General features: G+C 53.2%; 1 protein-coding gene and 2 pseudogenes across 5 annotated transcripts; 1 reads left to right on the forward strand and 2 right to left on the reverse strand.

Moving 5' to 3' along the window:
- Nucleotides 1-9,665: 9,665 nt before the first annotated feature.
- On the reverse strand, nucleotides 9,666-19,565 carry LOC308228491 (uncharacterized protein). 3 transcript variants are annotated; one of them, XM_080631876.1, is made up of 3 exons: nucleotides 18,468-19,565; nucleotides 15,116-15,221; nucleotides 9,666-9,998 (listed from the first exon to the last, which is right to left on the reverse strand). In XM_080631876.1, the coding sequence occupies exons 1-3, from the start codon at nucleotides 18,859-18,861 to the stop codon at nucleotides 9,989-9,991; spliced, it is 510 nt and encodes a 169-aa protein (XP_080488002.1). In that variant the 5' UTR covers nucleotides 18,862-19,565; the 3' UTR covers nucleotides 9,666-9,988. The 3 variants fall into 3 exon arrangements, with proteins under 3 accessions (XP_080488002.1, XP_080488001.1, XP_080488003.1); XM_080631875.1 differs by lacking the exon at nucleotides 9,666-9,998 and having other exon boundaries at nucleotides 14,251-15,221; XM_080631877.1 differs by lacking the exons at nucleotides 9,666-9,998; nucleotides 15,116-15,221 and adding an exon at nucleotides 18,074-18,238.
- A 13,627-nt stretch (nucleotides 19,566-33,192) lies between these two features.
- LOC308228601 (olfactory receptor 14C36-like) lies at nucleotides 33,193-34,203 on the reverse strand (annotated as a pseudogene). Its single transcript has one exon. The product of its transcript is annotated as an olfactory receptor 14C36-like (transcript).
- A 30,743-nt stretch (nucleotides 34,204-64,946) lies between these two features.
- LOC308228602 (olfactory receptor 14J1-like) lies at nucleotides 64,947-65,924 on the forward strand (annotated as a pseudogene). Its single transcript has one exon. The product of its transcript is annotated as an olfactory receptor 14J1-like (transcript).
- The last annotated feature ends 4,139 nt before the right edge of the window (nucleotides 65,925-70,063 follow it).

Below are 70,063 nucleotides of genomic sequence, written 5' to 3' on the forward strand. Positions count from 1 at the left end.
TGGGTGTGCAGTTGTGGCTCTGGGGGTTCACTTGGGGGCAGTTTTGTATCTAGGAAGTCACTTGGGGGTCACTTGGGGGCCAGATATGGGTCTTTGGGGTCACTTGGGGGTCACTTGTGGTGCAGTTCTGGGTCTGGGGGATCACTTGGGGGTCACTTGGGGAGCAGTTGTGGGACTGAGGGGTCATTTGGTGGTCACTTGGGGGGAAGTTCTGCTTCTGGGGATGACTGGAGGGTCACTTGCAGGGCAGTTGTGGGTCTGGGTTCACCTGCGGGGCAGTTGTGGTTCTGGGGGGTCACTTGGGGGTCACTAGCAGGGCACTTGTGAGTGGGGAGTACCTGGAGAGTCACTTGGGGGGCAGTTGTTGCTCTATGCTGGTCACTCGGGCAATTCTTGGTCGGGGGGTCATTTCGGGGCACTTGAGGGGCAGATGTGGGGTTGGGGGTCACTTGGGGGCTCAGTTCTGGGTGTCGGGGGTTCACTTGGGGGCATTGGGGGCAGTTGTGCTTCTGGGCAGGTCACTTTGTGGGCAGTTGTGGGTGTGGGGGTCACTGGGGTGTTACTTCGAGGCAGTTCTGGGTCTGGGGTGACTGGGGGGTCGCTGGGGGGCAGTTGTGGGTGTGGGGTGTCATTTGGGGGGCAGTTCTGGCTCTGCGTGTCACTTGGGGGGCAGATTGGGATCACTTTGGGGGTCACTTTTGTGTCACTTCGGGAGCAGGTGTGGGTCTGTGGAGTCACTCGGGGGTCACTTGAGGGGGCAGCTGTTGGTCTGGGGTGTTCCTTAGGGGGCCACTTGGGGGGGCAGTTGTGGGTTTGAGGAGTCATTGGGAATTGACTTGTGGGGCACTTGTGGCTCGATGTGGGTCACCTGGGGGCACTTGTGATCCTTTGCGCTCACTTGGGGTCACTCAGAGGGCAGTTTTGGGTCTGCGAAGTCACTTTGGGGTCACTTTGGGGGGCAGTTATGGGTCTGGGTGGTCACTCGGGGGTCACTTGGGGGAAGCTGGGGGCAGTTCTGGGTCTGGGGGGTCACTTGAGCAGTAGTTGTGGGTCTCGGGGGATCACTTGGGGGGGCAGTTGTGGGTCTTGGCAGGCCACTTTGGGGATCATTTGAGGGGCGGTTGTGGTCAGCAAAAAGTGACATTTCTGCTTTCCTTTATGGCTGTTTTTGAAAGGTATCCCCTAAGGCATTGTGGTGCTCAGTAGCTGTGCAGTAGCTGTGCTCGCCTTGCCATAGAGCCAAGCCCTCGGAAAAATCTTCCTCCTCCTTTTGTTTCACTCCAGAATAGGAAGGGTGAGCACCAGCTTTTGTCATCTGGATGAATGTGTCTGTGGGCTTACGCTTTTCAAGTAGCTGGGTGACAGTAGTGGCTGACAGTGGGACACCAAGTGCCCCACACTTATCACACTGCTCGGCTCCCCCAGGACCATGGCTGCAGACAGGCTGGAGACAGCTCCTCCATCCCAGCCCATCTCTGCCCCCCCATTAGATGAAGCCTGCAAGCAAGCGCTGCAGGTACGTGCTGAGGAAAAAGGGGCAGAACCACGGGTCAGACCGCAGGGAGCTGAGCCTCACCCTGCTGGATCCCCATCCCCTCCAGGAGGTCTGGCAGCTGGCTGCAGAGTGGGAGCAAGGGAAGACCCATTGGCAGGAGGGCGGGAGCAAGCGAAGGCAGAATGGGTGGTGTGGGAAGGCTGGGCTGCAGGGGAGGACCAGCGTCCTCCCCAGGGATGGGGATAGTCACCCTCATCTGCTTCAGGCTCCTTCCATGAGGTCCTCTGGGATGCGGCACCATGAAGCTTGCTGAGAGCGTCTCCTCCATGTCAGGCCCTCAGGATCGGAGACCTTTGGTTTTCCCACCCTCCAACCCAGCCCAGGAGAAAGGAGAGGTCGGGAAAGGCTGAAACCCCCTGTGCCAGCAGAGGAGATGACAGCAGCAGCCCAGTTGGAGAGAGCCCAGCCTGAGTAAGTGTAGACACTGCCTGTTGGGCAGCCCCACCCCTGCATGCTGGAGCCGCAGAGGAGCAGCCTGGGATGTCCTGAGTCAGCTCCACAGCCAAAGGATGATGCTTCCCTCTGTTGCAGCTGCCTTTCCTCACGAGCTGCCCAGGTCCTCAGGAGGCTGGAGCCGTTCCAAGCACCGAGGGACATCTTCAAGCACAGCGCTGAGAACAGCAGGAGCCGCCTCCCCCCCACGGAGGTGTTGCTGCAGGAGCTGCGGCAGCACGAGGCCAACGTGAAGCTGCTGCAGCAGCAGCACCGGGACCTGAAGAAGCTGCAGAAGAAGCACCTCAAGAGGCTCTTGGCTCTGCACAAGCACCTGCAGCCAGGTGGGACCCCAGAACGCGGCACCCCTGAACCGAGCCCCCCCTGCACCCCAAATTCCCAGCGGGGAGCCCTAAATCCCCCCAAACCCAAACCCTGCAGCTCCAAATCCACCCTGGCTCAGTGCAGCAGCCAGGAGCCCCCTGAAAAAGGGGTGGTCTGAAAAGTGTGGTCCCCCCAACACCTGCCGTGGGGTCCCCCAAAATGCTGGGGAACCTCAGATCATCTGGGGGGACCCCAACATTGCTTTGGGTTCAGTAGCGAATTCAGGGGGTCAGAGGGGATTGACCCTCCAAAAGTGGTACCGCAATACAGGAGCACCCCAAAATCACGCTCCCTCCAAAGGGCACTGGAGGCGCCCAAAGCAATCGTGGTGCCCCCCCAAATCCTGGCGTAACCCCCTATTTCCTTGAAGCAACACACAAGCAGGCAGGACTCCTGCTCGTGAACCTCACCCCACCATCACCACGGGCCCTGCCAAATGAACCCAGGGACCCAAAATCCTGGAGGAGCCCCACCGAACACCCCCACCGCTGACTGGAGGTCTCCCAAAAAGGCTGCTCCCCCCACCAAAGCCACCCGGCCCCAAATTGCTGCTTGTTGCCCCCAGACAACACCCTATGGGGCACACCAACTCCCCGCCGCCCAGTATCAGGTAGAAGGAGGGCAGCAGCCCCAGAGTGGGGGGTGCCTAATTTGGGGTGTCCCCCCAAAAGACCAGCAGCCAGGAGGTGGGGTGTGGGATGAGCAGGAGCACCTGTGGCAGGGATTGTGAACACTGGGATATTGAAACCCCAGCAGTATCTGGGGACATAGTGGCTTATATTGGTCTCTACTGGTGCAAACTGGTGCGTACTACTCCATCCTGGGATGTGTAAATTTGCGGATGACACCAAGTCCGGTGGGAGCGTTGATCTTCCTCCTCAAGCTCTCCCTGCTGGACCTGGGCTGCATCTCCACCACTGTCCCCAGGTCAACGGGCAATTCCCTCTGGAACGCCAGGGCCATCTCCTACACAGGTTGTGCTGCACAGGTCTTTTTCTTTCTCTTTTTGACCTTAACCGATTTTTCGCTCCTCACCATCACGTCCTACGATTGCTACATGGCCATTTGCAAGGCCCTGCACTACAGGACCCTCCTGGGCAGCAGAGCTTGTGTCCACATGGCAGCAGCTGCCTGGGGTGGTGAGTTTCTCACTGTTCTTCTGCACACAGCCAATATATTTTCACTACCCCTCTGCCACGGCAATGCTGTAGAGCAGTTATTGTGTGAAACCCCTCAGATCCTCAATCATTCCTGCTCTCCTTCCTACCTCAGGGAAGTTGGGCTACTTGTGGTTGATACCTGGTTAGGATGTGGGTGTTTTGTTTTCATTGCAAGGTCCTACGTGCAGATCTTCAGGGCTGTGCTGAGGATCCCCTCTGAGCAGGGACGCCACAAAGCCTTTTCCACGTGCCTCCCTCACCTGGTCATGCTCTCTCTGCTTGTCAGCACTTCAGCATTTGCCCACCTGAAGCCTCCCTCCATCCGCTCCCCATCCTTGGGCCTGGTGGTGTCAGTGCTGTAGTCGGTGGTGCCTCCAGCAGTGAGCACTCTCATCTATAGCCTGAGGAGCCAGGAGGTCAAGGATGCTCCAGATGTGTTTTGGCAGCCATACAATTCCTGCTTTCCTCTGCAAAGGCCTCCCAGTGTAGCTCATGGCAGGCCACGTCTGTCTTTGCTATTTTACAGTTGTTTCAACTTGTGATGATGTTGTCTTCTGATTCGGAGAGAACTCCAGGAACTCGCCAGCAAAGTTTTCAAGTTGAGAGGCAAATATTCTTTATTGCTGCACCGAGAGACGCGGGGGATAGCTCCACCTAGCGTGTCGTCGTATTGTTACACAAGCCATCCTGGGCATACGTATTCAGTGCGTACGTACATGCCTATTTATGATATCCTAGATACAGCCGATTAAGGATTTTTTCTATTGCAGGGAGGTCCTGCTGTTTGCCTTCCTGTTGAATTAAAGATAAACGCAAAACTGCAAGTAATTGATCGTTTTTAACTCTTAATTCCATTTTGCGTTCTTTAAATGTTGCTTCTCGCCCTAATAAAGATTTTAGAGAATTTGGCATGCATAAAAATTTATGCGTTCCTATTTGTTTTCCCAATGTGTACTCTAAGGGTTTCAGAAAGAATGCCTTTTTTTTTCCTTCCTTTCTTTGGCAGCCAGTAGCCCACACAACTGTAACAAATCCTTTTCCCTCTGATTTAACTCCTGTATCCAGTAAAAATTCGACCTTACTTTCTCTAGCCCCTAGCTTCAATTTCACAAGTGGATTTACTGGGGTAGATTGCGCAGGTCCCCGTCGATCTGATTCTAATTACGTCACGGGCGCCACCTTGTGGTTATTCCTTTTAGGGCAGTTTCACTTCCAACGCCCAGATTTCTTGCAGGATGCACGCTGATCCAATCCCACAGGAGAAGAATTCGCTCTTTCACCTCTGCCTGATATTCCTGCTCCACCTCTGCTTGCCCAGCACTCATGCCACGCTCAAAGAGGGGAGCTTGTAAGGGGAATATGACCTTCGATCCTGCCTGCCCTCACCCCTGCGGTAGTCTGGGCGTTGACTGGAGCACGAACTGGCTTGCTTGCCAACTCGTTTTCTGTCTCTGGCCGTGCCTCCGCTGTTCCACCTCTCCCTTTCCCATCACCGCTCCTGACTTTTGAGCGGTCTCTCACATTTCTTCGCTACCCCCGAGAGGGTCGTTTCAATCATGTTTTGCGATCTGCCTCCCATGATCCGGATCTCCCGAGGAGAAATTCCCTTTATCTCCTGGTACGTCCCGCCGGTCGGTCCCGTTACCACCTGAAGAGGGCCTTGCGGGACAGTCTCGGTTTTATTCCGGCCCGGGTGGCGACGGGAGCGGAGGCGATTTTCTTGACACTTGCTTCTGGCTCTTCATCTGACTCAGAGGATTCCTCCCGAATCGGAGGTGGTCTCTGGCCCTGTCCCTTTGGGCAAACATCATCCTCCCTGCTGTCCTCCACCGTGCCGTCTTCGTCTCTTTGCCTGAGTTTCAGAGACGTTTCCCCCAAACCACAGCCACAAGAACCTCTTGGCGAGCGTGTCCCAGCCCGTTGCTGAGGGCGGGGTGCCGGGGGTGCTGTAGGTGCTGCGGAGGGGGGCGGGGGACCGCCGCGGCATGCATCTGCAGAACCCCGGGGTGCATCGGCCGGTGTATTTCAGAGCGTCCTGGCTTCAGCGGTCGCGGTCCTTTTCCTGAGAGGTTGCTGCGGTGCCGGTCCCCCTCGCCAGCCAGAGGCGCCTTTCGTGGCGGGAGGGGGTGGTGGGCTCTGTGTCGGCAGAAGGACGCACGAAACTGAGCCCCACGGAACGAAAAGTTCTGGCGAGCGCCGGGACTCGGCCCGCCGCCTCTGCCTGCCCGGTCCCCAGCACCAGCCGCAGGGTGCGTCAGGAGGATTGTCAAACGACGGAGCGGGAAAACAGAAAAGAAAGCCCCCAAAAAGCAAGGACCCCCTACCATCCCCGGTACCCCGCTCCCAGAAAAAGCAAAATTCAAAAAAAGCTCAAACGACCCCCCCAAAAAAACCCCAAACAAAACCCCACCTCCCCCAAAAAAAACCCCTCTCTAACAACGACTGAAAAAAAGAAAAAAACACAAAAAAAACCCAAACAAAAAAAACCCACAACAAAACAAAGAAAACAAACCCAAAAAATCCCACTCCCAAAAAAAGCCCCGCACCAAAAATACCCCAAAGAACAAACGAATTAAAACCCGCCCAAATAACCCCTGACAACCGAGAAAAGCCTGGCGAGTGCCCGGCAGCGCCAAGACCCGCGCCCGCCCGGCAAACGCTGCTCGAGCCTGCGAGCCTCCCGGTGGACGGACGGCAAGCTCGTGGGGGGGGCTATAGCTTGCCGTCAGGTCTACCCGGCCCCGCCGGGACTTGGCCGCATTTCCAGCCGAGAGGGTGGTACAGAGCTCGCTTCCTCCGACCGCTGGATGCTTCGGGGCCCCGCTCCTCCGCGGGGGGTAGACCTGGTAGCCCAGGCGCGGCCGCAATCCGCCTTCCACCGGTGCCTTCAGGGTAGGCCTGGCCTCTGCCGGCTGGCTATGTGGAGGTGAGGGGGGAGGTTCCTGGTGGCAGGTGCGTCGGGGCTGGTGGGTCTTCGGGGGTGTAGTGCCGTTGGTAGACCTCGACCTCTCTTCTTCTTGGTTTGTTTTCTTGTGCTGTTTTTTTTGATCATGGTTTGGTGGGGTTTTTTTGTTGTGGGTTTTTTTTGTGGTGGTTTTTTTTTTTTTTTTTTTTTTGGTTGGTTGGTTTGGTTTTGAGTTTGTTTTAGATTTTTTTTTTTTCTCCCCCCAGCCCTACCTCACCATTCCATGGCCTCCATGCCCTTTGTCCACACCCGTCCCCCCCCCACATTTAGATCTTTGCCACAGTTGTCCCACCCAGTCGGTTCATTAACGAGTTGGTGAATTATTCGCTCATGGGTTCGTGCATTCCTGAATTCTTCCTTTTATTCCTACATCCGTTACTTTCTTTCTTTGTTTCTGCTAAATCCATTGTGGTGGTTTTGGTCTCTGATCCAGCACCTTTGGGGAAACATAATCCTCCGTTCTGTCCTCAACCATGCTGACTTCTTCTCTTTTCCTAAGTTTCAGACATGCATTCCCAAACCAAATCCAGAAGAACATCTTTACAATCTATTCCCAGCCTGTTGCGGACGGGGGACCCGCACTCGTCGCCCAGCCCCGTTGGGAAGGCTTCTGTGTAAAAGAACCATGCGTGATGTGGTTTCCCGGGGTGGCGATGGCGGTCTTGGGGTGCTTTAGGAGATCCCAAGAACACCTCCAGTGATTTCCCCATTGTGGCTGCTTTGGACTCGGTGTGTGAGTTGATCTGACTGAGCTGGCAGCAGAGTGCTGCAGCTGCCTTAAATCCTGTGATCTGCCCTCATTTCTCGTGGGGAGAGAAAGGGCCTGTGAGGATGGGGCAAGGGAGAAGGGCTTTAACATAACAGAGAGGAGAGACTGAGATGAGATTTTAGACGCTCTTCACTGTGAGGGTGGTGGCACACTGACACAGGGTGCCCAGCAAAGCTGTGTCCACCCCATGGCTGGCTGTGTTCAAGATACAGCTGAAAATTACCTGCCTGTTTCCTTGGTACATGGTTGAGTTGTTTTGGAGATAAATCTGGCTCTGCAGATTTAACACCAACAGGAATTGTTCACCTGCATGTGCAGTAGACACTGTGTCATGTGCACTTGTCATTTATTGAGGGAATTATCCATGGGCTGGGAAAAGAAACAACACAAAGGGCATTTTTAGTTAATTGTGGTTCTTTCTAGTAAAACCTGTTGGGCTTTAGCATCTTGTTCCATCTTTTCCATAGTAATTGGAATGTATTTTTGTTATTAAAGATAATATTTCATTTCCTCCTCCCCTGTGTTCTAGGAGAAACAGCAACAACGGTCTCCCTCAAGCCATCCTTCTGGCAGAGTGGTGAGGTCACCTCTTGTCTCTGTGATTCCAGAGTAGTGCTGAATTCCTGCTATAAATTGAGGGAAGTGTTTGGTTGGTTTACTCAGTTATTAAGAGTCTGTAAAATGTGTTTAAGTCCCGTGATCTCTACAAGGAGGTTTCTGTAACTTGTCCAGCTGATTTCCATGCGCTAATGTAGGGCAGACTGTTTAACAAGAAACAATAGAATAGAAACGAGTAAAAGTATGGTAGGATGTAAAATTTGACTTGGTTCCAGTTGCTGTTGGTCACCATCCAAACAGGGTATCCCACAAGGATGTTCCTATGGTCAGTGTGGACTTGTTAGAGACAGATTAATGGTTGGACTCGATGTTCTCAAGGGTCTTTTCAAATGCAATGATTCTGTGATTCTAAGTAAAGTTGATTTTTAGCCTTAACTCTGTCTCTCAGCAGAGAAATGACACTGCAGGAAGGCAGTGTGTCTGCCAGCTGAGGGAGGGAACAGCAGTGCCTGCTTCAGGCTGTTTCACTTTTGGGTTGTTTTTTCCTGCCCCCTCTCAGGAGACTGATCCCCCTGGGATGGCATCTTTGCTGCCTCTCGTCACCCTGTCACTGCCGTTTGGGACGCACAAGGCATGTGATGAAAATTCTCTTCCCCCTAACTACTGGATCAGCCAGTCTTTCAAGTATTAATAGGTCTTTCATTTATACGTGCATCTATATATATTTATATGTACACTGTAATGTGATGAGGTAGTGGATTTTTCCTGGAAGCTTCAGCCCAGCCCTGGAACTAGGACTTTTCTTTAGGGTATCTTAGAGCTGTCTGTGAAGGAGAAGGGGTATTGCAGCACAGCAGAAATAAGGGCAGAATCCCAGCCCCTCCAGCATGTCTTTGAAACCCTCCCACTGTCCCGCACACCATTAATCAGTATCTCTTGCAGGACTGGCTGCAGGGACATCTGCCTCAATAGACAAGAGCAGGACTGCAGCAGAAGTAGCATGAGCGCCTGGCAGAGTTTGACTAGGACTAGTAATTGGTAGTGAGGGTGCTAGTGCTCAGTCCAAGTGTGTGGTATGCGACTGTTTGAAGGGTGTGAGGATCCTGTGTAAATCCACAATTGGGGTTCCCCAGTGTGTCTGGGACACCCTTGTAATTCTCTGCTTTGCATCCCAGCCTCTGGGTGCAGTGGGCACGAGCCACTTGCGGATTGTGGTGGCAATTTGTCAAGGCAGATGGGACACAGCCGACTGCCTGAGCCAGCGTCTCCCCAAAACCTGGGCCCCCATGATCCACACTGCTGGCTGAGGGGTGAGTTCACCTGCAGATACTGTGCTATCAGAGCAGTAGGATCTCCATAGCTATGCTATGCTGTGCTGTACTGTGCTATGCTGTGCAGTTGCTATGCTATGCGGTGCTGTGCTGTGTTGTGCTATGCTCTGCTGTGGTCTTCTGCGCTATGCTATGCTGTGTGGTGCTATGCTAGTCCATTTTAATCCCTGCACTGACCATTAGTCAAATAATGAGCCTGTTATTTCCCTGAAATGTCAGATGTTTTTTCAGCTCCAGAATAATTTTTAAGAACACACAAAGGTTCCAAGTGGAAAAAGGATTTAACTTCATTTATTTGATTTCATTTCATTTCGTATTTCTCATGTTGAGGGCAGTGAGACAGTGGCAGACTCTTGCCCAGAGAAGCTGTGGCTGCCACATCCCTGGCAGTGCTCAAGTTGGACACAGGGGCTTGGAGCAAGCTGCTCTGGTGGAAGGTGTCCCTGCCAGTGGCAGGGGTTGGAGCTGGATGAGCTCCAAGGTCCCTTCCCACCCAACCCAGTCTGGGATTCCATGATTCTCTGCTGTGCCAATGTCGGTCACTCTCCACTTGTCGTAGGTGGCCGTGACGCCCTGTTCCATTGCCCAGGTTGAGCTGTGACCCCTCGCATGCTCCACCTCTGGATCAAGGGCACTGAGGAAAAGCAGCCCATGAGGGACCTTCCCGAGGCGGCTGGGCAGAGGCTGGTCCACCCGCGGCGACTTCCGGAGCACCCCTGGGTGCCCAGTGCCATGAGCACGATGCTGCCACCATCACAAAGCCATGGCTCTAGGAGCTGTAGGACCAGGGGATGGGTGAGGAGGAGGTGCTGGGGTTGTTCATGTGCTTGGAGCTCAGCTCTGCCTGCAGAGGTGCTGGGGGTGAAGCAGGAGCCTTCTGTGTGCAGGAGCTGCTGGTGTCAGAGGTGCTGAGAAGGTGTCAGGGCAGGAGAACTTCTACCTCCCTGCCAGAGCCTGGGCGAGTGCAAGGGTCACCCCAGCTCCCAGGAACCCCTCTTAGTTGCATTCCCCCCTGCCCCGGGCAGAGGGATGAGCTCATCGCCAGCATCCTCACAGGTAAGATTTATGGGGAATCCCCCAGCTGGGGGGGAATGGACCTGGCAGGGTCCCCCTGTATGTGCAGTTCCTCCCTCCCCAATGATCTGTGGGGTGGTCTCTGGTGGCTGTAGCCCCCGTTTGAGGGCTCCAGTGGTCCTCCAAATTACTCTGCCCCCTGCAGAGCTTGGGCACATTCCCATGAACCTCCAAATCCCCCAAACCTCCAGTTCCCTTCTGAACCCCAAATCCCCCCCATTTCTTGCCATGGGCCAACAGGGGCACTGCAGAGTCAGGGTACCCTGGGACAAATGGAACCCCTGGTTTTGGGACACTGGGTGCTCCCCAAATCCCTGCACAACCCCAGGGAGCTTTGGGGATCTCCCCCAATGCCCAAATCCCCTCTGAACCCCCACTCTTCCCCTCAACACATCTCCACCCTAGGGGATCATTGCTCACCCAAAAGCGACTCAGGGTGCGCCGGGAACCCCCCCGAATCTCAAAATGTTCCTTGAACCCCCAAATCCCTCCGAACACCCAAATTCCTCCCACTTGTGGTAAAGGGGTTTCCTATGGCATCCAATGAGATTTGGCTGCCCTGGTATAGATGGACCCTCCTTTTCCAGAGACGGGGAGTCCCCCAAATAACTGAGCCACCCCGAGGAGTTTTTGGGACCAGCCTGAATCCCCAGAATCCTCCCAGGAACCACCAAAACTCCCCCATACCCAAAGCCCACAGCTCCAAAGCCGCCACGGCTCAGCGCAGTGGCACAGACCTGATAAAAAAGAGGTGTCCCAAAAAGTTGGGTCCCCCCAGCACCCACCCTGGGGGTCCCCCAAGATGCTCTGGGACCCCGAATCCACTGACAGAACCCCAACTTTGCTTTGGGTTCAGTAGTGAATTCAGGGGGCCAGAGAGGCTGGATCCTCCAGAAGGAGCTGCCAATAAAGGGACACTCCAAAACCACGCTGCCCCCCCAGAGGGACCTGGAGGCACCCAAAGCAATCGTAGAAGCTCCCAAAATCCTGGGGTACCCCAAATCTCCCTGAAGCAGCACAAGAGCAGGCAGGACCCCCAAGTGGGGGCCCTGGGGCAGCCTAAAAGTCACCCGCACCGTGCCATCACCCCGGGCCCCCCCACATGAACCCGGGGACCCAAAATCTTGGAGGGGCCCCACCAAACACCCCCAGCCCCCACTGGGGGTACCCCAAGAAAGCTGCTCCCTCCTTCCAATGCCACCCAGCCCCAAATTGCTCCTTGTTGCCCCCAAACCACACCCCATGGGGCACCCAAAATCCCCCCCCTCTGGTATCAGAGAGTCGGGGGGGCAGCCCCAGAGTGGGGGTTGCCTAATTTGGGGTGTCCCACCAAAAGACCAAGGAGGTCGTGGGGGATGAGCAGGAGCACCGGTGGCAGGGACTGGGAAGGACTGAGAGGGACTGGGAGCACCTGCAGCAGGTAGTGGGAGCATTGGGAGGGATTGGGAGTTGAGCACGGCTGCAAGCGGGAAGACCTGCAGCAGGGACTGGGAGCACCAGGATATTGAAACCCCAGCAGTATCTGAGGCCGTAGTGGCCTATATTGGTCTGTACTGGTACAAACTGGTCTGTACTGCTCCATACTGGGATGTGTAAATTTCCAGATGACATCAAATCGAGTGGGAGCATTGATCTGCTGGAGGGTAGGAAGCTCTGCAGAGGGATCTGGACAGGCTGGATCCATGGGCTGTGGCCAACGGGATGAGGTTCAAGAAGGCAAAGTGCCAGGTCCTGCACTTGGGCCACAACAACCCTCTGCAACGCTCCAGGCTTGGGGAGGAGCGGCTGGAAACTGCTCATGGGAAAGGAGCTGGGGGTGCTGATTGATGGAGCTGAACAGGAGCAGCTTGTGCCCAGGCAGCCAGGAAGCCCCCAGCATCCTGGCCTGGGTCAGCACCAGTGTGGCAGCAGGGCCAGGGCAGTGGTTGTGCCCTGCACTGGGCACTGGTGAGGCTGCACCTCGAATCCTGTGTTCAGCTCTGGGCCCCTCACTACAAGAGAGACATTGAGGTGCTGCCGCGGGGCCAGAGAAGGGCACTGGAGCTGGTGCAGGGCCTGGAGCACAGTGTGATGGGGAACGGCTGAGGGACCTGGGGGGTTCAGTCTGGAGAAGAGAAGGCTCAGGGGGGACCTGATCGCTCCCTACAAGTGCCTGAGAGGAGGATGGAGCCAGGAGGGGCTGGGCTCTGCTCCCAAGGAACAAGGGATGGGACAAGAGGAAACGGCCTCAAGCTGCACCAGGAGAGGTTTATGTGGAGACGGGGAACAATTCCTTCCCCAAAGGGTGCTCACGCATTGGAATAGGCTGCCCAGGGCAGGGCTGCAGTCACCGTCCCGGGAAGTGTTCACACCCCTGGAGACGAGGCCCTCAGTGCCATGGGTTAGGGGTGGCCTCGGCAGTGCTGGGGTAAGGGTTGGAGTAGAAGAGCTTAAAGGTCTTTTCCAGCCTGGTTGATTCTATGATTCTGTGATCCTTTCTGCTGAGGTATTGGTGAACCAGGTATTTCCTATTGGTGCTCCCTCGGTGAAGGGAGGTGCTCCTAAACATGGTGAGGGTTTGAAAGGTTGTTGTAACGCTGATGGCTCTGTCTTTGCAAGCATCTGCAGTAGTCTGGAAACTTCAGTCTGTCTTTCAGGTAATTTCACTTCCTCTGCAACCCCTGGCAGGTAGGCATGCCATTTTCTGCCAGTGGGTTTGTGCAATTCCATCCTGAGGAGCAGTTCCCTTTGGGATACTGTCAAGTCAATTGAATGGATTGATTACTGCAAGGGTGGTGAGGCACTGAATGGGTTGCCCAGGGAAGTTGTGAATGCTCCATCCATGGCAGTGTTCAAGGCCAGGTTGGACAGAGCCTTGAGTGACATGGTTAGTGGGAGGTATCCCTGCCCATGGCAGGGGGGTTGGAACTAGAGGATCTTAAGGTCCTTTCCAACCCTAACTATTCTATGATTCTATGAATGGATGGTTTGTACTGGTTGTTCTTGATCAATGTTCTCAGTTTGTTTTTACTGCTGGGACTAAAGACAAGAGTTCTTTTTCCCACTCAGAATATGTTGGTTCAGTGTCTTTGAAAGAGGCGACTTGAACATTGAAGTCCTTTTTGGTCCATCAGGGCCAGTTTGAATGGGTCACAGGAAGAGCCATGCTCAGTAAACCCCCATTCTACTATGAGAGGGTGGTGGTGGTGTACAGGCCCCAGTGCCTGGTGCGGTTTTAATTCTTGTATTAGGTATTTTCTACTTCCTCATGCTCTGGATTCCATTCCCATGGTTTTCCCTTTCATAACTGCGAATACAGCAGGTGAGCAATGATAGAGAATCCAGGTCCATGTTTCCTCCAGTATCCTGGAGAATCCATAAGCTGTTGTAATTCCTTCCCAGAGTGGGGCATCTGCCCTTGTTCTGTTTTTCTGCAGGTGTTTGCAGGAACCCCTGCACTGCTGCTATCCACCAAGTATCCCTGATTTGACTGGTTTCTACTTGGATTCTGACATTCTAGCCAATGCTGGCCTGCCTGTCCTGTCTAATGATGGGACAAGTAACAGGCTGCCCGCGGAAGTGGTTGTGTCACCATCCCTAGAGGTATATAAAAGAGAAGTTCTAAGGGACATGGTTAATGTGTTGACTTGCCAGTGTTTGGTTAATGGTGGACTCAATGTTCTTAAGGGTCTTTTCCAACCTAAATGGTTCCATAATTCTACAAAATCTTGTTGTTCAGACCAAACTCTGTCTCTCATCAGAGAGATGACACTGCAGGCAGGCAGTGTGTCTGCCAGCTGAGGGAGGGAACATCAGTGCTGGCTTCAAGCTGTTTCCCATGGGGTTCCCCTGGAGCCCCAGGGAGCCCTGGAGGGAGCTCAGCAGGGCAGAGGTAGAGACACCTTGGGCTGGGTCCCTGCTGCTGAGCTGGGCCTGGCTCCTGGGATGCAGAGAGATGCTGGCAAGCGGGCAGTGCTGCAGAGAGACAGCTCTGGCCAGGAACAGGGCTGGGGCACTGCCTGCAGGCACCAAGGGGAGACCTGTGAGCCTCAGAGAGTTTAAAGGCACTTGGCAGGGGAGGATGCTGAGAGCTCCCTGCAGGAGAATCCTTCCCAGCCCTGTGCGTGGTAAGGCTCTGGGTGCAGGGCAATGCAGCTGCAGTTCCTGGAGGGATGTGCTCAAGCTGCTGCCTCGGACAGGCCATGGGATCTGTCAGGAGGACTCTCTTGGTTTCTCTGTGTAGATAAGGAACAGGATGTGCTGCAGAGCAGGGCTTCCCTCTGCACCATGCGAGGGACAGGACAAGGCAGGTCCCTTGTCCCGGGGCTGGCTGCAGGCTGTGAATGTGGGTGTGCAGGCAGGGGTGCCCAGCGCTGTCCTTACCAGCAGGGTCCCTGCGGCCCAGGGGCTGTGTGCAGGGGCAGGGACTCTGCTGCCTGCCAGGGTCAGCACTCGGCCTGCCCGGGAGCTCCCCACGGTGCTAAAGGAGAAGCTGCAGGGGAAGGAAGTGTGAGGATGGAAGGCACGGACCCAAAGTACACGCTGGATCATTTATTACAAGGATTACACGATATTTATATGCTTCCAAGCATAGGGCCATTCTGCGACAGCGATATGGGGGGTCCCCATGATGGGGGAGGGGTCACAGAATGGGGGGTCCCCATGATGGGGGAGGGGTCACAGATATGGGGGTTCCCCATGATGGGGGGGATCAGGGATACACGGGGGTCCCCATGATGGGTGGGTCAGGGATATGGAAGGGGGTCAGGGATATGTGGGTTCCCTATGATGGGGGGGGTCAGGGATAAGGGGGAGAGTCTCCATTCTGGGGAGTCAGGGATATGGGGGGGGTATCCATGCTGGGGGGGTCAGGGATATGGGGGGGGTCCATGATGGGGGGGTCCGTACCTGCTCCTCGAGGGTGGGGGACCGTGGATGCGCAGGCGCAGGGTGCACCGACCAGAGCCCATGGGGGTGAGCCCCCTGGCCCCTTCTGCCCTTGGGGTGATCATGTCTGGAAGGGAAAAGGGGCTCGGGATCAGAGCAGGGGGACCCCCCCCAGGGTGGGTGGGATCTCCAAACCAAGCCTTGACCCCAAGGCGGGGGGGGGGGGGAAGGTTGGGGGCCTCCCAGTGGGACTGACAGGGACCTTCCCATTGTTTCACACTAAGACCCATCCCATTGCCTCCCATGGGAAACCCTCCCATTCTCTCCCATTGGGACCCCCTGCCCTGGGTTTAGCAGCAGCACTCATTTTTTTCCTTCTTAGTAGCTGGGGCAGCACTGTGTTTTTGATTTTCGACCTGGGGAAAGTACTGATAAGACCAATGTTTTAGATGCTGGTCAGAATTTTTAGTCTGATCAAGGACTTTGTGAGTCTCATGCTCTGCCAGGGAGGAGGGGAAGCTCGGAGGAAGCAAGGACAGGACACCTGACCCAAACTAGCCAAAGAGGTATTCCATACCACACAGCACGTCATGCCCAGGGATGTAACTGGGAGTACCTGGAAAAGCACGCGCTGCTCAGTCGGACTTGTTTTCGGCGGGTGGTATTGTATTCTCTTCCCTTGTTATTTCTCGTTTCTCTTATCACTATTATTATTGGTGGTAGCAGTAGTCATTTGTGTTATACTTTAGTCACTAGAATGTTTTTATCTCAACCCGTCGGTGTTACATTCTTTTGATTCTCCTCCCCATCCCTCCGGGAGAGGGCGGGGGGAAGTAGAAACTGCATGGCTGACTTGCTGACTGCCTTAAACCACCCAATGGACACACTCCCCGGGTGCTGGGACTGGCTTAATGGATCCTAAGGGTATCCTAAACGGGTAGTAACAGGGTTCTAAAGGGATCCTAATGCAGACCTAATGGGGTCTTCATGAGGTCCTAATGGGATATTAATGGGATACTAATGGGGTATTAATAGAGTTTTAATGGGGTCCTAATGGGATATTAATGGGGTCTAAATGGGATCTTAATAGGATCTTCATGGGATCTTACTGGGATGAGGGGTGAATGGGGTCCCAGTGTCAGTTACTGGGGTGAATGGGGACCCAGTAACATGGACAAGGGTGAGCCTTGGCCCCAGTCCCTGCTCCTGGCACTGAGGACCCCAGTGCTGGGATCTGGGAAAGGTCCAAAGGGTGCTGGGATGGGTGCTTGCTGCTGGGATGGATACAGCCTTGAAGCTTCTGAGGTTCCTAAGGGAAGATCCCAAGCCTGGGCAGCTGAGGGGGTGGTACGGCGCTCGCCTCCCCCAACCGCTGCTTCGGGGCCCCACTCCTCCGAGGGGGGTAGGCCAGGCACGGCTGCCATCTCCCCCTTCCCCCAGTGCCTTCACGGTAGACCTGGCCTCTGCCGGCTGGGGGGGTGTGTGGTACAGTGCCAGAGGTAAACCTGGCCTGCGCCTGCTATTAGGTGTGCGGGCACTCTATTGCCGGTGGTAGACCTGGGCTCTGCCGGCTTGCTGGAAGGGGGAATATGGGGGTGAGGGACGTGGATTGGGGCAGGTGGGATAGGGGGGGTGTAGTGCCAGTGGTAGACTTCGGTCTCTCTTTTTCTTAGTTTGTTGTGGTGTGGTTTTGTTCATGGTTTTGTGGGTGTCTTTGTTTGTTTGGTTTAGTTTTGGGGTTTGATTTTTTTTTCTCCCCTGGGTGCTACCTCACTATTCCGTGGCCTTGGGATGGCCTCCATCCCCTTCATCCGCACCCATCCCCCCCACATTTAGCTCTTTGCCACGCTCGTCCCACCCAGACGGTTCGTTAAGCAGTTGGCGAAATATTCGCTTATATGTTCCTGCATTCCTGAATTGCTCCTTTTGTTCCTTCATCCTTTTCTTCCCTCTCTTTCTTTCCTTTCTTTCTTTCCCCTCTTCCCCTCCTTCCTCTCCTCCCCTCCTTCCTCTCTTCCCCTCCTTCCTCCCTTCCCCTCCTTCCTCTTTTCCTTCCTCTCTTCCTTTCTCCCTTCCTTTCTGTCCTCTCTTCCTTCCTTTCCATACTCTCTTCCTTCCTTTCCATTCTCCCTCCCTCCCCTTCCTCCCTCCCTCTCCTCCCTCTCCTTCCCCCCTCCCTCCCTCTCCTTCCCCCCTCCCTCCCCTTCCCCCCCTCCTTCCCCCCCTCCCTCTCCTTCCCCCCTCCCTCCCTCTCCTTCCCCCCTCCCTCCCTCTCCTTCCTCCCTCTCCTTCCCCCCCCTCCTTCCCCCTCCCTCCCTCTCCTCCCTCCCTCTCCTTCCCCCCTCCCTCCCTCTCCTTCCCCCCTCCCTCCCCTTCCCCCCCTCCTTCCCCCCCTCCCTCTCCTTCCCCCCTCCCTCCCTCTCCTTCCTCCCTCTCCTTCCCCCCCCTCCTTCCCCCCCTCCTTCCCCCCTCCCTCCCTCTCCTCCCTCCCTCTCCTTCCCCCCTCCCTCCCTCTCCTTCCTCCCTCTCCTTCCCCCCCTTCCTTCCCCCCTCCCTCCCTCCTCCTTCCCCCCTCCCTCCCCTTCCCCCCCCTCCTTCCCCCCCTCCCTCTCCTTCCCCCTCCCTCCCTCTCCTTCCCCCCTCCCTCCCCCTCTTTCCCCCCTCCCTCCCTCTCCTTCCCCCCCCCTCCCTCTCCTTCCCCCCCCCTCTCCTTCCTCCCTCCCTCCCTCTCCTTCCCCCCCCCCTCCTTCCTCCCTCCCTCTCCTTCCTCCCTCCCTTCCTTTCCTTAACTCCTTTCCTTACTCCCTTCCTTCCTTTCCTTCCTCCCTCCCTTTCCTTCCTCTCTTCTGAATCCGTTGTGGTGTTTTCGGGGTTTTTGTGGTTTTTTTTTCCTTTTGTATTCTCCTTCCCTTTCTCTCCCGGGTTATGGTCTCGGTCTTCCCCCCCCCCCCTTCCCCCCCCCCCCCTTTCCCTCTCTCCTTTCCCGTACGCCTTCGTTTTATTAAGAGAGGTCGGCGGCGGGAGCTCCCAACAGCGGAACAAACCCAGTTCATTTCTGTCTGAGCGGGAGGGCGGAACCCTGCCGGCTCCGTGCCCAGGCGGCACACGGAAAGTCCCGACAGGGCGTGGCCTCCCTTCCCGGTGCTGCGGTTACAAAATATCAAGCGGAGGGAGGGGGCGTGGGCCGAAAACGGAGGAGAGAGGGGGAAAAGAAAAAGACCTGACGAACCAAGAAAGCCCAAGCGAACCGCACGGAGAAGTTCTCCGGAAAAAAAACCCCAAAACAACCCAAAACCACAACGCACACACACACCCCCTCACTCACAAACTCATTCAACCCCCTCCACCTCCCCCAGCCCCATCCCCAGCCCACCTCTGCGTGCGCCAGGCTCCCCGCCTGCTTTCCCACCACCGTCTCCTTCCTTCCTTGCTGCCTCCCTGCCACCGCCCGGGGAACTGAGCGCGGGACTGCCCGCCCGCTGGGAGCAGCCCCTCTTTTCCTCGCCGGCGGCGACCCGCTTGCCGAGGCGGGGGGGGGGGGGGCGAGCACGCAGGCGCAGAGCGTTCAGGCTGCCGAACCCTGCCCCTCCGCCCACCTGCTCCGGGGCGGTGCCGCTGACCGCTGAGTGGGGCCGCACCCAGCGCCCGGCCGGTCCGAAACGGCAGCGCGGGGCGGGGGTTGGAGTTTGCACACGGGGATTTGTTTCTCTCTCTCTGTATGCACCGCGGGGAGGGGGCGAGGCGCGGAGGGGGGGGCGCCGCGGCATCTGCAGAGCCCCCGGGGCGTCGGCTAGTGTACTTCAGTGTATGCAGCGCTCAAAGAGGGGAGCTTGTAAGGGGAATATGACCTTCGATCCTGCCTGCCCTCGCCCCTGCGGTAGTCTGGGCGTTGACTGGAGCACGAACTGGCTCGCTTGCCGACTGGTTTTCTGTCTCTGGTCGTGCCTCCGCTGTTCCACCTCTCCCTTTCCCATCACCGCTCCTGACTTTTGAGCGGTCTCTCAGATCTCTTCGCTACCCCCGAGAGGGTCGTTTCGATCGTGTTTTGCGATCTGCTTCCCATGATCCGGATCTCCCGAGGAGAAATTCCCTTTATCTCCTGGTACGTCCCGCCGGTCCCGTTACTTCCCGAAGAGGGGCTTGCAGGACAGTCTCAGTTTTACTACGGGCCCGGGTGGCGACGGGAGCGGAGGCGATCTTCTTTACGCTTTGTTTTTGCCCTTCATCTGAATCGGAGGATTTCTCCTGAATCGGAGGTGATCTCTGGCCCTGTCCCTTCGGGGAAACATAATCCTCCCTTCTGTCCTCAAGCGTGCCATCTTCATCTCCTTGCCTAAGTTTCAGACACGTTTTCGCCAAACCACAACCAGAAGAACCTCTTGGCGATCCAGTCCCAGCCCGTTGCGGAGGGTGGGGGGGAGGAGCCGCCGTGGCATCCGCAGAGCCCCGGGGTGCATCGGCCGGTGTATTTCAGCGCGTCCTGGGTTCAGCGGTCGCGGTCCTTTTCCTGAGCGGTTGCTGCGGTGCCGGTCCCCCTCGCCAGCCAGAGGCGCCTTTCGCGGCGGGAGGGGGTGGTGGGCTCTGTGTCGGCAGAAGGACGCGCGAAACCAAAACCACAACGAAAACCCCAGACCCCCACGGAATGAAAAGTTTTGGCGAGCGCCGGGACCCAACCCGCCACCAATGCCTGCCCGGTCCCCAGCACCAGCCACAGGGTGTTTCAGGGGGATTCTCGGCCGACAGAGCGGGAAAACAGAGAAGAACCCCCTATCATCCCTGCCCCCCCAATAAACAGAATTCAAAAAAAACCCCAAACGAACCCCCCAAAAACCAACAGAAACCCCATCACCCCCAAAAAAAACCCTCCCCAACCACAACGATTGAAAGAAAACCCACAAAAAACCCACAACAAAACAAACAGAAACCCCCCCCAAAAAAAAAAAAAACCCGAAAAAAACACCCCACCCCAAAAAAAGCCCCGCACCAAAAATACCCCAAAGAACAAACGAAATAAAACCCGCTCCAAATAACCCCTGACAACCGAGAAAAGGCTGGCGAGTGCCCGGCAGCGCCAAGACCCCCGCCCGCCCGGCAAACGCTGCTCGAGCCTGCGAGCCTCCCGGCAGATGGACGGCAAGCTCGTGGGGGGGGCCATAGCTTGCCGTCAGGTCTACCCGGCCCCGCCAGGACTTGGCCGCATTTCCAGCCGAGAGGGTGGTACAGAGCTCCCTTCCTCCGACCGCTGGATGCTTCGGGGCCCCGCTCCTCCGCAGGGTGTAGACCTGGTAGCCCAGGCGCGGCCGCCATCTCCCTCTTCCCCCGGTGCCTTCGGGGTAGGCCCGGCCTCTGCCGGCTGGCGTTGTGGAGGGGGCAGGTGTGGTGTAGTGCCGGAGGTAGACCTGGCCTCCGCCGGCTCTCGGTGGTGGGTGGCGGTGGTGGTGATGTGTGTGGTGGGTGGGTCGGAGCTGGTGGGTGTTGGGAGGTGTGGTGCCGTCGGTAGACCTCGGCCTGTCTTTTTCTTGGTTTGTTTTCTTGTGCTGTTCTTTTTTTGGTGGTTTTTTTTTCTTTCCTTTTTTGTTTGTTTGGTTTGGTTTTGGGTTTTTTTCTATTTTTTTTTCCCTCCCCCCGGGCCCAACCTCACCGTTCCATGGCCTCGAGATGGCCTCCATCCCCTTTGTCCGCACCCGTCCCCCCCCACATTTAGATCTTTGCCACACTCGTCCCACCCAGTCGTTTCATTAACGAGTTGGCGAATTATTCGCTCATGGGTTCCTGCATTCCCGAATTCCTCCTTTTATTCCTTCGTCTGTTACTTTGTTTCTTTATTTCTGCTGAATCCGTTGTGGTATTTTTGGTCTCTGATCCGGTACCTTTGGGGAAACATAATCCTCCGTTCTATCCTCAACCATGCTGTCTTCATCTCTTTGCTAAGTTTCAGACACGTTTTTCCCAAACCAAATCCAGAAGAACATCTTTACAATCTATTCCCAGCCCGTTGAGGAGAGGGGGCCCACACTCGTCCCCCCGCCTCCTCGGGAAGGCTTCTGTGTAAAAGAACCACGCACTCACCCCATTTCCTTTTGTAGTCTCCTTCCCTTTTTCTCTCGGGTTATGGTCTCATCCTCGATCTCCCCGTCCGTCCCTTCCTTCCTCCCCCCCCCCTTTTTCCCATACGCCTTCATTTTATTAAAAGAGGAGGCAGCCGGAGCTCCCAACAGTGGAACAAACCCAGTTCATTTCTGTCTGAGAGGGCACGCGGAACCCTGCCGGCTCCGTACCCAGGCGATAGATGCAAAGTTCCGACAGGGCGCGACCTCCCTTCCTGCTGCTTCCTTAAGAGGAAGTTCTTCCCTGTAAGCGTGGTGGGACACTATCAGAGATTGGCCAGAAAGATATCTGTCCAGCAGCGGGTCTTTGCTGGTTCAAGGCATGCAGAGAGGCAGCTCTACCCGGATTTACTACAGTTTTAATATAGATTTGATGACGAGAGAAATTCTCTTGAATAAAGCTCAGGATGGAGAATGCTCCCTGCTCGTGGCAGGATTGGAGTAAAAATAACCAATGAACTCCTGGTTTTCTAGATTTGGGAGGGATTTGGGCTGCAGTGACCCCTAAGGCACCCCCAGATAATCCTGGGGATACCCCTAGAGGATCCCAGAAAATGCCTGCAGCTCTTCCAGAGCACCCCATGGACTCAGTCAGAGCTCATGCATCACAATGACTATGGGGACATGGGACCACAGGTGTGACTGATTCTGGAACACCCCGTGTTCAGGTGTGTGAGGCCACGGAAGCCCATGGAACCCTTCACTGGAGGCAGCAGGAGATGAGAGCTGCCCCACAGAACACAAGCTACCAGTGGAGGAGGCAAGAGAGCTCTCTCAATCGAAGTGTGTGGTACATGACTGTTTGAAGGGTGTGAGAACCCTGTGTAAATCACATTTGGGGTTCCCCAGTGTGTCTGGGGCACCCTTGTAATTCTCTGCTTTGCATCCCAGCCTCTGGGTGCAGTGGGCATGGGCCACTTGTGGATTGTGGTGGCAATTTGTCAAGGGAGATGGGACACACCTGACTGCATGAGCCAGTGTCTCCCCAGAACCTGGGCCCCCATGACCCACACTCCTGGCTGGGGGTGAGTTCACCTGCAGATACTGTGCTATCAGGGCAGTAGGATCTCCATAGCTATGCTATGCGGTGCTGTGCTGTGTTGTGCTATGCTGTGCTCTTTTGCGCTATGCTATGCTGTGTGGTGCTATGAGGTGCTATGCTATTCTATTTTAATCTCTGCACTGACCATTAGTCAAATAATGAGCCTGTTATTTCCCTGAAATGTCAGATGTTTTTTCAGCTCCAGAATAATTTTTAAGAACACACAAAGGTTCCAAGTGGAAAAAGGATTTAACTTCATTTATTTGATTTCATTTCATTTCTGTCGTGGTTTAAGCCCAGGCCGTAAATCAGAACCACGAAGTCCACTTCTCCCTCCCACACACCTTTCTTCCCTCCACTTCTGGAGGGACGGGGAGGAGAATCAAAAGAATGCAACTCCCATGGGTTGAGATAAGAACAGTTTAATAACTAAGGTATAACACAAATCACTACTGCTACCACCAATAATAATAATGATAAAGGAAATAACAAGGAAGAGAATACAACCGCTCACCAACCGGTACCTCACCCCCACCCTGTCATGATCCAGCCCTTCCGGGCACTCTCCTTTCTACCTCCTGAGCATGACGTGCTGTGGTATGGAATACCTCTTTGGCTAGTTTGGGTCAGGTGTCCTGTCCCTGCTTCCTCCTGGCTTCTCCTCCTCCCTGGCAGAGCATGAGACTCACAAAGTCCTTGGTCAGGGTAAACATTCTGACCCACAACTGAAAACATCAGCTTTATCATATTATTCTCAGGTCGAAAGTCAAAACACAGCACTGCACCAGTAGAAAAAATGACTGCTACTGCTAAACCAGGACAATTTCGTATCTCTCATGTTGAGGGCAGTGAGACAGTGGCAGACTCTTGCCCAGAGAAGCTGTGGCTGCCCCATCCCTGGCAGTGTTCAAGGCCACATTGGACACAGGGGCTTGAAGCAAGCTGCTCTAGGTTAAGGTGTCCCTGCCCATGTCAGGGGTTGGAGCTGGATGAGCTCCAAGGTCCCTTCCCACCCAACCCAGTCTGGGATTCCATGATTCTCTGCTGTGCCAATGTCGGTCACTCTCCACTTGTCGTAGGTGGCCGTGATGCCCTGTTCCATTGCCCAGGTTGAGCTGTGACCCCTCGCATGCTCCACCTCTGGATCAAGGGCACTGAGGAAAAGCAGCCCATGAGGGACCTTCCCAAGGCAGCTGGGCAGAGGCTGGTCCACCCGCGGCGACTTCCGGAGCACCCCTGGGTGCCCAGTGCCATGAGCACGATGCTGCCGCCATCACAAAGCCATGGCTCTAGGAGCTGTAGGAGCAGGGGATGGGTGAGGAGGAGGCGCTGGGCTTGTTCCTGTGCTTGGAGCTCAGCTCTGCCTGCAGAGGTGCTGGGGGCGAAGCAGGAGCCTTCTGTGTGCAGGAGCTGCTGGTGTCAGAGGTGCTGAGAAGGTGTCAGGGCAGGAGAACTTCTACCTCCCTGTCGGATCCTGGGCGAGTGCAAGGGTCACCCCAGCTCCCAGGAACCCCTCTTAGTTGCATTCCCCCCCGCCCCGGGCAGAGGGATGAGCTCATCGCCAGCATCCTCACAGAGAAGATTTAGGCAGAAACCCCCAGCTGCACACCAAAACGTGGCAGGGTCCCCCTATATGTGCATTTCCACCCTCCCCAATGATCTGTGGGGTGGTCTCTGGTGGCTGTAGCCCCCGTTTGAGGGCTCCAGTGGTCCCCCAAATTATTCTGCGCCCTGCAGAGCTTGGGCACATTCCCATGAACCTCCAAATCCCCCCAAACCTCCAGTTCCCTTCTGAACCCCAAATCCCCCCCATTTCTTGCCATGGGCCCACAGGGGCACTGAAGAGTCAGGGTACCCTGGGACAAATGGAACCCCTGGTTTTGGGACACTGGGTGCTCCCCAAATCCCTGCACCACCCTGGGGAGCTTTGGGGATCCCCCCAGTGTCCAAATCCCCTCTGAGCCCCCAAACTCTTCCCCTCAACAGATCTCCACCCTAGGGGAGATGTGGGGCAGCCAGAGAGTGGGGGTGCCTAAATTGGGGTGTCCCCCCAAAAAGACCAAGGAGGTCGTGCGGGGGATGAGTAGGAGCGCCTGTGGCAGGGACTGGGAGCACTGGGATATTGAAACCTCTTGTGGTTTAAGCCCATCTGGCAACCCAGAACCACGCAGCCGCTCGCTCACTCTTCCCCTTCCTCCCCCCGCTCATGGAGGGTTGGGGAGGAGAATCTAAAGAATGTAACTCCCATGGGTTGAGATAAGAACAGTCCAATAACTAAGGTACAACACAAACCACTGCTGATACCACCAATAATAATTATGGTAAGGGAAATAACAAGGGAAGACGATACAACCGCTCACCACCTGCTGACCGATACCCAGTCCAACCCAAGCACTGATCACGCCCTTCCGAGTAACTGCCCGCAGGTTATATACTGCGCATGACGTGCTGTGGTATGGAATACCTCTTTGGCTAGTTTGGGTCAGGTGTCCTGTCTCTGCTTCCTCCCAGCTTCCCCTCCTCCCTGGCAGAGCATGAGACTCACAAAGTCCTTGGTCACAGTAAACGTTACTGAGCAGCAACTAAAAACATGGGTGTTATCAGCCCTGTTCCAAAGGGAAAGGCAAAGCCACAGCACTGCACCAGCTACTAAGGAGAAAAATGACTGCTACTGCTGAACCCAGGACAAAACCCCAGACGTATCTGGGCCCCCCTCCATCTCCTCCCCATCTCTGATTCTTATCCCCCTGAGGGTGCCCGAGCACAGTCACTGTATCTCACAAGCGAGATTCCGCCAGAGCTGAGAATCATGAGTCTACTGTTTTGATGGCTCAATTACCTTCATGCAGACGTTACTTTGGGAATGGACCTGTGGAGCTATTGGTGACTCCCATCCAGTGCAAGTGGGTGTATTCACTGGCAGCAGATGTCTGCCTTCAAGACACTGTGCCATCTGAAGAAAAGGCCACATCACATCATGTCATTAAGGCTATCAAGAGGTTTTCAGTATTTTCCTGGTTAGAGTCTGCAGCAGCAAAGTCACCAGAAACATAGCAGCTGATGGCCACAGGTGCTGGTACTGATCCTTACAGATCAAAGGCTATTGAGAAAATAGGAAGACAACTGGAAAGATTGACTTTACTGACAACTAAAACTAGGCCAGAAAGCTACTAAGCTAATTTTCAGTAAAATTAAAAAGCCAGAGAGAAGACAGTTGCAGGCATTACTGTAAAAACTTGCTGCTCTTACATATATGCCCACACCTGCCACCCTTCAAGGTCTGAGGCATGATGGATCTTCTACAGCTATGACACAAGCAGTAGTTACTAACTAACTGCACTAGTTAGCTCTGGAACAAGATGCATACGCAAGTCCTGAAGATGCGGTAGTTGTTGTTGCAGCATGAAGAGGAACCTGAATTTGGTCATGTTTCCTGACACTGGTGAAGAAAACACCATTTACTTTTCCAGTCTTAACCTTGCTAACAGAGCTGGCACTTGAAGGAATCTATGGTTCATTTTGCCCATTGTTAAAGAATTACATCCAGTGCTAAAGGTATTGAACAAAATCCCAGAATCCCAGCCTGGTTTGGGTTGGAAGGGACCTTGAAGCTCATCCAGCTCCATCCCCTGCCACGGGCAGGGACACCTTCCACTGGAGCAGCTTGCTCCAAGCCCCTGTGTCCAACCTGGCCTTGAGCACTGCCAGGGATGGGGCAGCCACAGCTTCTCTGGGCACCCTGTGTCAGCGCCTCAGCACCCTCCCAGGGAAGAGCTTCTGCCTAAGAGCTCATCTCAGTCTCCCCTGAGATGGTTCAAGCCATTCCCCTTGTCCTGTCCCTACAGGCCCTTGTCCAAAGCCCCTCTCCAGGTTTCTTGTAGCCCCTTTAGGCTTTGGGAGCTGCTCTAAGATCTCCCCTTAAGGAGCCTTCTCTTCTCATAGCCATGCTGAGGATCTCCTTTGAGCAGGGACACCACAAATCTTTTTCCACGTGCCTCCCTCACTTAGCTGTGCTCTCCCTTGCTTGTCAGCACTGGCATCTTTGTCCCCCTCCATCTCTTCCCCATCCCTGGATCTGGTGGTGTCAGTGCAGTGCTGGGTTGTGCCTCCAGCAGTGAACCCCCTCATCTTCAGCCTGAGGAACCAGGAGCTCAAGGATGCTGTGAGGATGCTGGTGACTGGATGTGTTTCAGCAGCCATGTTTCTTTGCAAAGGGTTCCAAGTGTAGCTCATGACAGGCCACGTCTGTCCTTGCTGCTTTACAGTTGTTTTCTTTTTTCTACTTGTGATGTTGCTGTCTTCAAAGCCATGTCAGTTTTCATCCCCTGCTACTTCAGAATCTGCCCACCTTGTCTGACCCACAGACGTTGTGTCAATGGGGTTTCTCGCTGTATTTGAGTAAAAGAAATGATCCTGCAGCAACTTCTTCTGTGTGCTATGTCCTCACATGGCAGGAATGAAGGGGAATGAGCAAGCTGCTCTAATGGACCTCTCTAAAACACTACTGTAACACCCAGAAAAACCCCTAAAAAAGCCCCTAAGCCACCTCCACAACTTCCGATGGACACCCTAAAACATCCCCAGAGTCCACAGAACACCACTGCACCCCCACACTCCTCACATCCTTGTCCCCTCCCTGCTTTGAGGCTGTGTCCTAACCCAGACCCTAACCCATGACCTTAAATCCTTCTGGGCTGTGCCTGCACCTGCCAGGGCCTTTGTCACCTTCCAGAATGCATTGGCAGAGCCCAGCAGAGCATTGGAGCCTTGCCCAATGCCCGGTGCTGGCCTGGCCTTTACAAGCTCACCTGGCCCACCAGCACCCCTCCTGCCTTCCGCAATGCCCGGGGGGCTTGCGCGGGCCTTGCCGGAGCCAGGCAGGTCCCCTTGTGCTGAGCTCCCAGTGACAGCACCAGCAGCTGCACTGCCCAGGGGCTGCTCCTGCCCTGACACCTTCTCAGCACCTCTGACACCAGCAGCTCCTGCACACAGAAGGCTCCTGCTTTGCCCCCAGCACCTCTGCAGGCAGAGCTGAGCTCCAAGCACATGAACAAGCCCAGCGCCTCCTCCTCACCCATCCCCTGCTCCTACAGCTGGGATGGCACCAGCACATCTCCTGACAGCTTCTCCTCCCTTTAGAGCACGCACCCACAATGTGTTTCAAGCCAACACTAAAACAGGATTGCAAAGTCAAAGAACCCGTACCTGGATGCGCAGGGCAGGCACGGGAGATGCAGCCTCCCGAGGGAGGGCTCTCCTCTGCACTGGTTCCTGCAGGGCTCTGGCTCCTTCAATAGCCCACGCTCAGCGTGGGGGCCCCATCACAATGGGCGTCTCCACAGCGACCCCCATGGCTTTGTGATGGCGGCAGCATCGTGCCCATGGCACTGGGCACCCAGGGGTGCTCCGGGAGTGGACATGGGGGAACCAGCTTCTGCCCAGATGGCTCGGGGAGGTCCCTCATGGGCTGCTCCTCCTCAGTGCCTTTGGTCTGGAGGTGGAGCCTGCGAGGGGTCACAGCTCAACCTGGGCAATGGAACAGGGCATCACGGCCACCTATGAGTGGGCAGGGACACCTTCCACTAGAGCAGCTTGCTCCAAGCCCCTGTGTCCAATGTGGCCTTGAACACTGGTAGGGATGGGGCAGCCACAGCTTCTCTGAGCAAGAGTCTGCCACTGTCTCACTACCCTCAATGTGAGGAGTATTTTTCTAGTAGGAAATGTAATTAAATGAAATAAATGAAATGAAATTAAATCCTCTTTCTACTTGGAACCATTGCTTGTCCTTAAAAATGATTCTGGAGCTGAAAAATCATCTGACATTTCAGCAAATAAGAGGCTCATTGTTATTTGACTGATGGTCAGTGTAAGGATTAAAATGGAATAGCATAGCACAGCACAGCACAGCATAGCATAGCTATGGAGATCCTACTGTCCTGATAGCGGAGTACCTGGAGGTAAACTCACCCCCAAACTGGTAGTGAGGATCATTGGGGCCCAGGTTCTGGGGAGACGCTGGCTCAGGCAGTCGGCTGTGTCCCATCTGCCTTGACAAACTGCCACCATAATCCGCAAGTGCTCCGGGCCCACTGCGCCCAGAGGCTGGGATGCAAAGTAGAGAATTACAAGGGTGTCCCAGTTGCACTGGAAAGCCCAAATGTGGTTTTACACAGGGTTCTCACACACTTCAAACGTTCACGTACCACACACTTGGACCGAGCACTAGCACCCTCACTACCAATTACTAGTCCTAGTCAAACCCTGCCATGTGCTCATGCTACTTCTGCTGCGGTCCTGCTCTTGTCTACTGATGCAGATGCCGCTGGAGCCAGTCCTGCAAGAGATACTGATTAATGGTGTGCGGGACAGTGGGAGGGTTTCAAAGACATGCTGGAGGGGCTGGGATTCTGCCATTATTTCTGCTGGGCTGCAATACCCCAGTTCCAGGCTGGACTGAAGCTTCCAGGAAAAATCCACTACCTCATCACATTACAGTGTACATACAAATATATATGCACACACATATATAAGTAAAAGACCTATTAATACTTGAAAGACTGGCCGATCTAGTAGTTAGTGGGAAGACAATTTTCATCACATGCCTTGTGGGTTCCACGAACCCGTGTCCCAAAGGCCAGTGACAGGGTGACGAGAAGCTGCAAAGATGCCATCCCAGAGGGTTCAGTCTCCTTTGGGGGGGGTGGAAAAAACAACCCAAAATGAAACAGCCTGAAGCAAGCACGGATGTTCCCTCCCTCAGCTGGCAGAGTTAAGGCTAAAAATCAACTTTGCTTAGAATCAGAGAATCATTGCATTTGAAAAGACCCTTGAGAACATCGAGTCCAACCATTAACCTGTCCCTAACAAGTCCACACGCTGACCATGACAACATCCCTGTGGGATACCCTGGATGTCTGGATGGTCACCAGCAGCAACTGGAACCAAGTTTAATTTTACATCCTACCATAATTTCATTCATTGCTATTCTATTCTGTTTGTTGTTGAACATTCTGCTCTTCGATGGAACATGGAAATCAGCTGGACAAGTTGCATTATTGCAGAAACCTCCTCATATAGATCATCGGACTTAAACGCATTTAATAAACTCTTAACAATTGAGTAAACCAACCAAACATTTCCCCAATTTATAACTGGAATTCAGCACTACTCTGTTTGGAGGCACAGAGACAGGAGGCGACTACACCACTCTGTGAAAAGGATGGATTGAGGGAGGCCCTTGTTGCTGTTTCTCCTAGAACACAGATTTTAGCCCAACAGATTTTACAAGGAAGAGCAAAAATTAGCTGAAAATTCCCTCCTGTGCTGTTTCCTTTCCCAGCCCATGGATAGTTTCCTCAATAACTGACAAGTGCACATGACACAGCAAGGGATCTGTGTGTCTACTGCACGTGCAGGCGAACAATTCCTCTTGGTGTTAGATCTGTAGAGTCAGATTTATCTCCAAATCAACTCAACCATGTACCAGGGAAACAGGCAGGTAATTTTCAGCTGTATCTTGAACACTGCCAGCCGTGGGGCAGCCACAGCTACTCTGGGCACCCTGTGTCAATGTCCCACCACCCTCACAGGGAAGAACTTCTTCCTGAGATCTCCTCTCAATCTCTCCTCTCTGTCAGGTTAAAGCCCTTCCCCTTGTCCCATCCCCACAGGCCCTTCTTCTCCCCACAAGAAATGAGGGCAGATCCCAAAATTTAAGTCAGCCGGAGCTCTCGGCTGCCGGCTCAGCCAGCACAACCCGCACACTGAGTCCAAAGCAGCCACTCTGGGGAAGTCACTTGAGGTGTTCTTGGCAACTCCTAAAGCACCCCAAGGTCGCCATCACCGCCCACCTCGTTCCACGCTCCTGTGTCCACAGGCGTCACCGGCTCTGAGACACCAAGACGGGAACCACCAGAGGAGCTGCTCTTGCCTCCTCCACCTGTAGCTTGTGTTCCATAGGGCAGCTGCCATCTCCCAGTGCCTCCTCATGTGAAGGGTTCCGTGGGGTTCCCTGGCCTCGCACACCTGAACACGGGGTGTTCCAGAAACAGCCACTCCTCTGGTCCCCATGTCCCTATGGTCATTGTGATGCATGAGCTCTGACTGGGTCTATGGCGTGCTCTGAAGGTGCTGCGGGCGATCTCTGGGATTCTCTAGGGGTATCCCCAGGATGCTCTGAGTGTGCTTTAGGGGTCACCGCGGCCAAAATCCAGCCCCATGTGCCGGGTTCCCAGCACCCCATACTCCCAGGCAACTCACAGACCCACTGCCCAGTGCTCGCACCCGCCCCCCACATTCCCCAGCACCCCAGGACTGCCAAGGAGATGGGCCAGGAGTGAGCCCCCTCCATCCCAGTGCTCCTGAGGGCCCAGTGACACCCAAGGGATGGGGGGGCCGAGCAAAGGCCGGAGGCTCTGGCTCAGCTCCAGCAGCAGAGCAGGAGGCCAAGAGCCTTGGGGACCTGTCCCTGGGTTCCAGCCTTGGGCACAGAGAGTCCGTGGGGAGAAGGGAGAGGGAACAGGAGGGACAAGGGAGAGGGAACAGGAGGGACACAAGGGGCACAGCTCCAAAGGCAGCAGAGCTGCTGTCACAGAACACACCCACAAAAACTCTTCTGGACAAACAATAAAGCAAACACAGAACCCTTCTGGTGTGCCCTGTGGGGACGGGGATGCCCCAGCCCTCACAGGGTGCCCAGAGAAGCTGTGGCTGCCCCATCCCTGGCAGTGAAATCCCCCCAACTGAAATGCATTTCTTTTCTCTGGTTTGTGCTGGATGAGCGTGGTGTGAGGAGCAGGACCTCTTCCCGTGTGCTGACAGGGAGTCAGCTTTGTTCTGCTTCTCTGGGTACATGGAGCTGGTTTGGGACAGCTCTGAAGTTCGTCAGGGATGTCCTAACACTGCTGAGGCTTCTTTCTAGGTACAATCAGAAGAGTACTGAAACAGGCAAAAGCTCTTTGCAGCTTAGTGCAGAGCCAGGGGAGCTGCAGTGTCCGTCAGTCCTTTCCCATTTGCCCTCTGCTTACACTTGCACTGCCTGTGAGATGCCTTCACACACAAATTGAACTTAAGAACCCCCCAGACATCTGTCCTGTGCTGAGAGCAAAGGGAGCACAGTTTCAGAGGGCAGAGCATCAGCTCAGGGTGCAACAGTCTCTAGGGTCTTGCCTCCAGGGGCAGTCTGGAGGATGCAAGCAAGGAACTGGGACATCTGAGGTGACTGAGGACTGAGAGCAGGGCTATGAAAGAAGCCGGACGGGTTGTGGGGAGTTCACAGGCATTGCCCAATGCCCAGAAAACCACAGCTCTTTGTGCAAAGCAACACAATCTACCACCAAGTCACAGCTCCCACACTCCACTGACCCTAGGCAGAGCCCGGAGTGCTGCAGGAGGGAAAGGATCTCCTTTAGCAGGTCCTGGGGGTCAGGGCTTGGCCGCTCTGAAGGTAAACAAACACAAGGGCCTACATGGAGAGTGGGGTCTCCAGTGCCCTCGGAAACTTGGGGTTTTCTTGTGCCTTCTATTTCTTGAGAGGTTTGTTTGTTCTCTCAGTACCTGCAGTTCAGGAACTTGGCACCACAGGGCTCATTCACACACAAAATGCTCATCCAGTTCCACCTCCCTGCCACAGGCAGGGACACCTTCCACTGGAGCAGCTTGCGCCAAGCCCCTGTGTCCAACCTGGCCTTGAGCACTGCCAGGGATGGGGCAGCCACAGCTTCTCTGGGCACCCTGTGCCAGCGCCTCAGCACCCTCACAGTGAAGGACTTCCTCTTAATGTCCAAGGTAAATCTCCCTTTTTTCAGCTTAAAACCATTCTCCCTTGTCCTGTCATTGCACACCCTTGTAAAACACCCCTCTCCAGGTTTCCTGTAGGCCCTGTCTAGTTATGGGCAGCTTCCCAAGGTGTCTCCTTGGAGCATTCTCTTCTCCAGCCTGAACACATCCAGCTCTCTCAACCTGTCTTCATTTAGTTATGAAGATGTCTGGAGGCGTGCTCCAGCCCTTGAAGAATCTTTGTGGCCCTTCATAACCCCATCATGTTAGGATAATAAGAGGACAGAGGTTGGAATGGATCCCAGGAGGTCTCAACTCTAACCTGTCAGGAAGAGGGTCATAGCAAATGGTTCGAGGCTTGATTCAGTGTGAGCTGGAAAACCACAAGGCCAGAAACTGCCATGTGCCCATCAGCCTTCCATCCTCCGGGCTGGACAAGCCCAGCTCCCACAGCCTCTCCCCACAGGCACCGTGCTCCAGTCCCTACCTGTCCTCAGGGCCCATTGCTAAACCCACTGCTGCTTGCCAATAGCGTTCCTGAACTGGGGATCTGAAACCTGGATGGAGTATTCCAGAGCATCCCTTCCCTTGCTCTCCTGCCGTGCTCCTGGTCATACAGCCCGCCATGCTGCTGTCCTCCCTTGCTGCCAGGGCACACGCTGCCTCCTGTCCAGCTCCTGCCCACCCAGCCCTTTCCCATGCGCTGCTCCCAGCCAGGCAGCCCCAGCCTGGGCCATTGCAGGGGAGTTCCCTGCAGGGACCCCTGTGTCCCCTGCTCTCCTGCCCAGGACACCCTGAGAGCTCTGCAGCCCCCCCCCCATGCCATCCCATCTCCCCACACCAGCACAACAGCCCCGGCCCTTTGGCTCCCCAAGAGCTCTTCCTGCTCCAGGCACAGAGCAGCCATCCCGGAGCTGCAGCAGCCAGAAAGCTGATTTCATTCCCCTTCATTCCTGCCATGTGAGGACATAGCACACAGAAGAAGTTGCTGCAGGATCATTTATTTTACTCAAATATAGTGAGAGACCCAACTGACACAAAGTCTGTGGGTCACACACCACAAATGGCTACTTAAGCAGGAGGAAATGAAACCTGATGTTTCTATGAAGACAAGAACATCACAAATAGAAACAGGAAAAAAAGTGTAAACTAGGAAAGACAGACATGGCCTGTCATGACCTACACTTGGAGCCCTTCGCAGAGGAAAGCAGGCAGTGTATGGCTGCTGAAACACATCCAGTCACCAGCTTCCTCACAGCATCCCTGAGCTCCTGGTTCCTCAGGCTGTAGATGAGGGGGTTCACTGCTGGAGGCACCACCGAGTACAGCACTGACAGCACCAGATCCAGGGATGGGGAGGAGACAGAGGGGGACTTCATGTAGGCAAATGCTGAAGTGCTGAGAAGCAGGGAGAGCACAGCCAGGTGAGGGAGGCACGTGGAAAAGGCTTTGTGATGGCCCTGCTCAGAGGGAATCCTCAGCACGGCCTTGAAGACCTGCACATAGGACCCCACAATGAACACAAAACAGCCAAGCGCTAGAAAGCAACTTAGCACAAGAAGCCCAACTTCCCTGAGGTAGGAATGTGAGCAGGAGAGCTTGAGGATCTGGGGGCTTTCACAGACGAACTGCTCCACAGCATTGCCTCGGCAGAGGGGGAGTGAAAATGTATTGGCTGTATGCAGCACGGTGACTATGTGCCAGTAGTGTTGCTCACTATTGGCAGTGAGAAACCCAGTGCCCCAGGCAGCTGCTGCCATGTGGACACAAGCTCTGCTGCCCAGGAGGCTCACGTAGTGCAGGGGCTTGCAGATGGCAACGTAGCGGTCCTAGGACATGAGAGTGAGGAGAGAAAACTCAGCTGAAATGAAAAAGACAAAGAAAAAGAGCTGTGCAGCACAACCTGTGTAGGAGATGGCCCTGGTGTCCCACAGGGAATTGACCATGGATTTGGGGACAGTGGTGGAGATGCAGCCCAGGTCCAGCAGAGAGAGGTTAAGGAGGAAGAAGTACATGGGGGTGTGGAGGTGCTGGTTGCAGGCTGTGCTGGTGATGATGAGGCCGTTGCCCAGGAGCGCAGCCAGGAAGATGCCCAGGAAGAGCCAGAAGTGCCAGAGCTGCAGCTCCCGCCTGTCTGCGAATGGCAGGAGGAGGAAGTGGGTGATGGAGCTGCCGTTGGACATCTGCTGCCTCTGGGCATGAGTCACTGTCACAGGAGGAAAAGGCAGTGACAGGTTAGGACAGGAGGGATGTCAGATACAGAAGTTTAATTTATGCACTCACAACTCTGAACACATAATAATCGGAGAGGAGAGGCTCAGCGTTATCACCAGTGATGTCAGTAACTGCTGAGGCTTCTTCCTAGGTACAATCAGAAGAGCATTGCATCAGGCAAAAAGTCTCAGCTCTTTGCAGCTTAGTGCAGAGCCAGGAGAGCTGCAGTGTCCATCAGTCCTTTCCCATTTTTCCTCCGCTTAGACTTGCGCTGCCTGTGAGATGCCTTCACACACAAATTGATCTTCAGCCCCCCACAAACATCTGTCCTGTGCTGAGAGCAGGGGAGCACAGTTTCAAAGGGCAGATCACGGAGCACTCATGGGGAGAAGCAAAGGACTGTGCCCAGCAGAGCATGGCCAGCAGGCACCTCCAGTGCCAGACACCAAGAGAGCTGCCTGAACGCACCCTCCCCAGGCCTGGGCTGCACTTTCCCCCCACTCCCTGCCCATGTCTCTGCCGCCTGGAGCTGTCCCTGCCAGGAGCTGCTGCTCTGGGCCCAGCTCTGCTCCCTCTCAGTGCTCCCAGAGCCCATCCCATGGGCTGTGTGCTCAGCTCTGCCCTGCACACCCCTCCCGGCAGCAGGGCTCTGCCCAGGAGCATCTCTGCCTGTGCAGGGGCTCAGCAGCAGCTCACACAAGTCCTGACAAGACTCTCGGTGCCTTCTCCAAAGCAGAGAAGGAAATTCCCAGCTCCCACTGCCCAACCTGCCCACCAGGAGTGAAAAACGTCAGAGCTCAGGATCCTTCCTTCTAAGGTAAACGCTCCCTCAGTGTCTTTCAGCAGGACCCTCTGCAAATGTGCTCAGAGAGATGTGGAGCTCTGAGCAGCCCTGACCCACACAGCACCCTCTCCAGTGCACAAGAACACTTTTCCTTCCCTGCCAGGGGTTGTTCCTTCCCTCCCAGCGTCTCTCCCCAAGCGCCGTGGGCAGCTCCCGGGCAGGCTGAGTGCTGACCCTGGCAGGCAGCAGAGTCCCTGCCCCTGCACACAGCCCCTGGGCTGCAGGCACCCTGCTGGCAAGGACAGCGCTGGGCACCCCTGCCTGCACACCCACATTCACAGCCTGCAGCCAGCCCCGGGACAAGGGACCTGCCTTGTCCTGTCCCTCGCATGGTGCAGAGGGAAGCCCTGCTCTGCAGCACATCCTGCTCCTTATCTACACAGAGAAACCAAGAGAGTCCTCCTGACAGATCCCATGGACTGTCCGAGGCAGCAGCTTGAGCACATCCCTCCAGGAACTGCAGCTGCATTGCCCTGCACCCAGAGCCTTACCATGCACAGGGCTGGGAAGGTTTCTTCTGCAGGGAGCTCTGAGCATCCTCCACTGCCAAGTGCCTTTAAGCTCTCTGAGGCTCACAGGTCTCCCCTGGGTGCCTGCAGGCACTGCCCCAGCCCTGCTCCTGGCCAGAGCTGTCTCTCTGCAGCACTGCCCGCTTGCCAGCATCTCTCTGTGTCTCAGGAGCCAGGCCCAGCTCAGCAGGAGAGGCCCAGCCCAAGGTGGCTCTGCCTCTGCCCTGCTGGGCTCCCTCCAGGGCTCCCTGGGGCTCCAGGGGAACCCCATGGGAAACAGCCTGAAGCAAGCTCTGATGTTCCCTCCCTCAGCTGGCAGACACACTGCCTGCCTCCAGTGTCATTTCTCTGATGAGAGACAGAGCTTGGTCTGAACAACAAGATTTTGTAAATTCATGGAACTATTTAGGTTGGAAAAGACCCTTAAGAAAATTGAGTCCACCATTAACCGAACACTGGCAAGTCACATCAGTATTGTCCCCTAGAACATGTCTTGTATAAACCTCCAGGGATGGTGACACAACCACTTCTGCGGGCAGCCTATTTCTTGTCCCATCATCAGACAGGGCAGCCAGGCCAGGACAGGCTGGGATCAACTTTACACCTGCTGAAGGAAGGGATTCAGCCTTCTTAGCTGAGGCATCTCCTCCTGGGATTGCAGCCCTGGGGCTGGAAGGGGACTCAGCTCCCTCCCATGAACACAACAAACCCACGGGAGGTCTCACTTCCTCAGAAGCTGAAAATGTACCATTATATAGATGATGTCTTAATCAGAGGAGATTGCCCCAATGAACTGCATCAAAAAGCAGTGTGGCAAGCACTCTGTGGTGCACAGGTTGAAGTTCCACCTGAGGAATGTCTGAAACCAAGTAGAAACCAGACAAATCGGAGGGTACTTGGTGGATAGCAGCAGTGCAGTGATTCCTGCCGACACCTGCAGAAAAACAGAACAAGGGCAGATGCCCCACTCTGGGAAGGAATTACAACAGCTTATGTGTCCTGCAGGATACTGGAAGAAACATGGGCCTGGATTCTCTATCATTGCTCGTCCACTGTACTAACTGTTGCGAAAGGGAAAACCATGGGAATAGAATCCAGAGCATGAGGAAGCAGGAAATACCTAATACAGGAATTAAAACCATACCGGTCCCTGAGGCCTGTACACCAACACCACCCTCTCATAGTAGAATGGGGTTTTGCTGAGCATGGCTCTTCCTGTGACCAATTCAGACTGGCCCTAATGGACCAAAAAGGACTTTAATGTTCAAGTCACCTCTTTCAAAGACACTGACCCAGGGTATTTGGAGTGAGAAAAGGGACTCTTGTCTTTAGTCCCAGCAGTAAAACAAGCGGAGAACATTGATCAAGACCAACCAGTACAAGCCATCCATTCAATCTATGCAATTGACTTGACAGTATCCCAAAGGGAACTGCTCCTCAGGATGGAGTTGCATAAAACCACTGGCAGAAAATGGCATGCCTACCTACCAGGGGTTGCAGAGGAAGTGAAATTACCAGAGGGAAGGGATGCCAGGCAGAGGGACCTTGACACACTTGTGAGGTGGGCTGATGCCAACCTTATGAAGTTTAACCATGATAAGTGCAAGGTCCTACACCTGGGTTGGAGCAATCCCAGGCACGGCTACAGGTTGGGCAGAGAAGAGATTCAGAGCAGCCCTGCAGAGAAGGACTTGGGGGTGTTGGTCAATGAGAAAATGAACATGAGCCGGCTGCAGGTTGCGCTCGCAGCCCAGAAAGCAACCGTATCCTGGGCTGCATCAAGAGGAGCGTGACCAGCAGGTCGAAGGAGGTGATCCTGCCCCCGTGAGACCTCACTTGGAGTATTGTGTGCAGCTTTGGTGTCCTCAACATCAAAAGGACATGGAACTGTTGGAACAAGTCCAGAGGAGGGCCACAAGGATTACCAGGGGACTGGAGCACCTCCCGTATGAAGACAGGCTGAGAAAGCTGGGGCTGTTCAGCCTGGAGAAGAGAAGGTTGCCTGGAGACCAAATAGCAGCCTTCCAGTATCTGAAGGGGGCCTACAAGGATGTTGGGGATGGACTCTTCATCAGGGACTGTAGTGACAGGACAAGGGGTAAGGGGTTCAAACTTAAACAGGAGAAGTTTAGATTGGATATAAGGAAGAAATTCTTTACTGTGAGGGTGGTGAGGCACTGAAATGGGTTGCCCAGGGAGGTTGTGAATGCTCCATTCTTGGCGGTGTTCAAGGCCAGGTTGGATGAGGCCTTGGGTGACATGGTTTAGTGTGGGGTGTCCCTGCCCTTGGAAGGGGGTTGGAACTAGATGATCTTAAGGTCCTTTCCAACCCTAACTATTCTATGATTCTATGATTGTATGATCTCGAGCGAAGCAAAAGATCCAGACTGTTGCTGAGATGTTAAAACCAAAGGAACAGATCAGCTGTGTAATAGAAAGAGGTGCACACACACCCCAAGAAAGTGACTCCTTCTTGCCTTTTTGTGCCGGTAGGCTGGCAATACCTTCTGACAGCCAGAGCTCTCAGTGCCCTGACGTACTGTCGCTGGAGCTGTCTTTATTTCCAGCCAAACAAGGGGCAGGACAACTGCACCCAGGGAACAGTAACCAATAAAAACTCTTCTTTGAATTAATGCCCTTTTGCATCTCAGGCCTGCCCTGAAATGCGAAGGCTCTTTATTTTGACCTTAGCCTGGTGTCCTGGTTTAGCAGTAGCAGTCATTTTTTCTACTGGTGCAGTGCTGTGTTTTGACTTTCGACCTGGGAATAATACTGATAAAGCCGATGTTTTCAGTTGTGGGTCAGAATGTTTACCCTGACCAAGGACTTTGTGAGTCTCATGCTCTGCCAGGGAGGAGGAGAAGCCAGGAGGAAGCAGGGACAGGACACCTGACCCAAACTAGCCAAAGAGGTATTCCATACCACAGCATGTCATGCCCAGGATGTAGAATGGAGAGTCCCCGGAGGGGCTGGATCATGGCAGGGTGGGGTTGAGGTACCGGTTGGTGAGCAGTTGTATTCTCTTGCTTGTTATTTCCTTTATCATTATTACTATTAGTGGTAGCAGTAGTGATTTGTGTTATACCTTAGTTATTAAACTGTTCTTATCTCAACCCGTGGGAGCTGCATTCTTTTGATTCTCCTCCCCGTCCCTCCAGAAGCGGAGGGAAGAAAGGTGGGGGGGAAGTGGACTTCGTGGTTCTGATTTACGGCCTGGGCTTAAACCACGACACCTGGTAAGCAGATGGGCAGTCACCCAAGTGTTTGCTCACATACCTAGAATAGGGAAATTGGCCTTCTTTTGGTTATTGCCTGGGTTGCACCTGGCTGCTTTGTTTCCATTGTGGGGTCCTATGTGCAGATGTTCAGGGCCGTGCTGAGGATCCCCTCTGAGCAGGGACCCCACAAAGCCTTTTCCAAGGGCCTCCCTCACCTGGCTGTGCTCTCCCTGCTTCTCAGCACTGGTACCTTTGCCTACCTGAAGCCCATTTCCATCTCCTTCCCATCCCAGGATCTGGCTATGGTGGTGCTCCACTCAGTGTTGCCTCCAGCAGTGAAGCCCCTCATCTACAGCCTGAGGAACCAAGAGCTGAAGGATGATGTGAGTAAGCTGGTGACTGGATGTGTTCCAGCAGCCATACACTGCCTGCGGTCCTCTGCAAAGGGCTCCAAGTGTAGCTCATGACAGTCACGTCTGTCTTTGCTGCTTTACGGTTGTTTTCCTTTTTCCACTTGAGATGTTGCTGTTTTCAAAGCCATGTCAGTTTTCATCCCCTGCTACTTACATACCCACGCACCTTCTCTGACCCACAGACTTTGTGTCAATGGAGCTCCCTCCTTGTATTTAAGCACAATAAAGCATCCTGCAGCAACTTCTTCTCTGTGATATGTGCTCACATGGCAGGAATGAAGGGGAATGAAATCAGCTTTCTGGCTGCTCCAGCTCTGGGGTGGCTGCTCTGTGCCTGGAGCAGGAAGAGCTCTTGAGGAGCCCAAGGGCCAGGGCTGTTGTGCTGGTGTGGGGAGATGGGATGGCATGGGGGGGCTGCAGAGCTCTCAGGGTGTCCTGGGCAGGAGAGCAGGGGACACAGGGGTCCCTGCAGGGGACTCCCCTGCAATGGCCCAGGCTGGGGCTGCCTGGCTGGGAGCAGCCCATGGGAAAGAACTGGGTGGGCAGGAGCTGGACAGGAGGCAGTGTGTGCCCTGGCAGCAAGGGAGGACAGCAGCATGGCGGGCTGTATGACCAGGAGCACGGCAGGAGAACAAGGGAAGGGATGCTCTGGAATACTCCATCCAGGTTTCAGATTCCCAATTCAGGAACGCTATTGGCACGCAGGAGTGGGTTTATCAATGAGCCCTGAGGACAGGCAGGGACTGGAGCACGGTGCCTGTGGGGAGAGGCTGTGGGAGCTGGGCTTGTCCATCCTGGAGAAGGGAAGGCTGATGGGGACCTGAGATCTTGGGAAGGGAAGGCTGTTGGGGACTGGCTGCCTGTACTGGCAAGGAGGACATGGAGAATACAGAGCCAGGCTCCTGACAATAGTGCCTGGTGGGAGGACAAAAGGCAATGGGGGATAGTGACAGAGGACAGGTTGAGCCAGGACATAGGGAAACCTTGTTCCCATAGGCTCAGGCAAGTGTTACATCAGGTCACCCAGAGAGGCTGTGCAGGCTCTGGCCTTGGGGACTTCCAGCTCACACTGAATCAAGCCTTAAACAATTTGCTCAGATCCTATTCCTGAGGGGTTGGACTTGAGATCTCTTGGGGTCCCTTCCAACCTCTGTTCTCTTATGATGCTGCAATGATGGGCTTATGAAGGGTCACAAAGATGCTCTAAGGGCTGCCACATGTCTCTGATGATGACAGGCTGAGAGAGCTGGGGGTGTTCAGCCTGGAGAAGAGAAGGCTCCATGGACACCTTACTAAGCTCATACCTAAGCAGGGACTACAAGAAATCTGGAGAGGGGCTTTTTGCAAGGCTGTGCAGTGACAGGACAAGGGGGAATGGCTTTAAGCTGAAAGAGGGGAGATTTAGATCAGACATTAGGAAGGAATTCTTCCCTATGACAGTGGTGGGACACTGCCACAGGGTGCTCAGAAAAGCTGGGACTGACCCATCCCTGGCAGCATTCAGGGCCAGGTTGGACACAGGGGCTTGGAGCATACTGTCTAATGGACCACCCTAAAACACTCCCATAACAACCAGAAACACCCCTGGAACACCTCAAAAAAAAACCCCAAAACACCCCAAAACACCCAAAGGACACCCTAAAATATCCCCAGAGCCCCCAAAACTCACTGGAGTCCCCCAAACTCCTAATGTCCTTGCCCCCTCTCTGCTGTGATGCTGTGACCTTAATCAAACCCTAAGCCCCAACACTAAACCCTATCCCTGACCTAAACCCCATCCCTGACCTAAACCCCATCCCTGACCTAAACCCCTGTTCCTGACCCTAACTGTAGCCGTCACATTTAATAATGTTACAACATAATTAAAATGATTATGTATTATAATAACAGGAATGCTTACATATGTGTATTACCATTACAAATTATACACTCTAATATAAATGCTTTTCAGCCCAGTGGGTCCATGACACCTCCGGCAATAGAAACTGGGGGAGTCACCAAGAAGGGACGGATTGCAGCTTGGGTTGCCCTGGGTGTCGCTCAGCGGGTGCTGAGCAATTGTATAGGGCATTACCTCTTGTTATTGGTGTTTTCTTTGCCCTTTTGGTTCTGTATCTCTCCCCTAGCTGTTTCCAATATTATTAATAACAACGATACTAATATTACATTGTGCTTGTTTTCATGTCCTGACCTGTTCTCATCTCCACCTGCGGGTTTTACATTGTTCCCATTCTCCCCCCTATCCCATCCGGGTGCTGAGTGAGCGGCTGCTGGTGCTGAGTTCCCGGCTGGGTTTCAACACTGCCCCTGTGCTGGCCCCTTTGCTGAGGCAGCAGGGGCTGGACGTTTGCACTCTTGGAGATGGGCTCTTTGTATGGGCACGCAGCTGGAAGCAGCATTCCTTGGCTCAGGAAGCGCAGCTCCCGAGTGCTGCTGGGGCTGGGGCAGTGCTTGCCAAGGGCAGAGACCACCAGCACCCCTCCTGCCTTCTGCAATGCCCGGGGGGCTTGCGCGGGCCTTGCCGGAGCCAGGCAGGTCCCCTTGTGCTGAGCTCCCAGGGACAGCACCAGCAGCTGCACTGCCCAGGGGCTGCTCCTGCCCTGATACCTTCTCAGCACCTCTGACACCAGCAGCTCCTGCACGCAGAAGGCTCCTGCTTCGCCCCCAACACCTCTGCAGGCAGAGCTGAGCTTCAAGCACATGAACAAGCCCAGCGCCTCCTCCTCACCCATCCCCTGCTCCTACAGCTGGGATGGCACCAGCACATCTCCTGACAGCTTCTCCTCCCTTTAGAGCACGCACCCACCATGTGTTTCAAGGCAACACTAAAACAGGATTGCAAAGTCAAAGAACATGTACCTGGATGCGCAGGGCAGCCACGGGAGATGCAGCCTCCCGAGGGAGGGGTCTCCTCTGCACTGGTTCCTGCAGGGCTCTGGCTCCTTCAATAGCCCACGCTCAGCGTGGGGGCCCCGTCACAATGGGCGTCTCCACAGCGACCGCCAGGGCTTTGTGATGGCGGCAGCATCGTGCCCATGGCACTGGGCACCCAGGGGTGCTTTGGGAGTGGACATGGGGGGACCAGCCTCTGCCCTCTGCTGCCAGAGCCGCAGAGTCAGTCTCAGTAAGAGACAACCTCAAGCCCTGCAGCAGCCACACTGAGCTCCCCCGCACCCCGCACGCTCGCAGCATCCCTCATCCCGCAAGCCCACAAGAAAGGGATGGCTCCATCCCATCAAGTGCTTCACTTTACTTCAATCCGCATGGAAAACAAACCAGATTCCTGTGTTCCCTATGCTGTGCACTGTTAACTGTGAGCACAAATCCCACCAACTCAACACGCAGTCCCATGGCCAGACTTGACAGCGCAGACCGCCGGGGCCAGCCCCAGACAAGACTCCCCTCTGGAAAAGCAACCCTCAGCTGCAGACTGAGAATCTGCCCGTGGCAGGGAAATGGCAGCGACCACAACTATGGCCACAGGGAGCTGGGGAGCAGGAGCCGCTACAAACCTGGAGCAATAACAGAAAAGGTAAAATCTTCTGTCACTAAAATCACTATGAAGAGCTGTACAGCAAACTTTGCTGCTGTAGAGCTGTTGTGGTTTAAAAGGGACAGAGCATAAAACTAGACAGGAGAAAGGATAATGTTAACCAGCAGTGATGCCCAATGCAATTGCTCAGTACCCATTGAACAATACCCAGCCTGACCCAATCCCATCCCCTCAGGGTGCCTTCCCCAGTTTCTGTCTTGGGCATGACATGTTGTGGGATGGAATACCCCTTTGGCTAGTTTGGGTCAGGTGTCCTGTCTGCTTCCTCCTGGCTTCTTGTGCCCCTCCTCACTGCAGAGCATGAGAGACTGAAAAGTCCTTGATCAGGATAAGTGCTACTAAGCAACAACTGAAGCATCGGTGTGTTAGCAGTGTTACTGCCAGAATAAAGCCAGAACACAGCACTGCATCAGCTATAGGAAAGAGAATTAATTCTATCCCAACCAAAACACCACCCAGGGGGCTGGGAGCTCAATCCCAAGGCCAGCATCAGCCCCGCTGCCTGACCAGGGGATGTGAGCTCAGCCCTGAGGCCAGCACTAGCCCCACTGCCTGACCAGGCAGCCTTGAAACCCTTCAAACCAAAGAACCAGAGGAACTGTGGGTGCCCCTGGAACAGTGACTCCCAGGCAGAGGTTGGAAGCTCCCCATGAACCCTTGGGCCATTTTGTAGGGTTGATGCACCTGGGGATGCTGGTGCTTCCAGTGCAGAAGGTCCCTCCTCTTGGATGCTGCTTGATGATGCTGCAGGTGCTGCTTTGAGAAGTTCTCAGAGCTGTCTCCCCACAGTGACTGCCGTGGGGAGTCACTGCATGCAATATGAGTACCGGGAGCGGTGATGTCACAGTGTGTGGCAGGTGATGTCACAGTGTGTCACAGCAGCTCCGCTGCCTGCCCAGGCACCAAGACAGGAACCACCAGAGGAGCTGCTCTTGCCTTCTCCACCAGCAGCTTGTGTTCCAAGGAGCAGTTGTCATCTCCCAGTGCCTCTGGTGAAGGGTTCCGTGGGGTTCCATGGCCTCGCACACCTGAACATGGGGTGTTCCAGAATCAGCCACCCCTGTGGTCCCATGTCTCCATGGTCATTGTGATGTCTGTGTCCCCATGGTCCTCATGTGACCCACCATGTCCCTATGGGCACCCTGTCCCTAGTGCATCCCTGTGGTCACTGTGTTGTAACCTTAAATCTTAAACTAACAATAGTGTGTGTGCCAAACTGTTCTAACTTACTAACGTGTAGAGAGAGAGGAATGTTTGACTGATGGGGGAAAGAACACCTTGTTAACTGCTCCAGTTCCCAAGGCAAGCCAGGGCTGCTGCAACCGGGGGAACTGTGAGTGCCTCTGGAACAGGGACTCCCAGGCAGAGGCTGGTAGCTCCTCACGAACCCTGGAGCCATCGTGCAGGGTTGATGCACCCGGGGGATGCTGGCGCTGCCAGTGCAGAAGGTCCCTCCTCTTGAGTGCTGCGCAGTGATGCTGCAGGTGCTGCTTTGGGAAGTTCTTAGAGTCATCTCCCCAAAGTGACTGCCGTGGGGGAAGGAACATCATGGGACTGATAACAACGAAGGAGACAGTAAATAAGACCAAGGATGCCAGCCTTCAGGACAGCAGAGTGGTGCCCAGTGTGGAGCGAGACTGGAACAGAGCAGAAGCAAGGACACACCAACTGCTAACTGGGCACTAGGACCTTGCGAGCGTGCGCAAGCACTGAGGTCATTCAGTAAACACAGTGAGGAAGACTATCGGTGCCCACCAAAGACCCCCACTTCAGCAAGAAAGCGCACGTGTAACTAGGATGCAAGTATTATAGCTGGTTCCTGGGAAAAGCTGTGAATATGCATGACTATGCTAAATATAGAGCTGCTGTTGGCAAGTACGGGTGTGCTCACCTTTGTGAAACGATTCACGTGTGCACCCAGCACTGCAATAAAGAATGCTGCTTTCTGAAACTCCAAATTGAGCCTTAGAGAGTTTCTCTGACCGACTTTGATGGTAACAATTTGGAGCCTGAACAGGGACGCTCAGCTGTGTTTCCCACGGATCCCCGGAGTCTCCGGGACCTTCATGCCAGCATCGGAGGAGTTTGCCTGAAAGGAACCCCAGCTCCCAGAACCAATCTCGGGACCTCAGTGAGACCCTGATTTAATTTCGTTAAAAAGGCATTCTTTTTGGTCCCTTTCCACATAAGGCACAGAGGGACGCCCTGCACGGTGGGTAAAAGGCAGTTTAGTTTTTGGTTGTCTGGACTTTGGTATTTGGTGGAGGTCAGGATCATGGGTACCACTGCCTCCAAAGGGGGGATCCTTAAAAGGTCCCCCTTGGGTTGCATTTTACAACAATCTGAGTGCAGGTCAGAACCACTGCCTCCACGGGGGGGATTGAAGAAATCCCCATTAGGTTGCATTTCACAACATGGGAAACAAATCGGTGAACCCCTGGATGGTTCTGTCACTGGGGAGACTTTGGAACAAAGTGGTGGACCCCCGAGTGGTTTGGTTACTCGGGAGACTCTGCTAAAATACTGTCGTCAGTGGTGGATGTTATTCTTGAGACAAGAAGGAAAGTGGGACGAAGCAGCTGATGCAGAAATGTTTTTCACTTTGAGATATCAATCCTAATTGGGACCCTAATCAGGACAGGCAAGCTTTGAAACAATATCGGAGGTGGATTTTATTCGTATTAGGAATGCAGTCACCAAGGCAGTGAGCTGGTCTAAGCTATATGAAATAAAGTGAGATGTAAATGAATCACCTTCTGGATTCATGGGAAGATTAAAAGAGGTGATGCACAAATATACTACTATTGATCCTGAATCTGAGGAAGGAAGGAAAGAGCTAGGCCATTTAACAAAAAGTCAGTCCACGGAAGACATAAGGAAAAGGTACAAAAGCTTCAGGGGGAGGACCAGTGTGATTCAGTAAAAAAAATGGATGTGGCCTTGGAGACCTATCACAATCGGACCACTATTGCTCTGGTGCAAGTTCTCTGCAATGGTTCAAATGTTTCAATGGTGCTGGGAAGCAGTTTGAGTCCCTCTGTATTAATATAGATATTATGAATAGAATGAATACAATTATTAATATAATACAATATTGTGTTTTGTGGGTTAGAGTGTGTCAGGTTTCAACTAGGAATTTGTTAATGTATATGTGGGGGCATAAGATAAGCTCCAGAGTAAAACTGGAATCTTTAGGGAAAAGAAACAAAGAGAAAAATTGCTGCCTGTAGCTATCCCCCAAGAAACCAGGAAACGGGGGAGTGGCCCAGGAGGAGAGGAAACAAGGATTACATGGAAAGGGTTGTGAACAGACTCCACAGGTTGCACTCAAAGGGAAAATGCCCTCAGAATCAAAAGAAACACTGGAGATTTAGTGGACCGTCAGGACAGGCAGAGAGAATTAGTGCTATAGATGAAGATTGAGGAGGAGCGGGGGAAGATTTTAATCCCTCCCCAGCAGAGCCCCTGGCTACAGTTAGGTTGGGGAATGAGAAGGTAAAATTCCTTCTAGAAACAGAAGCTACTTATTCTGTTATAAATACTTGTAAAGGGCAATTAAGCAAACAAACCGCTGCAGGCATTGGTGCCACAGGTGGACAGGAACCCGGCCTTCCTTTACATTTGAGAAACTGGCAAACAGATGTTGAGCCATCAAGTTCTTTGCATGCCCGAGTGCCCCATGCTGTTATTGGATAGAGATACACTGAGTAAATTAAGTGCATCAATTAGGGTTAAAGAAAGAAAATACCCCTTTTCCTTCACAGACAGCTCTAAGGTACCCTAAAGGAAAGTCCTAGTTCCAGGGCTGGGCTGAAGCTTCCAGGAAAAATCCACTACCTCATCACATTACCGTGTACATATAAATATATAGAGACACACGTATAAATAAAAGACCTGTTAATACTTGAAAGACAGGGAAGAACTAGCAGTTAGGGGGAAGAGAATTTTCATCACATGCCTTGTGGGTCCCACCAACCAGGGTCCCAAACGCCAGTGACAGGGTGACGAGAGGCAGCAAAGATGCCATCCCAGGGGGATCAGTCTCCTGAGAGAGGGGAGAATAAAACAACCCAAAAGTGAAACAGCCTGAAGCAAGCACTGATGTTGCCTCCCTCAGCTGGCAGACACACTGCCTTCCTGCAGTGTCATTTCTCTGCTGAGAGACAGAGTTAAGGCTAAAAATCAGCTTTTCTTAGAATCACAGAATCATGTCATTTGAAAAGACCCTTGAGAACATCGAGTACAAACATTAACCTGTCCCTAACAAGTCCACACGCTGAACCATGACAACATCCCTGTGGGATACCCTGTTTGGATGGCCACCAACAGCAACTGGGACTTTAAGTTGAATTTTCCATCCTCACATAATTTCACTCATTTCCATTCTATTCTGTTTCTTGTTAAACATTCTGTTCTACTGGACAAGTTACTGTTACTGCAGAAACCCCCTCGCATAGATCATGGGACTTAAACACATTTAACAATCTCTTAATAACTGAGTAAACCAAAGAAACATTTCCCTCAATTTATAACCGGAATTCAGCACTACTCTCTTTGGAGGCACAGAGACAAGGGGTGACCACACCACTCTGTGAGAAGGATGGATTGAGGGAGACCTTTGTTGCTTTTTCTCCTAGAACACAGGGGAGGAGGGAATGAAATATTACCTTTAATAACAAAAATACATTCCAGTTACTATGGAAAAGATGGAACAAGATGCTGAAGTCCAACAGGTTTTACCAGGAAGAACCACAATTAAGTAAAAATTCCCTCCTGTGCTGTTTCCTTTCCCAGCCCATGGATAGTTTCCTCAATAACTGACAAGTGCACATGACACAGCAAGAGATCTGTGTGTCTACTGCACGTGCAGGTGAACAACTCTTGTTGGTGTTAGATCTATAGAGTCAGATTTATCTCCAAAGCAACTCAACCATGTACCAAGGAAGCAGGCAGGTAATTTTCAGCTGTATCTTGAACCCTGCCAGGGATGGGGAAGCCACAGCTTTGCTGGGCACCCTGTGCCAATGTCCCACCACCCTCACAGGGAACAACTTCAAAGATCTCACCTCAGTCTCCCCTCTCTGTCAGGTTAAAGCCCTTCCCCTTGTCCCATCCCCACAGGCCCTTTCTCTCCCCACAAGAAATGAGGCCAGATCCCAGGATTTAAGGCAGCTGCAGCGCTCCGCTGCCGGCTCAGCCAGCACAACTCACACACCGAGTCCAAAGCAGCCACTCTGGGGAAGTCACTTGAGGTGTTCTGGGCAACTCCTAAAGCACCCCAAGATCGCCATCGCCACCCACCTCGTTCCATGCTCCTGTGTCCACAGGCGTCACCGGCTCCAAGACACCAAGACTGGAACCACCAGAGGAGCTGCTCTTGCCTCCTCCACCGGTAGCTTGTGTTCCATGGGGCAGCTGTCATCTCCCAGTGCCTCCGCTGAAGGGCTCCGTGGGGTTCCATGGCCTCACACACCTGAACACGGGGAATTCCAGAATCAGCCACCCCTGTGCTCCCATGTCCCTATGGTCATTGTGATGCATGAGCTGTGACTGGGTCCACGGGGTGCTCTGAAGGTGCTGCAGGCATTCTCTGCAATTCTCTAGGAGTATCCCCAGGATGCTCTGGGGATGCTTTAAGGGTCACCGCAGACCAAATCCCTCCCAAATCTGGCAAAGCAGGGATTTATTGGATTTTTTTTATTCCAATCTTGCCACGAGCAAGGAGCATTTTCTCCATCCTGACACTTATTCAATAGAATTTCTCTCCTTCTTATTAAATCTGTATTAAATCAGTGGTAAATCCGGGCGGAGCTGACTCTGCATGCCTTGGACCAGGAAAGACCTGCTGCTGGATGGATATCATTCTGGGCAATCTGTGACAGTGTCCCACCAGAAGCTTCCTGCTAAGGGAAGAATTTCCTCCTAAGGTCCCATCTTATTCACCCTCTTCTGTCAACTTAAAGCCGTTCCTACTTGTCTGATCACTACATGCCCTTGTAAAGAATCCCCCTCCACCTTTCTTGTAGGCATCAAACAGATACTAGAATGTAAACTCATTGACTAAGTCATCATCTAAATTATCATTTATATTATCTTCAAACCATTGTGGATTCATAGTTGAATTAAAATTCAATTCTTGCTAAATCACCATTGGATTCCCATTTGATTTTAATTCAATCACTGATCAATTACCATTGGTCATTAATAGGGCCTTTCAGTTATCTCCACAAGGATGACTTGTCTGAACCATTTCCCTCTGAAGCACAATGAGTCACAGCTCCAAGTCCACTTCCCTTCAGGTGTGCAGCAGCAGATCCAGCAAGTGCCCCTGCTCCGAATCGGTTCCTTGGCCTCCCTCTACTCAGCTTTGGGCCAAGGCATGGGAGCAGGCCTGCTGTCCTGTGGCTGGTCACTCCGCTAAGGTGGTCGTGTGTTCTCAGAAGCCCCAACAGAAGGTGGGGATGCTCAAAGGCTGGCAGTTGCAAAGCAGAGGAGGAGAGGTGGGCAGGCTGCCTTACCTTTCCTGGGCAGTAGTCTGCTGGCCCTGGCTTCTCTGTTTTGTCTCCTCTGAGGCTGCTTTTGGTTCCATCGTGTACGTGGGACCCCCTATTCTGTAGATGTCCAGTTCCACCTTGGGGAATGCAGCAGGACCTCGTGTCTGTAAGAGAGGCAGGGAGGTTGAATGGCATACAAGTGTTCTGCTGACAGGCAGGGTACTCAACAAAACGATCACACGCTGGCTGGATAACATGCACAGTAAATTAAACAAGCACATTAAAGCAAACTGGGTAGATATCTGTGTATAGTAAATAAGTACAGTAAAACAAACTGTGTATGTGTATAAATATGTAAGTAAAGCACAGAGGAAAATGAGCAATGCATCAATCCAATACTGCATAGAGAAAACAGAGATTAAGAAGAAACACACCACCAGTCACCACCGAATCATCATCCAGGCCCACACTTCAGCTGGAAGCCGCCTTGCAGCCGATGGCAGGAGTCTCAGGTAATGGGGAAGTTCCTATGCAGTGCGTCCACCTATAGGTGAGGCCTCAAATTCGGCTACAAGAAACTCCTGCTTTTAAACCCTTAGAAACAGAAAGGGGCTTTATGCCACCTCTGTTACTGTTGACTCGCGGGGCCGTGCAGTTTCTCATCATCTCAGTGTTGGCTGCACTGAGTGCATTGGCCAGGCACCCCGGCGTGACCAAGTGGGAAGCTCATAGAACAGCTGCTCCGTCACAGTCAGTATTTACAACCCAGATTTCACCAGGGCTGAGAATCATGAGTCTGCTATGTTGATGGTTGCCACCAAATAGTTCAGGACTGCCTTTGCATCAGCATCAGGACTGCAAGAAAACACCCAATTTGGGGCAGTGTCTATAATCTACCAATTGTGGACATGCAAGTCACAACCTTGGGACTGGCCTTGGGGATTTCCAACTCAGACTGAATCAAGCTTTGAACAACGTGGTCTGACCTTGCTCCTGACAGGTTGGACTTGAGACGTCCTGGGGTCCCTTCCAACCTCTCTTGTCTTATTATCTTACAATAATGGGCTTATGAGGGGCCTGAAAGATGCTTTGAAGACTGGAACACTTCTCTGTTGAAGAGGCTGAGAGATCTGGAGGTGTTCAGCCTGGAGAATAGAAGGCTCCAGGGAGACATCTTAGCAATCTGCCTATACTTAGGGCCTACAAGAAATCTGGAGAGGGGCTTTCTACAAGTGGGTGCAGTGACAGGACAAGGGGGAATGGCTTCAACTAAAAAAAAGGCAGATTTAGATTGGACATTTGGAGGAAGTTCTCTGTGAGGGTGCTGAGGTGCTCACAGACAGGTGCCCAGAGAAGCTGTAGCTGCTCCATCCCTGGCAGTGTTCAAGGCCAGGTTGGATGGGAGTCAGGTTTGCTCTGAAGCTGTGCTTTGCCCAGCTCTGACGTTCACAAGGGATGTCAGATGAAATCCCAGAATCATTTCATTTGAAAAGACCCTTGAGAACATCGAGTCCAGCCATTAACTGCTGTGCTCTAAGGGCTGGAGCACGTCTCCGATGAAGGCAGGCTGAGAGAGATGGGGGTGTTCCGCCTGGAGAAGAGAAGGTTCCAGGGAGACATCTTAGCATCTGCCCATAGCTAAACAGGGCCTATGAGAAATCTGGAGAGGTGTTTTTTAGAAGGGTGTGCAGTGACAGGATGAGGGGGAATGGATTTAAGCTGAAAAAAGGGAGATTTAGCTGGGATATTTGAGGGAATTTTTTCTATTTGAGGGTGGTGGGACACTGGCACAGGGTGCCCAGAGGATCTGTGGCTGCCCCATTCCCGACAGTGTTCAAGGCCATGTTGGTTGGGCATCATCTTATGTGTGAAGCAGTGCTTTGTCCAGCTCTGATGTTCACAAGGGATGTGAGATGAAATCCAACTTGATTGTAAAGTTCTCTACATGTACTCATGACTCAGATGAGTCTGGTCTGCACAAGAGAGGTGAGAGCCAGGTGGGAAAGCAAGATGGGTGTCAAGAGCCTGAAGGGAAAGAGGTGCAGGCATGGGCCAGTGCAGGACAGCCTGCAGCAGAGATGAGTGAGGATTCTGGCAAGGCTGAAAGGCCCAAAAGAACAAAAGGTCTCTGTTGCCCTGGGCTATGGCAGTTGCCTCTTTCATCAAGGCCTTTGAGGAGAACTTTCTTTCTCAGGATTTCAGGCTCTTCTTCTCCAAGGGCTGTGGTCAGGGCTTGGCCTTTCTGCTTCATCAAACAAACCAAGGGTTTTCTCACCATCAGACACCTGCATTTTGCCTTTGCTTGTAATCACAGCCTCCAGTTACTTGCTTTAAGGAGTCCCTGGGGAAGCTTTGTCAGTAACAGCCCTCAGTGGGGCCCATTAATGCTGAAGGGACTTGGGGCTTTGTTTCTGACTTGGACTTCTGGAGAGGTTTCCTCAGTCTGCTCTCAGCACCTGAGGTTCATGGACTCAGCCCAAATACCCAATGGGGCTCATTAAAAACTTTGGGTCTTGTCAAGCATTGCAGATTGCACAGCACATTGTAGGATTCCGAGGGCAGGAAGATTGCAAATAGCAACTGATAAAAGTTATTTTGACAGGGTTTTTTCCTTACTTTTCAGTTTAGAAATTTCTGTGACTTGTGGAATGCCTGGCACAGGATCACTAGAACCTGCCAGCACCCCTCCTGCCTTCCGCAATGCCCGGTGAGCTTGCACGGGCCTTGCTGGAGCCAGGCAGGTCCCCTTGTGCTGAGCTCCCAGGGACAGCACCAGCAGCTGCACTGCCCAGGGGCTGCTCCTGCCCTGACACCTTCTCAGCACCTCTGACACCAGCAGCTCCTGCACACAGAAGGCTCCTGCTTCGCCCCCAGCACCTCTGCAGGCAGAGCTCAGCTCCAAGCACATGAATGAGCCCAGCGCCTCCTCCTCACCCATCCCCTGCTCCTACAGCTGGGATGGCACCAGCACATCTCCTGACAGCTTCTCCTCCCTTTAGAGCATGCACCCACAATGTGTTTCAGGCCAACACTAAAACAGGATTGCAAAGGCAAAGAACCCGTACCTGGATGCGCAGGGCAGGCACGGGAGATGCAGCCTCCCGAGGGAGGGGTCTCCTCTGCACTGGTTCCTGCAGGGCTCTGGCTCCTTCAATAGCCCTCGCTCAGCGTGGGGGCCCCGTCACAATGGGCGTCTCCACAGCGACCTCCACGGCTTTGTGATGGCGGCAGCATCGTGCCCATGGCACTGGGCACCCAGGGGTGCTCCGGGAGTGGCCACGGGGGAACCAGCTTCTGCCCAGATGGCTCGGGGATGTCCCTCACAGGCTGCTCTTCCTCACTGCCTTTAGTCCGGAGGTGGAGCCTGCGAGGGGTCACAGCTCAACCTGGGCAATGGAACAGGGCGTCACGGCCACCTACGGCAAGTGGAGAGTGACCGACATTTGCACAGCAGAGAATCATGGAATCCCAGACAGGGCTGGACTGGAAGGGCCCTTAAAGCTCATCCAGCTCCAGTCCCTGCCACAGGCAGGGACAGCTTCCACTAGAACAGCTTGCTCCAAGCCCCTGTGTCCAACCTGGCCTTGAGCACTGCCAGGGATGGGGCAGCCACAGCTTCTCTGGGCACCCTGTGCCAGTGTCCCACCACCTTTACAGGGAAAAACTTCTTCCTGAGATCTCATCTCATCTCCCCTCCCTGTCAGGTTAAAGCTGTTCCCCCTTGTCCTATCACTACACACCCTTAAAAGAATCCCCGTCCACCTCTCTTGTAGGCATCCTGTTAGGTGCTGAAGGCAAACTCATTGTCTTGGGCTTGGAGAAACTTCACTGCGTGTCTCTTGAGTTTGGAGAAGCAGCAGTTTCTGTCTGAGACATTGGAGTAGCCGCATTGCCGTGGCTGGCACTGCACTAGCTGCTGTGCTTGTTGCAGTCGTGGGAACAGCTTCTGTGTTTATGCATGTTGTTGGAATAACTTCCAAGATCCCACCTCAATCTCTCCTTTCTGTCAGGTTAAAGCCATTCCCCCTTGTCCCATCCCCACAGGCTCCTCTTTTCCACAGAAGAAATGAGGGCAGATCCCAGGATTTAAGGCAGTCGCAGCGCTCCGCCGCCGGCTCAGCCAGCACAACTTGCACACCAAGTCCAAAGCAGCCACTCTGGGCAAGTCACTTGAGGTGTTCTGGGCAACTCCTAAAGCACCCCAAGATCGCCATCGCCACCCACCTCGTTCCACGCTCCTGTGTCCACAGGTGTCACCGGCTCCAAGACACCAAGACTGGAACCACCAGAGGAGCTGCTCTTGCCTCCTCCACTGGTAGCTTGTGTTCTGTGGGGCTGCCGTCATCTCCCGGTGCCTCCGCTGAAGGGTTCCGTGGGGTTCCGTGGCCGTGTTCCAGAATCAGCCACCACTGTGGTCCCCATGTCCCCAAGGTCATTGTGATGCATGAGCTCTGACTGGGTCCATGGGGTGCTCTGGAGGTGCTTCAGGCATTCTCTGGGATTCTCTAGGAGTATTCCCTGGAGTGCTCTGAGGGTACTGAGGATGCTCTCAGGGTGCTTTAGGGGTCATCGCAGACCAAATTCCACCCCAATTTGGCAAACTGGGTGTTTATTGTTTTTTTTACTCCAATCTTGCCATGATCAGGGAGCACTTTTTGAGTCCTGCCCCTTATTCAATAGAATTTCTCTCTTTCTTATCAAATCTATATTAAATCAGTGGTAAATCCGGGCAGAGCTGCCTCTCTGCATGCCTTGAACCTGGAAAGACCTGCTGCTGGATGGATGTCGCTCTGGGCAGCCTGTGACAGTGTCCCACCACGCTCACTGGGAAGAACTCTCCTAAGGTCTCATCTTATTCATCCCCTTCTGTCAACTTAAAGCCTTTCCCACTTGTCTGATCACTACATGCCCTTGTAAAGAATCCCCCTCCAGCTTTCTTGTAGGCATCAAACAGATACTAGAATGCAAACTCATTGCCTAAGCCATCATCTAAATTATCATTTACATCATCTTCAAATCGTTGTGAATTCACAGTTGAATTAAAATTCAATTCTTGCTAAATCACCATTGGATTCCCATTTGATTTTAATTCAGTCCCTGATTAATTACCATTGGTCATTAATAAGGCCCTTTCAGTTATCCCCACAAGGATGACTTCTCTGAACCATTTCCCTCTGAAGCACAATGAGTCACAGCTCCAAGTCCACTTCCCTTCAGGTGTGCAGCAGCAGATCCAGCAAGTGCCCCTGCTCCAAATCAGTTCCTCGGCCTCCCTCTGCTCAGCTTTGGGCCAAGGCATGGGAGCAGGCCTGCTGTCCTGTGGCTGGTCACTCCGCTAAGGTGATTGTGTGTTCTCAGAAGCCCCAACAGAAGGTGGGGATGCTCAAAGGCTGGTAGTTGCAAAGCAGAGGAGGAGAGGTGGGCAGGCTGCCTTACCTTTCCTGGGCGATAGTCTTCTGGCCCTGGCTTCTCTGTTTTGTCTCCTCCAAGGCTGCTTTTGGTTCCATCGTGTACGTGGGACCCCCTATTCTGTAGATGTCCAGTTCCACCTTGGGGAATGCAGCAGGACCTGGTGTCTGTAAGAGAGCCAGGGAGGTTGCTGGGCATACAAGTGTTCTGCTGACAGGCAGGGTACTCAACAAAATGATCACACACTAGCTGGATAACATGCAAAGTAAATTAAACAAGGACATTAAAGCAAACTGGGTAGATATCTCTGTATAGTAAATAAGTACAATAAAACAAACCATATATGTGTATAAATATGTAAGTAAAGCACAGAGGAAAATGAGCAATGCATCAAACCAATACTGCATAGAGAAAACAGAGATTAAGAAGAAACACATCACCAGTCACCACCGAATCATCATCCAGGCCCACACTTCAGCTGGAAGCCGCCTTGCAGCCGATGGCAGGAGTCTCAGGTAATGGGGAAGTTCCTATGCAGTGCATCCACCCATAGGTGAGGCCTCAGATTCGGTTACAAGAGGTTCCTGCTTTTATACCCTTAGAAACAGAAGGGGCTTTATGCCACCTCTGTTACTGTTGACTCGCGGGGCCGTGCAGTTTCTCATCATCTCAGTGTTGGCTGCACTGAGTGCATTGGCCAGGAGCCCCAGCATGCCCAAGTGGGAAGCTCATAGAACAGCTGCTCCCTCACAGTCAGTATTTACAACCCAGATTTCACCAGGGCTGAGAATCATGAGTCTGCTATGTTGATGGTTGCCACCAAATAGTTCAGGATTGCCTTTGCACCAGCATCAGGACTGCCAGAAAACACCCAGTGTGGGGCAGTGTCTATAATCTACCAATTGTGGACATGCAGTATCAGTTCGCTCCTTCTCACACCCTTTTCCCTGACTGGAAGGGTTGAGGATGGCCCCTACTTGGGTCCCCATACCCTTGGATAGGGAGCATTCTGGAGGGTAGATTTTGTCTGTTAAGCCCCCCAGCACTTTTGGATCACTGACTAATGCTGCGCTTGAGCATTTTGGGCATCTCCTCACTGCCCCAGTCCTGCCAGCCCATCTGTGCCAAGCACTTACAAACAACTGAGGGAAGCAGAGTGATGAGGACGCATTTAATAAACTTCAAATTCTCAGTAATACTAAGGCCATAAATGACAGAATCACAGAATATCTCCCTACTGAACACAAGCTCACACGTCCTGTCTTTCACACTGCTACCTCCTGTGCTCTTTGGTCATGTTTCCTGACACTGGCGAAGAAAACACAATTTACTTTTCCAGTCTTACCTTTACTAACATATACTGCACTTGAAGGAACCTATGGTTCATTTTGCCCATCATTTAGGAATTACATCCAGTGCTAAAGGTATTGAACAAAATCACAGAATCCCAGATTAATTCGGGTTGGAAGGGACCTTAAAGCTCATCCAGTTCTAACCCCCCGACACAATCAGGGACACCTTCCACTAGAGCAGCTTGCTGCAAGCCCCTGTGTCCAACCTGGCCTTGAACACTGCCAGGGATGGGTCAGCCACACCTTCTCTGGGCACCCTGTGCCGCTGCTTCAGCACCCTCACAAGGAAGAACTTCTGCCTAAGAGCTCATCTCAGTCTTCCCTCTGGCAGGTTAAAGCCATTCCCTTGTCCTGTCCCTACAGGCTCTTGTCCAAAGCCCCTCTCCAGGTTTCTTGTAGCTTTGGCTTTGGTAGCTGCTCTAAGGTCTCCCCTTAAGAAGCTTTCTCTTCTCCAGGCTGAACAAGCTCAGCTCTCTCAGCCTCTGACATTTATCTCCTGGGCTGTGGGTGAAGGCCAATGGTCCACAGAGGACATGGATGAGAAATTAATGAAAGATACTTGACTTTCACGCACTGTTTTTTGCAGTCAAAGCAAAATGCAACAGCTTATGAACTTGATCTTGGAAGCAATCAAGATTCCTGCCATGTTTGAAATAATGTTGGTAATTTTGTTTAAATGCATCAAATTAAGTGCAAGTAGAGTTGGTGTATTTAAACATGTTGGTTAATTTTCTAAGTTCCTTAATGAAATGCACCTTCATAAAAATCATCATAAAACGCAAACAGAAGTCTGGAGGCTCAAAGTTTCACATGAACACGTAAGAGAAGTTTTTACCTGGATTCAAAGCTCTTCTTCAGACCTGATTTCAGTTCTAGAATAGCATTTGTGTCTACTTCATGGTTAGCTTTCCCTGGAAGAGGGATTCCAAGTGAGACGACCTGAGGAACTGGGACAGAGCCAGTCGCCACTTTCTCTCCACAGGGCTCTGAAAAGAAGAAAACCAAAAAGGCAGACAAGAATGTTTCTGAACAGAAGAATGCATTGAGAGATACGGTCTTTGAATGGGATTGCTGTCTTCATTTGTTTCTCTTCAAAGAGAGAACACCAGGTTCTTTAAAGTGTTATTCCTCATGGAATGATTTTCACATTGGAAAGGAGCAAGGTCCTAACAACCATTCCAATTCCAACTTACTCTCCTGTTGGAGAGCTGTGAACAAAGCTTGAGATGAGCACTGCTGCTTTCATTTCACTTTGACCTTCCTTGCTCAAGTCTGGTTCCTATGTGTTCCAGGGAAACAGCTTTAGCATCACACATCAATGATACACGATAGGAAGGAGTTCCAGGGAAACCTCTCCACCCTAATGGCACATTGGAGCCAGCCTCTTGTTTCATTGCAGTCATCTGAAGAGATACAAGATGTCCTGCAATGGGCTAAAGCAAGAGAGCCATTGCTTAAGCTTATCTCAGCTTCTGTATGCATTAAGAAGATACCTATGAAACAGGTGCCAGACATGACTTGGCATCATTTTCATAGTCATCACCATGTCACACAATTCAAGAATGACTTATTGCGTTTGGATACAATAACATTTTGCAATACAAAAAGATGTACTCCAGATCTTGGGAGGTGGTACTTAGGGCCAGGAAACATGCCTGCACTGGAAGTGTTTCCTTCCGTAAGAAACTCTTTAATCCTGCAGACACATCTTTTACACTGGTCATCAATGCAGACAGCACTGATTAAGCACAGCAGGGGTTCCTCAAGGCTCAGCCCTTGGTCTTCTTTCAGAGGAGGGGGCAGTGATGCCCTCGATCCTGGCTGTTCTGCAGGCCTGACCTGCCCTGAATGGGGTCACCAGCAGAGCCAGGATGTTCTGCACAAATGTCTGCACCTGATCCTGGGGCTGAGACAGTGCTGAGAGCTCTTCTGCAACCAAATGCAGATCGTGTTTTACAGTCACACAGTCACAGACTGGTTTGCGGTGCAAGGGACCTTAAAGCTCACCCAGTTCCAGCCCTTGGTTGCCCAGTGCCATGGGCACGATGCTGCCACCATCACAAAGCCGTGGTGGTCGCTGTGGAGACGCCCATTGTGACGGGGCCCCCACGCTGAGCGAGGGCTATTTAAGGAGCTAGAGCCCTGCAGGAACCAGTGCAGAGGAGAGCCCTCCCTCGGGAGGCTGCATCTCCCGTGCCTGCCCTGCGCATCCAGGTACGGGTTCTTTGGCTTTGCAATCCTGTTGTAGTGTTGCCTTGAAACACATGGTGGGTGTGTGCTCTAAAGGGAGGAGAAGCTGTCAGGAGATGTGCTGGTGCCATCCCAGCTGTAGGAGCAGGGGATGGGTGAGGAGGAGGCGCTGGGCTTGTTCCTGTGCTTGGAGCTGAGCTCTGCCTGCAGAGGTGCTGGGGGTGAAGCAGGAGCCTTCTGTGTGCAGGAGCTGCTGGTGTCAGAGGTGCTGAGAAGGTGTCAGGGCAGGAGCAGCCCCTGGGCAGTGCAGCTGCTGGTGCTGTCCCTGGGAGCTCAGCACAAGGGGACCTGCCTGGCTCCGGCAAGGCCCGCGTAAGCCCACTGGGCATTGCGGAAGGCAGGAGGGGTGCTGGCAGGTTCCAGTGATCCCTGTGCCAGGCATTCCACAAGTCACAGAAATTTCTAAACTGAAAAGTAAAAAACACTTTCAAATAACTTTTATCAGATGCTCTTTGTAATCTCCCTGCACTCAGAAACCTCCACAGTGCGGTGACATCTGAAAGACTTGACAAAACTCAAAGGTTTTCATGAGCCCCATGGTGTATTTGGGCTGAGTCCATGAACCTCAGGTGCTGAGAGGAGACTGAGGAAACCTCTCAAGAAGTCCAAATCAGAAACAAAGCCCCAAGTCCCTTCAGCATTAGTGGACTCCACTGAGGGCTGTTACTGACAAAGCCTCCCCAGGGACTCACATCTCTCCTCCTGACAGATCCCATGGCCTGTCCGAGGCAGCAGCTTGAGGAGATCCCTCCAGGAACTGCAGCTGCATTGCCCTGCACCCAGAGCCTTACCATGCACAGGGCTGGGAAGGTTTCTCCTGCAGGGAGCTCTCAGCATCCTCCACTGCCAAGTGCCTTTAAGCTCTCTGAGGCTCGCAGGTCTCCCCTTGGTCCCAGCTCATCAGGAGAGGCCCAGCCGAGGTGGCTCTGCCTCTGCCCCACTGGGCTCCCTCCAGGGCTCCCCCCAGGTCTCCCTGGGGCTCCAGAGGAACCCCATGGTTAAGAGCATGAAGCATGTACTGATGTTTCCTCCCTCAGCTGGGAGACACACTGCCTTCCTGCAGCGTCATTTCTCTGCTGAGAGATGGAATTTGGTGTAAACAAAGTTTATCAGAATTACAGAATTGTTTAGATTCAAAAAGACACTGAAGATCAACTCTAGCTATCAACCAAACACTGTCAAGTCCACCTCTGATCCATGTCAACAAGTGCCACATCTCCATGTCTTTTAAAGGCCTCCAGGGATGGTGACAGAACCACTTCTGTGGGCAGCCTGTTTCTTGTCCCATCGTTAGGACAGCCAGGCAAGGACAGGCTGGAATCTCCTTTACCCTTGCTGATGGAGTGGATTCACCCTGGTTACTTGAGGCATCTCCTCCTAAGTCTGTAGGCCTGGGACTGGAAGGGGACTCAGCTCCCTCCCATGAACACCACAAACCCACAGGAGGTAGGATTCCTCCTGCCTCTGGTCAGGTCTTCCTTGAAAAGGCACCTACATGAGGGAGCTTTGTCTCAGCATTAACATTGACTGGGGCCAGGAGTGACGTGTCTGGGTGCAAATCTCTGGTGACAGTTGGCATTACAGGGCTGGTCAAAGTTACATGCAAGTTATAGAGACAGGCCAAAGATACGTGCAGGCTGATATAGAGACAAGACAATATCGTTGGGAATATTCTTGTAAGCGCTCAGAGGCATCAGGCATCAGTTGCTATCAGTGATGCCAGGTCTGTCCTTTCTGCCACCCTTTAGCTGCAGGCATTGAGTGAACACAAAGTACATCACTGCAGGGTCTCTACTCACTCCCTTGATGATTCAGCTAAGGAACAGCCCAAGCATTTTAACTGTGTGCTTGGCTACATCTGGCTTTCAGAGACAGCATCCTTTATGCACAGCGATGGGTCATAGCAAATCTCAGACAAGCTCAAACAGGAATTCAAGAGCACCAGGATGAGATGCTCCTACTTCGGGAACAGTTAAAGAAGAAACAAGATAACACAGGACCACCACTAAATAAAGCAAGAGTACATGCAGGTAGATCTCAGACAGCCTATCTCCTCTTTGCCTCAGTTACCACCAGCAAGATCTCTCAGGACTTTGTGCTTTGAGAAAGGACCCTGGATGGGAAAGGGAAACAACCAGCACTGGATGGGGATCAAGTCAGGGGTTAGGGTCTTTGCAGACTACAGCCTTACCAGTTCATGAGACCAAAGGGGCAGCATCCAAGGTGCTGAGAGAATGTTTTTCACCAGGACCTGCTGGTCTGTTGCTGTCCCAGGAGAAAATGCACTGGACTCTGTGAGGCATCATTTAAAATGCAGTTCCCTAGATCTAGCCCTGTAAGGACAGAATTATACAGGTAGTCTCATGTCCCTTTGATGGCTGGAACCCCAAGAGATGTAGCATGGAGACAAGAAGGATGAGGAGGGTGGATGCCCCCTGCATGAAGGGGAAACCTGGATTTCTGGAGGTCCTCTGTGTGACAGGGAACAGGTTGGGTTGGCTTTTGTGACTGAGGATCAGAGGAGTCGGTAAGAGCGACATTGTTCTCACAGTTACAAACTACTTGCTCAGGGAGGGGAAACAGAAAAGGTCTTTTGCCAGCAGCTAAGGCTAATGAGCTGGTACCTTGCAGGTAATTGCCCTGGCAGTCCCTGGCCATGCAAAGCAACAAGGTGCAACAGTGTGGAGGGTCTTGGCACAACCGGTTAACACAGGTGCAGGGCGGGGCAAGAGGGGTGATGCACCCCTGGAAAAGCTGGTCAGGATGTGATCATCAGTGTCAGCCTTGGCTGCCATGAGCATGCAATAGTGGGGACTCAGATGCTAAAGGGCATGAGGAAGGCCAGCAGCAGAGAACAGACTCTGGACTTACTTGGGGACAATTCCAGGAGTTTCCGTGGGAAGCGGCTCTGATGGTGAAGGAGCATGAGCAAGTCTGATAACGATCCCTGAGGCTGGAATACCTGGAGGGCTTCCAAGGTCCACCATGACTTTTGCCACCTTTCTGAATGGTGGTCAGGCTCCTGAGGGCTTTAGCACAGTTCCAGAGCACCTGCGCATTCTGGAATGCCCGGTGTTATTCCACAGCCTTGCCAGAGCCTGCTGAGGCCTCTGCCTCCATCTAGAATGCTTGAGGAGATTCTGCAGGGTTGGTGCAGACTGCCAGGGCCCTGCCATGTTCTGCAATGTTGGGTGTCCTTCCAAGCATGCTGGTGGAAGCACTTCCATGGGCATTGCTGAAACCCTCCAGTTTCCCAGCAGGGCCTTCGCCGCCTTCCAGCAGCCCCGATGTGCTGCCGCGGTGCCGTGGCACCCCCAAGTCTTTCTCCACAGGGCTGCTCTGAATCTCTTCTCTGCCCAACCTGTAGCCGTGCCTGGGAATGCTCTAACCCAGGTGTAGGACCTTGCACTTGGCATGGTTAAACTTCAGAAGGTTGGCATCAGCCCACCTCACAAGCGTGTCAAGGTCCCTCTGGATGGCATTCCTTCCCTCCAGCGTATCAACCGAACCACACAGCTTGGTGTCATCGGCAAACTTGCTGAGGGCGCACTCAATCCCACTGTTCATGTCACCGACAAAGATGTTGAACAAGACCGGTCCCAACACCGATCCCTGAGGGACACCACTTGTTACCGGTCTCCAGCCAGACATCGAGCCATTGAAGGCATCTCTTTGCTTGCGGCCATCCAGCCAGTTCTTTATCCACTGAGTGGTCCACCCATCAAATTGATGTCTCTCCAATTTAGAGACAAGGATGTCGTGTGGGACAGTGTCAAACGCTTTGCACAAGTCCAGGTAGATGACATCAACTGCTCTGCCCCTGTCCATCAGTTCTGTAGCCCCACCATAGAAGGCAACCAAATTGGTCAGGCAGGATGTCCCCTTAGTGAAGCCATGCTGGCTGTCACCAACCACCTTGTTGTTTTTCATGTGCCTTAGCATGCCTTCCAGGAGAATCTGCTCCAAGATTTTGGCAGGCACGGAGGTGAGACTGACTGGTCTGTAATTCCCTGGCTCATCCATTTTCCCCTTCTTGAAAATGGGGGTTATATTTCCCTTTTCCCAGTCGTCAGGAACTTCACCTGAGTGCCATGATTTTTCAAATATGATGGCCAGTGTCTTAGCAACTTCATTTGCCAGCTCCTTCAGGACCCGCAGATGGATGTCAGGTCCCATGGACTTGTGTACGTTCAGGTTTTTAAGATGGTCTTGAACCAGATCCTCTCCTACAGTGGGCCTAGGGTCTTTATTCTCACAGTCCCTGCGTCTGCCTTCCAAGACTTGGGTGGTGGGGTCAGAGCCTTTGCCAGTGAAGACCGAGGCAAAGAAGTCATTAAGAACCTCAGCCTTCCCCAAATCCATGGTAGCCAGTTCTCCCGATATCTTCTGGAGGGGACCTACATTGTCCCTAGTCTGTCTTTTATTCGCTACGTACCTATAGAATCCCTTCCTGGACTTAATGTTCTTACGGGTCTTTTCCAATCTAAATGGTTCCATGATTCTACAAAATCTTATTTTTCAGACCAAACTCTGTCTCATCAGAGAAATGACACTGGAGGCAGGCAGTGTGTCTGCCAGCTGAGGGAGGGAACATCAGGGCTTGCTTCAGGCTTTTTCCCATGGAGTTCCCCTGGAGCACCAGGGAGCCCTGGAGGGTGCCCAGCAGGGCAGAGGCAGAGCCACCTTGGGCTGGGCCCCTGCTGCTGAGCTGGGCTGGGCTCCTGGGACGCAGATAGATGCTGGCAAGCGGGCAGTGCTGCAGAGAGACAGCTCTGGCCAGGAGCAGGGCTGGGGCAGTGCCTGCAGGCACCCAGGGGAGACCTGCGAGCCTCAGAGAGCTTAAAGGCACTTGGCAGTGGAGGATGCTGAGAGCTCCCTGCAGGAGAAACCTTCCCAGCCCTGTGCATGGTAAGGCTCTGGGTGCAGGGCAATGCAGCTGCAGTTCCTGGAGGGATCTCCTCAAGCTGCTGCCTCGCACAGTCCATGGGATCTGTCAGGAGGACTCTCTTGGTTTCTCTGTGTAGATAAGGAGGAGGATGTGCTGCAGAGCAGGGCTTCTCTCTGCACCATGCGAGGGACAGGACAAGGCAGGTCCCTTTTCCCGGGGCTGGCTGCATGGTGTGAATGTGGGTGTGCAGCCATGGATGCCCAGTGCTGTCACAGTATCACAGTATGTTAGAGATTGGAAGGGACCTCAAAAGATCATCTAGTCCAATCCCCCTGCCGGAGCAGGAACACCTAGATAAGGTTACACAGGAATGTGTCCAGGCGAGTTTTGAATGTCTCCAGAGAAGGAGACTCCACAACCCCCCTGGGCAGCCTGTTCCAGTGTTCCGTCACCCTCACTGGGAAGAAGTTTCTTCTCAAGTTTAAGTGGAACCTCTTGTGTTCCAGTTTGTACCCATTACCCCTTGTCCTATCATTGTTTGCCACTGAGAAGAGCCTGGCTCCATCCTCGTGACACTCCCCCTTCATATATTTATATACACTAATAAGGTCACCCCTCAGTGTCCTCTTCTCCAAACTATAGAGACCCAGCTCCCTCAGCCTTTCCTCATAAGGGAGATGCTCCACTCCCTTAATCATCTTAGTTGCCCTGCGCTGGACTCTCTCCAGCAGGTCCCTGCCCAGATGCAGGACTCTACACTTTCCCTTGTTATATTTCATCAAGTCCTGCCCAACTCTCCAGCCTGTCCAGAGCTCGCTGGATGGCAGCACAGCCTTCTGGCGTGTCAGCCACTCCTCCCAGCTTAGTGTCATCAGCAAACTTGCTGACAGTACACTCAATTCCCTCATCTAAATCATTGATGAATATATTAAATAATACTGGTCCCAGTACTGACCCTTGAGGCACTCCACTAGATACAGGCCTCCAACTAGACTCCGCCCCATAGACTACAACTCTCTGGCTTCTGTCCTTCAGCCAGTTTGCAGTCCACCTCACTACCTGATCATCCAGACCACACTTCCTCAATTTAGCTATGAGGATGCTGTGGGAGACTGTGTCAAATGCTTTGCTGAAGTCAAGGTAGACCACATCCACCGCTCTGCCATCATCCATCCACAATGTTATTTCCTCATAAAAGGCTATGAGGTTGGTCAAGCATGACTTCCCCTTGGTAAAGCCATGTTGACTGCCCCTCATAACCTTCTTATCCTTGACATGCCTTAAGATGGCATCAAGGATAAGGTGTTCCATCACTTTCCCAGGGATGGAAGTGAGGCTGACCGGTCTATAGTTACCCAGGTCCTCCTTCTTGCCCTTTTTGAAGACTGGAGTGACATTTGCTTTCCTCCAGTCCTCAGGCACCTCTCCTGTTTCCCAAGACTTGGTAAAGATGATGGAGAGTGGCCTAGCAATGACTTCCCAACAGACAGCTGAGCCCTTTTGTCTCTCCCATGCTCAGACTCTTCACAGTTGCCTTCAAAAACTTAATTAGGAATTTTATCCCTAATAGAGTCAGTCTTCAGATGTGACACTGGGAAAACAAACAAAAAAACCAACCTCAGACACAATCATGACGAAGTCACACTGAGCCTCTCCTATGCAGACCGAAAGCGTCCAGAGTCGTGAGTGTGTAAATTGAACTTCTGTATCTGACATCCCTCCTGTCCTAACCTGTCACTGTCTTTTTCTCCTCTGACAGTGCCCCATGCCCAGAGGCAGCAGATGTCCAACGGCAGCTCCATCACCCACTTCCTCCTCCTGCCATTCGCAGACAGGCGGGAGCTGCAGCTCTGGCACTTCTGGCTCTTCCTGGGCATCTTCCTGGCTGCGCTCCTGGGCAACGGCCTCATCATCACCAGCACAGCCTGCGACCAGCACCTCCACACCCCCATGTACTTCTTCCTCCTTAACCTCTCTCTGCTGGACCTGGGCTGCATCTCCACCACTGTCCCCAAATCCATGGCCAATTCCCTGTGGGACACCAGGGCCATCTCCTACACAGGTTGTGCTGCACAGGCCTTTTTCTTTCTCTTTTTCATGTCAGCCGAGTTTTCCCTCCTCACTGTCATGTCCTACGACCGCTACGTGGCCATCTGCAAGCCCCTGCACTACGGGAGCCTCCTGGGCAGCAGAGCTTGTGTCCACATGGCAGCAGCTGCCTGAGGCGCTGGGTTTCTCACTGCTCTGCTGCACACAGCCAATACATTTTCACTCCCCCTCTGCCGAGGCAATGCTGTGGAGCAGTTCTTCTGTGAAATCCCCCAGATCCTCAAGCTCTCCTGCTCACATTCCTACCTCAGGGGAGTTGGGCTTCATGTGCTTGGTTTCTGTTTGGCACTTGGCTGTTTTGTGTTCATTGTGGGGTCCTATGTGCAGATCTTCAGGGCTGTGCTGAGGATCCCCTCTGAGCAGGGACGCCACAAAGCCTTTTCCACGTGCCTCCCTCACCTGGCCGTGCTCTCCCTCTTTGTCAGCACTGCTACCTTTGGCTATTTGAAGCCCCTCTCCATCTCCTCCCCATCCTTGAATCTGGTGGTGTCAGTGCTGTACTCGGTGGTGCCTCCAGCAGTGAACCCCCTCATCTACAGCCTGAGGAACCAGGAGCTCAAGGATGCTGTGAGGAAGCTGGTGACTGGATGTGTTTCAGCAGCCATGTACTGCTTGCTTTACCCTGGAAAGGGCTGCCAGTGTAGGTCATGATAGGCCACGTCTGAGTTTCTTTCTTTACATTTGGTTTCCTGTTTCAATTTGTAGTTATGTTGTCTTCATAGAAATGTCAGTTTTCATCTCCAGCTTAACTAGCCACCCATGTTGTGTGACCCACAGACTTTGTGTCAGTGGGGTTCTTTCATTGTATTTAAGGGAAATAAATGATCCTGCAGCAACTTCTTCTCTGTGATATGTGCTCACATGGCAGGAATGAAGGGGAATGAAATCAGCTTTCTGGCTGCTCCAGCTCTGGGATGGCTGCTCTGTGCCTGGAGCAGGAAGAGCTCTTGAGGAGCCCAAGGGCCAGGGCTGTTGCGCTGGTGTGGGGAGATGGCATGGCATGGGGGGGCTGCAGAGCTCTCAGGGTGTCCTGGGCAGGAGAGCAGGGGACAGAGGGGTCCCTGCAGGGGACTCCCCTGCAATGGCACAGGCTGGGGCTGCCTGGCTGGGAGCAGCCCATGGGAAAGAACTGGGTGGGCAGGAGCTGGACAGGAGGCAGCGTGTGCCCTGGCAGCAAGGGAGGACAGCAGCATGGCGGGCTGTATGACCAGGAGCACGGCAGGAGAACAAGGGAAGGGATGCTCTGGAATACTCCATCCAGGTTTCAGATCCCCAGTTCAGGAACGCTATTGGCAAGCAGGAGTGGGTTTAGCAATTGGCCCTCAGGACAGGTGGGGACTGGAGCACGGTGCCTGTGGGGAGAGGCTGGGGGAGCTGGGCTTGTCCAGCCTGGAGAAGGGAAGGCTGATGGGGACCTGAGATCTTGGGAAGGGAAGGCTGTTGGGGACTGGCTGCCTGTACCAGCAAGGAGGACATGGAGAATACAGAGCCAGGCTCCTGACAATGGTGCCTGGTGTGAAAACAAAAGGCAATGGGGGAGAGTGACAGAGGAAAGGTTGAGCCAGGACATAAGGAAACCTTGTTCCCATAGGCTAAGGCAAGTGCTGCATCAGGTCACCCAGAGAGGCTGTGCAGGCTCTGGCCTTGGGGATTTCCAACTCAGACTGAATCAAGCCTTGAACCACTAGCCGTGACCCTGTTCCGGAGTGGTTGGACTTGAGACCTTCTGGGGTCCCTTCCAAACACTGTTCTCTTATGATCCTACGAAGATGGGTTTATGAAGGGCCCTGAAGTTGCTCTGAGGGCTGGAGCACGTCTCTGATGATGACAGCTGAGAGAGCTGAGGGTGCTGAGCCTGGAGAAGGCTGCAGAGAGACATCCTAGCAATCTGCCCATACTTAGACAGGGCCTACAAGAAATCTGGAGAGGGGCTTTCTGCAAGTGTGTGCAGTGACAGGACAAGGGGGAATGGCTTCAGCTGAAAAAAAGGCAGATTTAGCTTGGACATTAGGAGGAAGTTCTTCTCTGTGAGGGTGCTGAGGAGCTGGCACAGGGTGCTCAGAGAAGTTGTGGCTGCCCCATCCCTGGCAGTTTTCAAGGCCAGGTTGGATGGGAGTCAGGTTTGCTCTGAAGCTGTGCTTTGCCCAGCTCTGACGTTCACAAGGGATGTCAGATGAAATCCCAGAATCATTTCATTTGAAAAGACCCTTGAGAACATCGAGTCCAGCCATTAACTGCTGTGCTCTAAGGGCTGGAGCACGTCTCCGATGAAGGCAGGCTGAGAGAGATGGGGGTGTTCCGCCTGGAGAAGAGAAGGTTCCAGGGAGACATCTTAGCATCTGCCCATAGCTAACCAGGGCCTACGAGAAATCTGGAGAGGGGCTTTTTAGAAGGGTGTGCAGTGACAGGACGAGGGGCAATAGATTTAAGCTGAAAAAAGGGAGATTTAGCTTGGACATTTGGAGGAATTTTTTGCTATTTGAGAGTGGTGGGACACTGGCACAGGGTGCACAGAGGATCCGTGGCTGCCCCATTCCTGGCAGTGTTCATGTTGGTTGGGAGTCATGTTATGTGTGAAACAGTGCTTTGTCCAGCTCTAACGTTCACAAGGGATGTCAGATGAAATCCAGATTGATTGTAAAGTCCTCTACATGTACTCATGACTCCGATGAGTCTGGTCTGCGCAAGAGAGGCTCAGCAAGGCCTTAGACTCTTTGACTGTGTTATTTATTTACTGGCATAGCACTGCTGAGGTTTGTGAGGGTTTTTTTTGAGGGGGTGTTATAAAACATTCTCTGAATGACTGAAAACCTGAAGAGTACTGAAATAGGGAGAAGTCCTCAGCTTTTTGCAGATTAGTGCAGAGGCAGGAGAGCTGCAGTGTCCATCAGACCTTTCCCATCTGCCCTGTGATGAAACTCCCACTGCCTGTAAGATGCCTTCACACACAAATTGCTCTTAAGAACCCCCACAAAAACCTGTCCCGTGCTGAGAGCAGGGCAGCACGGTTTAAAGGGACAGAACACGGAGGTCTCATGGGCAGAAGCAAAGGACTGTGCCCAGCAGAGCATGGCCAGCAGCCACCTCCAGTGCCAGGCACCAAGAGAGCTGCCTGAACGCACCCTCCCCAGGCCTGGGCTGCCCTTTCCCCCCACTCCCTGCCCATGTCTCTGCTGCCTGGAGCTGTCCCTGCCAGGAGCTGCTGCTCTGGGCCCAGCTCTGCTCCCTCTCAGTGCTCCCAGAGCCCATCCCATGGGCTGTGTGCTCAGCTCTGCCCTGCACACCCCTCCCGGCAGCAGGGCTCTGCCCAGGGGCAGCTCTGCCTCTGCAGGAACCTCACACCTGGCACCCCATGGATCCATCAATGGTGAATGGAGAAACATGGTCACCCCCTGAGGAAAGCCTTGAGAGCTTCTTAACTCTTCAGGGAGTTACTGGTGGCAATGAGCAGTGTGCAGGGAGGTGAGGGAGGGTGGAGAAAGGAGTCAGCAAGAAGCAAGGTGATGGTTCAGGGCTTTAACCAATCCTTACAAGCAGGTTGGAGCCCAGCAATGGAGAGCAGTTGATGTCTGTAGGTGGAGGAGGAGTAGGTGTTCCTGGAGTGTGGCTGCAGAGCCTGGACAAAGCAGAGGCTGTCTGAGAAGTTTCCCTCATGGGAACATGCCTCAGCGTGGCACATGGGGAATGCCCACTGCTGGGGGTGCCTGAACACTGCTCCTCATGCCCCATGAGCCGACCTCCCTGTCTGCCTCTCCTGCACTACCCAAACTTGCCTGGAATGCAGGATCCATCCCTGAGCCTGCAGAATGCAGGAACCTCCTGCAGTGAGGGGTCGCTGCTGCAGGGCAAGTGCAAAGCTTCTGTGAGACACTTGTGAGTGTGGGCAGAGAAAGGAGCGTGCGCAGCAGAGAGGGTGCTACAGGCAGGAAGCTGTCCCAAATGAGGTGCCCTGTCCCCTGAACATGGGGTACCTTGCACCCAAGGACACCACCTTTACTTCTGGCTTTCGCCAGGAAGTTCTCAATCCAGACCATTGGCTTTTCCCACTGCTCTCCCATGCTGCTTAGTTCTCTATCCTGATGGCATCACCCATTCCTCTAGAAGCCTCCTGTAGATGGCCTTGCTGAGGGATATTCACTCCACCTACTGAATTGACACTATAGTAGCAGCCTACAACTACTTGAAATGTGGCTTCAGAGATGATGGAAGTTTTCTTGCTAGCAGGAAGAGAAGGAAACCTCTGCAAAGTGCCATTTAGAAGGTTCAGACTCAAAGTTAGGAAAGAGAAATGTCTCTCCAAAGGTGGAGTTGTGGTGCAAGAGGTCACCCAGAGGGAGTCTGGCTCAGCCCATGGCTTTGTGTTTCAAGGAGCAGACAGCGATGGGTGCAGAGATGTGACTGAAGGTACAGAAATGCCAGGTGAGAGCCAGGTGGGAAAGCAAGATGGGTGTCAACAGCCTGAAGGGAAAGAGGTGCAGGCATGGGCCAGTGCAGGACAGCCTGCAGCAGAGATGAGTGAGGATTCTGGCAAGGCTGAAAGGCCCAAAAGAACAAAAGGTCTCTGTTGCCCTGGGCTATGGCAGTTGCCTCTTTCATCAAGGCCTTTGAGGAGAACTTTCATTCTCAGGATTTCAGGCTCTTCTTCTCCAAGGGCTGTGGTCAGGGCTTGGCCTTTCTGCTTCATCAAACAAACCAAGGGTTTTCTCACCACCAGATACCTGCATCTTGTCTCCCAGAAGTCACAGCCTCCAGTTACTTGTTTTAACGAGTCACTGGGGAGGCTTTGTCAG

This window comes from Psittacula echo, assembly GCF_963264785.1.
Source record: "Psittacula echo genome assembly, chromosome: 19".
NCBI lineage: Eukaryota > Metazoa > Chordata > Aves > Psittaciformes > Psittacidae > Psittacula > Psittacula echo.

Bases quoted from the DNA above. Each gene is read 5' to 3' on its own strand.
- LOC308228491 (XM_080631875.1), bottom strand. From the start codon at position 18,861: ATGCCGCGGCGCCCCCCCCTCCGCGCCTCGCCCCCTCCCCGCGGTGCA. The intron at 15,222-18,467 runs GTGGGCTGGGGA...TTTCCCTTCCAG, and splicing joins GGAGCCTGGCGCACGCAGAG to ACATGATCACCCCAAGGGCA.